Consider the following 72,089-nt stretch of genomic DNA (forward strand, 5'->3'; position numbering starts at 1 on the left):
AAGTAACCATCACAACCACCAAGTGGTGCTGAGACCAATATATGGCACCTTAATGGAACCTTATGGGACTCACAATTGCTAGCATCGTACATTGTGACACATAATGAATGCCCTTTCTTCTTAGTTTCTGATTCAATAACTGAACACTTGTGTTGCTGTTCATATCTCAGAGAAGCTTATGACCAGTGTTATTAATTCTCTTCTGCAGATGAGGAAACAAAGGCAGTGAGAGGTCAAAGAGTTCTCACCTTGGCTTCCCAGCAACTGAAGACAGAACTAAGATTTGAACTCAGAAAGATAAACTCTACACTTCATGCTGAAACCTATTATTTTAAGTTTTACAGATGAGAAAGAGTAAGTAAATGTGTTCATCCCATGTAACTTTTTCCCCCATAGTACATACATTGAACAAATAATATGAACTGTCAACAGCAATCTGATAAAAGACTTTATTTAGTCAATCATTGAATTATATGTATACTATTTTAAACTTTTCATATAAAATTAAAATACTAGAGAAGTTAAAAATTGACTGGCTCCCAGTGCATGACCACAGGAGAGCTGCCTCTGTCCATCACAAGCAGTAGAATTTAGGAGAGCAGGCACTGCACCTTGCCGGGGCAGCACAGAAGAACTGGCTCTGGTGGCATGGGCATGGGAGGACCTGCCCTGAGAGCATGAAGGCAGGAGAGCTGGCCTTGCCCTTTGCTGGACAAGGCACTCAGGTGAGTTGGCCTCAGCTCTCAGCTGGACAGTGCTGGAGAGCTGTCCCTAATGGCATGAATGTGTGCAGTAGAGCTGACGGGCTCACCGACGTAGCTACCTTCCAGGTTTACATTTAGGGCTTTGGGCTATCCCACTCCAACATCTACCCCATCTATGAACTGTTAGAACACATGAAAGGGCCAGTTCTGCTGATCCAAAGCTGCAGGATTTTAATGACACGGGGCAACAATAGAATATCGTAGAGGATTTCCAGTGAGGTTCCAGTATTGATAGTGCAGCAGAAGCCAGAGGCCTTAAACCAGACTAATGACTCACTGCAATGAACAATTGTAAGTAAAACTATTGGGGAAAGGTTATACTGTGTGATACACTGTGATACATCACAGATTCCATGGCAAGATTGTTTTATTCTTTTGGGGGAGCTTGCAAGGGCAGAAGGCAAATATGGAGGGACAGGGAAATGAGTGAGATTGAAGTATATGATATAAAATTTACAAAGAATAAAAAGTTAAAAAATCAATACCAGGAGCCATAGCTTATTGGGCATTTAAAGAATGCTATATTAATTTTCCTAGAATCTTAGCTTCTGTAAGTTTCAGTTCCTTGAACTTCAAATTGCAAATAAATTAAAATTTTCCTTGAGTAGTGAATTTTCTACATTATTTTTATTTCATGAGTATTTTGCCTGCATGTGTGCATTCATTTGTATACCCACAGCGGTCACATGTAGCTTTCAGATGCGACTGCAGTTACAGATGTTTGAAAACCACCATGTGGATGTTAGAATCTGCAGCTGGGACCTCTGCAAAATCAAGTCCTCTCAACCACCAATTACATTTTTTTTTTATTTTCTTTTTTTCTTTTTTTATTGGATATTATGTTTACATTTCAGATTTTGTCCCCTTACCCCATTCCCACCACCACCCAGGAACCCCTTATCCCATTCCCCCTCCTCCTGCTTTTATGAGGGTGTGAACCCACCTACCTTCCAGTCCCACCTCCCCACCCTCAAGTTCCCCCCCCCCCAGTGTGACCAAAGATCTCCTCTCCCACCTATGCCCAACAGGGCCATCCTCCCCTACATATACAGCTGGAGCCATGGGTCCCTCCCTATGTGCTCCCAGGCTGGTGGTTTAGACCCTGGGGAGCTCTGGTTGGTTGGTATTGTTGCTCTCCTCATGGGGCCACCACCCCTTTCTGCTTCTTCAGTCTTCTCTCTAACTTCTCCATTGGGAACCCTTGATCAGATCAATGGTTAGCTGTGAGCATCTGCCTCTGGGTATGTCAGACTCTGGCAGATCTCTAAGGAGACAGTCATACCAGGCTCCTGTCAGCATGCACTTACTGACATCCATATCAGCATCTAACTTTGGTGACTGCACATGGGATGGATACCCAGGTGGAATGGTCTCCAGATGGCCCCTCCTTCAGTTTCTGTCCCACACTTTGTCTCCATATTTGCTCCCTTGGGTATTTTGTTACTCCTTCTAAGTAGAAACTCAAGTGATAGTAGATGCTGGCGAGGATGTAGAGAAAGAAAAACATTTCTCCATTGTTGGTGGGATTGCAAGCTGGTACAACCACTCTGGAAATCAGTCTGGCACTTCCTCAGAAAATTGGACATAGCACTACCTGAGGACCCAGCTATACCACTCCTGGGCATATACCCAGAAGATGCTCCAACATATAACAAGGACATATGCTCCACTCTGTTCATAGCAGCCTTATTTATAATAGCCAGAAGCTGGAAAGAACCCAGATGTCCTTCAACAGAGGAATGGATAGAAAAAAAATGTGGTACATTTACACAATGGAGTATTACTCAGCTATTAAAAATAATGAATTTGAGAAATTCTTAGGTAAATGGATGGAACTAGAAAATATCATCCTGAGTGAGGTAACCCAATAACAAAAAAACACACATGGTATTTACTCACTCATAAGCGGATATAAGCCCAAAAGCTTGAAATAGCCAAGATTCAACTAACAGATCACACAAAGCTCATGAAGAAGGAAGAACAAGTGTGGATGCCTAGGTCCTACAAATTTTTTAAAAGTACAAAAATATGATGTAATTTTGTACTGTGAAATAATACTAGAAAACCAAGAGACTAATATCTAACTCAGGAATTCTAATTCCAAATTTCATTTTTACTGTATTGAATGGAAGCACCACTTAGCAATTTTAGGTTGTAGAAAATAAAAAAAAATGAAGTGATTTTTCTTAGTTCACATAAAATGTAATACTTAGGTTAGAATTAGGTTGAACATTGAGGGTACCAATTATACTAGTGATCCTCAAGAATGGAACTAAAGTGTTGACCTTGGAGATTTTCAAGATAATTGTTGGAAGAAAAGGAACTATAATTCATATAATGGGAGACAGGCCAGGATCCTTACAATTTAAGCATGCCACTATTAAATGCAGCAATCAGTGTTCTGGTCCCTCTAAATCCTAAGCCTAGCAAAAACAGTACTGCAAGGTGGCACCTTTAGGTGGCTCTTGTTGTGATGATGGCTCTTCTCTTAAGAATAAGATTAGCAGTAACTTCCCTTTTTAAAAACAAAATAAAACAAAACCCAACATTGTTGGACATGGTCACATATACCTTTAATATAGCACTCAGGAGGGAGAGGCAGGAAAACCTCTGTGAATTCAAGGCAAGAGAGTTCCAAGACAGCAGGGATGACAAAAATGTGATCTTATCTAAAAAAAAAAAAAAAAAGGAAAAATAAACAAAAGTCATTGAGAAACCCAGGACTGTCAACTTGTTCCCTACTGTGTGAATAAGATACAAGGAAAGAAGGCACCGTCTGAACTAGATTCCAAATGTAGTTCTGACACTAAAGTTCTGATTCTCAGACCTGTGAAAAAATGTTTGTAAGTATGACCCATTGCATGGCATTATGTTATAGTAACATGAATTGGCAAAGATAGAAAGTCTTTTAAAATAATATCTGAGATCTCCACTCCTGATACTAATTCTCATATGTTCCCTTCTCCTGCATGTGGGAAAAACATAGTTGTCTGTTCATAATAAATAAAACCTACCAAAAGTAGTAGATATAACTTCAACAACCAGGTTAAAAATACTGATTTTTGCTTCAACACCTTTACTTGATTTGTTGTTGTTGTTTTATTTTGTTTTCTTTTCTTTGACATTCCTCTCTTAGCTTTTATTTTTATTCATGTAATAAATTTTTATTGTTGTTGTCAAGTGTTCTTTTCAGAAAGTGAGGTGACAAAACATTGAGGGAAGCCTCTGGCCAATTGATGGTATAGAGTTATATCCTCCACCTGGCTGAAATTAGAAGAGGATCCTTGCATACTTGCACACTTACATGTGAACACACTCTTCTACACTTCATGTTTGAAATTTCTTAATAGAGCCTGAAGCAGAAGACCTAGCCAAATCCTGCAAGATCTGTGAGCTGATACATTTGTATTGTTTGACATCACATGAGCATGCTGACTGACAGAGCAACAGATGACTGCTAGATCAAGAGTGGCAAGATATAACAATGGAGGTCTTTTGAAATCTTACCCACCTTGTTTAAAACAATATCAGAAAGTATAGAGGAAAATCTATCAAATAATACACACACACACAGAGAGAGAGAGAGAGAGAGAGAGAGAGAGAGAGAGAGAGACAGAGACAGAGACAGAGACAGAGACAGACAGAGAGACAGAGACAAACAGAGATAGAGACAGAGAGAGATGGACAGATTGACCTGAAGACAATTAATTCCCAAAATTGACAAGGATAGCCCTACTACAGGCTGAGCAGCTCACATTTTAGCTAAGGCTGCTGTGTAAGAACTTTGTATTCCTTCACTCTATCCTTTTTGGGTAAAGTTCTTAGGCTACATAGTACCAGGTGATAGTCATGTTTTGCTCCTTGTTGTTTACCCAGGGTACATTGTAGCTCATGCTTCTCTAAGTTATTAAAGCAGCTCCTCTCGATGTTTTATTTGGCAAGCAGCAACATTTTAGAAACATAAACTCACTTTTACTCTCACTTAATTTGGCACCTGGATGCATATTGGTTGACACATCTCTGAAAGTTTTATATTATGCCAAATGGGAGTCGCTGTCCAAGATCCTCACACTGATTCTTGGAGACCATCTGACAGCAGCCTTCCCTACTACCCCAAGACTCACCTGCCTAATGCAGTAAAGACAGCATCTTATCACAACCTCCAGAGGAACACAATTTGCCATTCACTGTCCCATGGTTACTCTTTCAAGTTCCACGCTGACTTCTTAGTCCGTGGAGGCATTTATGTGCTGAGAATAATGAGACTTGAAAATGTTAAAGACATACTCTCCACTTTTCTCCTGGGCCATTAGCTCATATATCTGTTTTAGGTGCCCTATTTCTTAACCCAATTTATAACCACATGTTAGTGCAAAGTTGCACTGAGTTTTTCTGGCATACTTCATTTAAAATAAATAGAACAGATGTTAAATAATATATATTACTCATCATAATTATAACTAGTAGAGACTATTTACTAAATTTTTATTACTTGATGTGATACTGCTGAGTTTTTCAAAGCACAATGTCTCATGATGATCTCTTTTTTACTAAGGATGATTCTGAGACCCAGAATAATTTTGATTGAATCCAGGGCATACAGCTAATTTGGTATGAAACAGAAGCTCTCATCTGAAGTTCAGTCCACTGCTCCAATATCACAGAGATAGCAAAAAAGAAAGAAAAGATGCATTTATCAGTGATTAATAATATTTCCTCAGCTCACTATGTCATCAAAGAATGGATTTTTTTCCCAGATTTTATTAAAGAAATGGTCTTGGTAAACAATTTGCTTCATCATTATATTGCCCCCTTAAGGGCACCTGTTGACAACAGAAATACACCTTTCAGCTACAGACCTAATACTTTTTTTGTGTTCAAGTGACATGCCCATATTCCCAAAGTAGTCTTCTCTGAAGTCCTATCTTTGTTGAGACAGTGGGAACTTAGACTATCAAATCTACCATGAAAGTAGTGACTACTGTTAATTGACTCACTCACTGGCTCACTGAAAGCTAGGAGGAGGAATGTTGAAAACATGTTCTCCAGTGAGATCAGACCATCTTAACGGTGAATGTGGTAACTGGCCATCTGAAGGAATTGAAGAGGACCAAGTTCTTGTTTATTTTTTCCCTTGAATTTGTGTGTTTTCCTAACATCCTGGATCTGTGTCCATCTTCATCATTTTCAAGACTCTTGATTTTATGTCTCCTGGGGTCCATGTGTGCTCATACCTCTTGCACTACCTGAATTTTTCTAAGTTGCCAGTAGTATCTGACATGTGACTTTATGCTCAAGATTACTCAAGGTGGTTTGGGGGAACCAGATCTTGAGATAATCATTTATTATTACCAAGGAAGACAGATGAGAACCAGGCCAGTAGGTCTAAGAAGGTATTCAACATTTTAGAAAATCAAAAGCATTTTTTTGTGTGTTGTGAAACATGTCATCTTATCTTGCTTCTAAAATTCCGTTAGAAAAACTCAAGAGGTTGGGTGGAAGATCAGATGTTCTGCCTCCAAGGCCGTTACCTTTTTGAAAAAGTAATGCTTACTATGTTTTAGCTGCACTGAGAAAGGGAAAATGAGGGATAATAAATGAAAAGACTCAATATTCATATAAAATCCCACTGAGACTCTTGAGCTCTGCAGCTTAAAACAAAACTTATGCTAGCCCTGTGAAATCCTTGACATATCCCTTAAGGTAAGCTAGAGTTGAGACTCAAAAATGTTAGGGGATTCGATGAAGGTCAAACAGAAAGTATCAAAGTCAGAATTGCACACAAATTCTGGCTTCAAAAAATCGATATTTTTATCCTACAATTGCATGCTTTTTCAAAATGCAGCTTAAAATTGGCCTTTCATTCCTGTGTGCAATTGAGTCAAAAAGATCTACCATAACCAAAAATAAACAGCAAAAATAAACTCCCTGTGAGTTATTTGACTCACATTACAGGATGAGTCACCCCAGAAAAAAAAAAAAAAAAAAAAAAAAGCAAAGAAGAAGGAAACTGGCCTGAGCCTTTGATTTGCTCCTGAACTGAGGCTCGGGTGGAAGTCCCCTTTGGAATCCAGACTTGCAAGTTGTCCCATCATAGGGACGATACCTGTCTCTGAAGTGTTTCTTCCTGTTTTGTTTTTAAGCTCCTATTACATGCTTCAGCTATTTCGAGTTTGCTGATGGCTTTGGGACCAAGATAGGCTATTCAGAATGACACAGTGAGAGCAGCAGCTAGCTGGGACTAGAGCTGACACTGAGGTCTGTTGTGCCATGGGGGTCTGAGAGTCACCTTCGGCACTTTTGCTTTTGAGTAGAATTTGAAGTGCAGGTGCTTTTCTTTTTTTCTGAGTCTTTGTATAAAGTCCCTTTACTAAGAATCAAACATATATTAAATATAATCTGTTGATTTGATTTTGGTGAAATAGTTCTTTTAGCATATACAAAATACATGATCTGGTACAGGCTATTCAGAATCTCTGTGCCATAATACCTCACCTGAGCATTAACGTGATAGTAAGCTAAAAGCTATTCTAGGCATTAAGGAACCAGCATCCTGCACGGTCTGTTGAATCTTGTATTATCCTATGGATTCCTCTCAGTGATGCATAGAGACAATCCTTCTAAGCACTTCATATTGGTGATTTTTTTTTTTTTTGTAAAAAGTAATATAGAAATGGCCAGTATCACACCCTCAATTTACCAGTTTGAATGTGTTTGCCATATTTAGTGGCAATTAGCTACTTATCAACTAAAGCGAATGAAAACAAAGCTTTCATTCTTAATTGGGTCATAGCATTTGAAGTAAAAGAAGTCAAAACCCTGCTTGTCTTTGCTCTAGAGCTGAGGTTCTGCAGATGTAATAAGAGTGCTAATCACATTCTTGCTAGCAATTATGATAATAGATAATAAAAACAATAGAAAATAAACACTGTCATCAACTAAGTTTAGAAACAATCTTGAGAGTTGGGTATTTTAGATATGAGACATGGCACCTTTTTAGTTCTTCCGATAGTGTCTTTGGCAAGAGAGACAAACTCCAGCAAAACAGCTGTGGATAGCACCTCTTCAGCATTCTAAGAAGCCTGGTGTCACCCACACCCATGAAGTAATAATGACTGTAACCATGGCAATATCAACAACACTGAAACTAGCTGGCATCAGTACTATGCATAGGGCACTGAACTTACTGCCTTATATAACTTGTAATATTTCATATTCAAGGGTTAGCATCTATGGTATATTCTATGGTGTTCTGGGGAAGAGAACATGGCTGTAAGATACTCTTATTATAGAGAACCAGGAACTGGATCATCTATCAGATCTTCTTGTAGGTGTTGTGCTTTGAACATTAAATGCCTTTTTGAGGTTTGTATATCTGAACACATGAACTCCACACAGTTTGAAAGGCTGTGTGTGCACCTTGAGAAAGTGAACTGTCACTGAAGGAAGTGTTCAGTGGAGTCAGAACATCGAGACTCTTAGTGCAGCCTCACTTCCTGTCCACTCCCTGATGCTGACTGCAGATGAGTGACCAGCTGCCTTCTGCTCCTATACCTGCCTCGTTTTTTACCATGACGGACTGTGCACTTTAAACCAATATGTATCATTCTTCCCTTCAGTTGCTTCTTGTCAGGTGTTTGGTTTCAGCAGCAAGAAAGGCCACTAATACATTGGACTAGGTTTTAGTGAATTATCATTATCACCAGGTATGGGGCATAAAAGCATGGCTCCTTAAAGTGCACATTTCTGTTATTCTTCAGGAGAAGGCAGACTTGTTAATGAAGATCTGGGATAGTTACCTAAACAAGTGGTGGAGCCCTTTGTCTTACTGCCCATGTGAATGAAAACTCCAAAATGCATAGGGGATAGTTATAGCTGTAGATCTAGTGGCATTCTACATGTGATTACTGGCCATTGCAGGAAGGGCTTTCTGAAAGCAGGGCACTGTGAGTCATAGTAAAAGAAGACACTCCCAGCCTCACTTTTGCATTCTCAGACCTGTGGGTTTTACCCATTGGGGGGCAGAGTTACAATGCTTGAGTTCTAATTCCAAACATCTACCACACCTGGAGGAATGTAACCCAGTCTGGAAAGCGTCTCCCTCCAGTGGTGCTTTCCTTAGTCTTTATAGATCTGTCCCACATCAATAGGGTGCCTTGACCTTAGATGATGATGATGAAGGAAGAGTAGATCCCTTTTATATACATATAATTATCATTCTCTCTATTGAAAAATTTCTTTGTGGATGAGTCAATTTATGAAGAAATCTGTGTTGATTATTCCGGTGCCTCTGCTTTTATGACTTCACAAATTTTGTCCTTACTGTCCATGCCCTGGGCAACCAATGACACCAAAGCTGTCTGTGGTTCCTGTGGGAGTAATAAGCTATGATTGCTACCTTTGTAAGCTTGATAAAACCTAGAATAATTTTGGAAAAGACTACAAGGTATTTATTTTCTAGATCAGGCTAGCTTGTTATCTTAATTAAGTTAATTGATTTGGGAAGACCCAGGCCAGTACAGGTGATATAATTCCCTTGGCTAGGGAAGGAGGAGGAGGGACCCTGAACTGTGTAAGGGTATAGAAATGTAGCAAGATAGCACTATGAATGCATGTTTCTGTTGCTACTCTTGACTGTGGATATAATCTGACTTAGCTGTTGTTTCAAGTTCTTGTCTTGACCTCTTCAAAAAGTTGAAAAGTGATCTAAAATCAAAACCTAAATAAATCCCCCCTCAGTCATTTTGTTTGTTTGTTTGTTTTTTGTTTGTTTGTTTGTTTTTGTAAAGGTATTTTTATCACAGTAACAGTAACAGAAATTAAACCAGGCAAGCAGAATATCTCTCAGTGCTCCTTCTGGGATGGATGTTTTCTGGTGAGTATCTACATGAGATAGCAAGACCAATGCATTATGCTTCTCTTTTGCAGTGTGCCAACCTTCATGGCTTTCTAGAACATCTTGGCTCTGAATTTTACTTTTCTCTCTCAGTCCATTTTGTATGAACTTGTCACTATTCAGCTGAGCTGTTTCTCTGAAGCCAGATGAAAGTCCTATGGTGTGGTAGTGGCAACAGGGAAGTTCATGTGAGCCAGTTGGGTAGTGATATCAAGGTTTCACATTGAATTATCATGTAAAGAGGCGCCCGGTTGTGCAGATCTCAAAGAACAGCAACTGATTTAGAAGCTTCCCTGGCGATGTCATAGCCAGTCTGACCCTATGAATATGACCTTAGAATGCTCCTGTTACTGGATCCCTGCCATACTTGTCCATTCTCCAAGGTTCATTCTTTATCATCTCTTGTTTTTCTTTAGTGTGTATCCTGCTAGTAAATTATTCTACTCTGCATGCTGGAGACTTTTTTTTTTAGTTTCACCACCAAAACCCTGTCTAAAACACTACATGATCCAATTCTATTTAGGCATATATAGATCCACCTAATTAGGAAGAAGAATGGAGAGGTGAACAATAAAAGGTTGTATAAATGTACATGCTTTCATAACTAGACCCAAATCAGGACGTGATAATAAAGATAATGAAATGAAGCATTAATACTACTGATTTCTATTTGCATGTAGCTTTAAAATGCTTAAAGCATTCAGTGCAAAATTTCTAAATCTCGCTCTTCATGTTTTTAATTACTTGGCATGCTGGCAACTGTTTAACAAGAAAGGATTCAGAAAAGAAGTGGGCACTTTATTGTAGTAGCTCGCTAATCTCCATGGGGAAATACTGCCATAACAGTGAATTTCAGGCTGAATGTGGGGTCAGGAGCTGATGAACAACATCATCTATTGTGAACTGAATAGGTCAGCTTCAGTCTCCTCACATAACTTTACCTTTGAATAAATTTTTTCAGACTCAGCTTCTATAACATCCGCATGAACTCTATTTAGGTTATCTTTAAGACTCATTCTTGGAGAAAATAATTTAATTTTACGTGTGAATTTAAGTTGTACTAAAGGTAAATTAAACATAGCACAATTGTTTTGATCAAAATATTTAGTGAAATGTGTGAATTCATTTTGAACAGTCAACTGAAAGTATTTCTGAATGGCTACATCATAAGAAGAACTCTACTATGATCAAATTTCCATTTTTAAACAGAAAAATGAAATATGTTTGCACTTCAAGAAATTCTATTGCCAGCTTTCTGGAAGTTTGTAGACAGAGTATTTCAAGTGACAACATACACCAGTGTGGTGGGCAAGATACCAGAAGGGAGGGCTGTAAATTAGAGATGTTACACACAGGAAAAGAAGACACATAGAAGTAAAACCTTGAGATTAACTCATGACTTCAGAAGACTCATTCACATTCTAGCAAATGGGTAGAGCCATGCAGATTAGGACTGAGATGAATTTATTATAACTTTTGAACACAAGATCTCAGCCTATCTATCTCAAGAACCTTCTGGAGCCTGCACAGTAGTATTATTCCTGTGTTCCATTGGGACGCAACTTGACTGCTGACTGCTTCTACGTTATTGAGGAGGGGTAGAAAAGGACATATCATGGAACCTTCAGTTGGAGGAGGGACAGTATGAGTAAAAATATATTCTGGTTAGTTTAAGCCAACCTTGATAATTTCCACCCTTGATATTATCCATCAGTTTAGGAATGGTTACTATAAGTGGCTGGGATGACATAAAGAACGTCTGCTAAAAAGAATGTAGCCACTGATAAATTCCCCATGCCCCAGTGGAAGACCTTCAAGTCCATGTGCATAAAATCAGTACTACTGGATTCAGTGAGTTAAATATTAATTAATTAAAATGTATAAAAGCAGGACAGGAAGTTTGGAAGGAGTGGTGATGCTATTTCTAGGACAAGTTGAAGAGGGCAGTAAAAGTAATTTGCCATTTTTCCCCAAATCGCTCTTCCTGTAAACACACACACACACACACACACACACACACACACACACACACACCTTTTTTTAAAATAATTATTACAACTGGCATGAACTGTTAATCCTCCTAAACAAAAGTTAGTTGGATTCCGGGGTACCTGGTCACTGTTCTAGGTTTGGGGTGCAGTAGTGAGGAGTAGAGGAGGGTTACCCCCTTGACTGAGCTTGTTTCACTGACTAGAAGGGTCTGAGTCGGCAGAGCCCAGCACTCTGATGCAGTGTGGTGCTAGGATAGAGATAAATTAGTGATGAGGCACATCTTTGATGTGGCTGCAAACATTCTTCTCTAGGGATCAGTCATGGTACAAATTCTCAAAAATCAGACCTGGTTTGTAGGTTCCTTACAGAAGAATTTCATGAAGGAGAGAAAAGTAAAAATAGATTTAAAGGGGTTAGAAGTGGGAATCAATTGGATGTGCAGAGACAGAAAGGGGCAACCCAGTGGGAATGAGTACATTTGAGTACATGTGAGTACACGTGAGTACACGTGAGTACATGTGAGTACATGTGAGTACATGTGGAAAGCGGTGATTTCCTACCAAAGCCAACCAGAAAGAAAGTTTAGGAAGTGGCACCTTGTAGGACTTTTTAGAGCAAGCAGAGAGAGACAATGGATCTATTGTTTTCTCTGTTTCCTTGAAACAAAGAATGTTTAAGATTGCCTGTCCCAGGTGGGTGTCTCAGGAGTTGCCAGAACCCAACTAAGAGTTCAGGTCAAGAAAAAGCTTTAAACATTGACAAGAAGAAATTCTTGAAAGGAGGGAGGAAAAGAGAGACACAGAGGGACCTTAAGGAGAACAATCTGACAGATGATTTAAATGACACTGTAGTGGGCATTGTGAGGCATTCTGAAGGAAATTCAAACAGGCCTAAATAAGTTAGGGAGGCTTGCTTTATCTGGATTTAAATATCCATACTATTAAAAATTTAGAGCTTTTCATTTTATGTGTATGGGTATTTTGCCTGCACGAATGCATGTTTACTATCCGGATCCCCTTGTAGATAGAAAGGGGCACAGGATTTTCTGTAACTGGAGTTACAGATGGTTGTGAGCCACATGTGAGTGCTGGGAACCAATCCCAGGTCCTCTGCAAGAGCAGCAAATGCTTTTGAACTGCTAAGCCATTTCTCCTGCCCCCCTTCTCCAGATTAATAAGATGAGGATGCTTCAAAGGTTATTCAATGAATTTCATGAAATTCCTGCCAAAATCCAAACTAAACACTTTATTTTGTACAGATTGACAAGCTGATATACAAGCTGAAACAACGATGTGGAAGTATAAATAATCTACAAAAACAAAACAGCTTTGAAAAGTCACAAAGTTGGAAGACAAATACTAAATATTCATAGCTCATTTAGTTCTTGCTGTGAAGCTAGGATAACAAAAGCCCTATGGAAAGTAGACAAAGGCCAACAAGGAGCCCAATAGAACAGAAGGGAACTTGGAGATAAGCATGCTCTTATGTTATGTGTGTTTACAAGGTTATAAAACCAGGTCTTGAGGAAGGAAAATCTTTAACAAATATTTAAAAAAAAAATTGGATATACATATACAAAAAGTAATCTTTAAGCAATTCCTTATAACATACACATAAATAAAAGCAAGTTTGTCATGATTCTAAATGTCAGATATATAAAATATATAACCAAAAAAACTCCAAAATATAAGCCAAAATTCCTTAGCTTATGTAAAAATTTTCATTAAATGGAAAAATCTGCTCTTGAATGTTAACAGTACCAGCTGCTAATCAGGGTAAAAATGTGTATTTGACACATGTCTTTCATCTTAAATACACGAGGAACCCATACATCCTAAGAATAGGAAGACAAGAGAGTAATTTAAAACACAATGCAAAGATTTGAACAGATAAATTGTTTTACAAAGACATGTGGATGGCAGCAAAGTGTATGGAAAGATGTTGGACACCATTCGTTCCTGGTACAGGCCAATTAAATCACCATGAAATGCGCCAACATATTCCAACCCCATAATGATTCCAAGTGTTGATAAACATGGAGAACCTGGGACCTCAGGTACACGCCACGGGAGTAAAAAGTTGTGCAACTATCTTGGATATAGTTTGCTAGTTTCTGTAAAATATTAAGGTTTCTATTATATGACCTATTCATGTCATTCAAAGATATTATCCAAAGGACACATAATGTTTTCACAGAGCCTGGCACATGCCTGCCAGTTTTATTTTTAATAGTTAAAATCTAAAGATAAAACACTCATCAACAAAATGTGGTCTATCCATACACTTGATCAATTGTTGATATGCTAGGAATCACACACAGTATAAATAATTTGAAAGTAAATATATGGGGTGGAAGAAGATATGACAAGAAGGCTTATTGTGTGATTCTATTTGTAAAATTCTAGGAAATACAAACTGATATACCACAAGAGAGGCAGTATAGATCCTGCCTGGAGATTGGAGCCTGGATATTTTAGGGGGTGTGTAGCAGGGAGGAATTTCAGAAAGGCAGAAAGAAAAAAACTTTGGGTGGGATGCACCCTCATCATCCTTGCCAGGATAATGGGGTCCTAGGTACAATGCTTGCTGTAATTTAAATTTCAATAGGCCTAGCTGAGTGAGAAGCAATAAGTCTACATAATGCCATTAATAACAGACAAAAATGGGGTCAAAAAAAAGCAGCAGCTTATGTCAGCCTTAGGAGCCCATGTTAAAATGGGGTTGTGTTCGCAGTAAGGAAAAGTTTCAGAGCCTCTTAGGGATATTTGCAGAATGTCATGAATTGAAAACTGTCCCAAGTTCAAAGGTCTTTGCCACCACTTTGCTTAGGTGAAACCATTGTGACTTCCCATTAACTGACATCTGGACTGAAAAAAGAGCCTGGTGATGCCAGAGAGACCTGATTCTCCAGAGTCTTATGAAATAGTGCTTGGATCTAATTATGGATGACTTGCTGCAAAGGCCATTCAAGTTCCACAGCACAGAACAGCCTGTCCTGGGGGGAAGGTGCTTGCATTCCAGACGGGGTGTTGAGATAAACCCCATATAGCTAAAATACAAAACAGAGCACAGTGACCATTATCCAAAGTATGTCAAAGAGCTGTGAGAGCTCGGTGGAAAAAAGAAGTGTTCCGACCAAAGGAGACTAGATAGAAAGTGGGAAAGTTTCACAGAGCAAGTCATCCATTTTTGGGCTTTCTGGATGGATAGGACATGAGCAGGTTCAAGTAGAAGGGAAGCATATTTTATCTGGAAGAAACTAAGTACAAAAAGAAACCCTTCAAAAGTAGAAAAACAGTGATAATGTTCTTTAAAAATACCACAGGATCAGTTCGTTTGAGATGAGTCATCTAATTTTGTTACCATCACAAAACACCCAAGGCTGGATAAGATATAAAGAAAAGAGTTTTATTAGCTCTTAATTCTGGGAAATCAAAGTAGCATGGCACCAGTGTCTGACAATGACTTTCTAGCTTCAGCTTAGCATGGCAGCTAAGCTTTGAAGCTTATATGAAGCCATATATGAGAAAGTAGAACCAATTGGAGACAGGCCCACTGTCTTAACTAAGAAACTAATGCAGCCCCATAGGACCTATCTGACTCATCTCTGCTAGAGGGCAGGAATCCCCAGTAGAAGTAGGACTGCTGTAGCCTGATTGGCCTTCCACTAGCCACGCCCTGTAGAGATCATTTATCTCTCTGTAGTCTCACACTGGGGACCAAACTTCTCACACTGGGGACCAAACTTCTACATGCATCAGCTACTGGCAGGTAAAGCATGTCCAACATGTTCAAATCCAGCAGACACATGTGGAAACTCACAAGGAGCATAGCTGACTTCAAAATTTCATTAAGGATTGTATAGTTTTGCATATTACAAAGCCCAAAGAACATGCATGGTTCCTGAGCAGTCAGCAGACTCAGAATGAATAAGCAATAATCATGTGCCCCTCAGTTCAGAAATCTGGATAACGTCAGAGTCTTTCAAATACCCTACGTGTGCAGAGAACTGATCCAGAATTTTTTTTCTATGGGTAAAATTGTGTGTGCATGATGATTTGCTGATGAAGACATCCCTACAGTGTATTCCACATGTTCCCAAAATTGCCTCTGTCCTCCCTCTTCTGTGTTGCCAGCCACTTTCAGCTCAGGATCGTGTCTGCACTGAGATTGCACTGCACGATTTTCTAACAAGGCCTTAAAGATAGGAACACTCAGTGGAGGTGATTTTCTCACAGCAAACAACACTTTGCAGGAAGCAGATTCCTGTCTGTAACTACAGGCAGCAGTCAAAAGCAGGCCCCTGGATTACTGCAATGTAGAAGCTCTTAGCATAAGGAGAAAACTTCAGCCTGGAGACTGAAGACTGCATGGTGTAAGCTTGATGTCTGTCTGGGCCTTGAAGAAAAGAAGTGGCCTTTCAGTCATGAAACACACAGGGTTGGGCTCCTCTGCCAGCACTCAGGTAACTGCTGTTGTTTTGCAAATCTGTTCAGGCAGTAAACATCTGTTAAGCACTCACTGTGCCACACATGATGCGAAGGTAACTGGGATGAACAGTTGTCATTTTGTCTGTTAAGGATGCCTTCTGTGCCTCCTTTTGCTCAAACTCAATAATGTTCTTCCTTGACTCTACCTTGGGCATCCCTACAGCCATTTAGATGAGAGGTTGACTCACCCAGATTTGTCCCCACTCTTATTTGCCAGTCCTCTAAAATCAGTAGATATTCCAGGGGTGAGTGTGGAACCTGTTTTCAGCTATCCAGACTCTTCTATTGGAGAAGCCTGTTTTTTTTCCATTTTATTAATTTTTAATTATGTGCATTTGTGTTGTGATGTGTGCAGGTGAGTGTAGTTGTCCATTAGATACAGAAAAAGAGTGTGGGGTTCTCTGAAACTGATGTTTCACTTGGTTGTGTGTTACCCAAGAAGGTGCTAGCCAGTAACTGAATTTGAGTCCTCTGTAGGAGCAGTAAAAGTGGGTAAGTAGGGCTTAACCACTGAGCCATCTATCCAGCCTGAATGGCCTCTCATTTTTTAAGTCATAAAACACCAGGATATAATCTCAAGACATTGCACCATTATGACTAAAGACAAGTTCACTAGAATTGTGACTGAACAAAAGCTCTTCGTGAGGAGTAGAACATGACTCAAGTGATGTCAAGACCTGAATATAAGAATCTGGATGCAGCCTCACAGCATTCCTGCCTAGCATTCCTGCTCTGAGATGTGCAAAGTAGGTTGAAGCCTATTGCTGCTGCAATGAATGCAGGACAGATGGTATGCAGTGGTACCCAACTTTATCCAAGCTCTGTGCTGGGGAAGAAGCTACAGAGATATGTATGGTGGGATTATGTGCTATTGGGATGCCACAGCTAGGCAGGTGGATGCATATGCAAATGTATACAGTCATTGCTGTAAATTAATTGCAGTGGCAGACTACATACCTGCTTTCACAGGAGAAATTCTTCCTTTATATGGGCTCACCAGAGCATGTTCCTCAAGAATAGTTTAATACTTTGAAACAAAAGTAAGAGTGAGAATCCAGAGAGAAACGGGTGTAAATATGTGGTTTTAAACTACTGGGTGGACTAATTGCATATTTGCTGATGTTGGGAGGGGATAAGTGTGAAAAGGGGGCTTGCCAGCGACAGAGTACTTGACTAGATGTCATCCCACCAACAGGAAAATGCCAAGCTGGTTACTCAGTGAGGTTTTCAGTGCTCTCTTGCTTCTTAGGAACTGACTTGAAGGCACAAGGAAATAATGCAAGTCCAGTGAATAACAATCAGCAGCTATGTGGGGGGAGGGGAACTGGAAGGAATACCTCTATGTCCATCAAGTCTGCAAAATACACCTTTTATTGCCCACGATACCCACTGATCTTGAAAAATTTTAAACCATGCCCTTCTCGCTCTGTTATTTCTGTTATCTCAGAATGGTTTTCCACGCACACATCTCTCCTGTAGAACCAGGTAGCCATCACATCTATTCCAGCAACTTCTCTCTACCTAGAAAGAAATTTTTTCCACAAGGTTTGTGAGACCTCTCAGTTTTGCTGCTGGAGCGTCCTAAGACTGAGGTTGCTGAAGCACTGGAGCTGTTTTCTACTTCCTCCAAATTCAAACACTCCAGAGCTCAGCACCTGTTGATGGTCAGTGTATACTTGCCCAACAGAATGAATGGGCTTGCCCTGCTCCCAAGGTATGAATACCCAGAGTGAAAACTGCACACCTTCACTTCTCTGACAGTCTGACCTACTAGTTTGTCATTAATTATCCAGCAATTGGAGCATTTGGGCTTAATATTTTAAGAAGCAGAATTTTAATGAGAAATGAAGTGTAAATATTTATGCCCCCAAAAAACAACACAGCAGCAATTAATGGGAGCTTCTTTCTTGAGTGTCAGGGTTTCTGAGCATCCTGTTCCCTAATTATATTCCCCAGCCTGGATCTGAAGGCCTGGGCTATTTTGACTCACCCTTTTGCATGGCCTCATTTTTGTAAGTACAAAAGTTCAAGAATAACTATAGGGCCCAAATCGGTCTTCAAGAACTAACCCAGAATAAAGCATGGGTGAATCTATATAAGAAATCTGATTATATTCTCTTGTGGAAAAAAAGATTCGTTCTTATGTCAACCTGCTATAAATTTCTATAATTGTCTAAGCAGGTATTCGTCTTCCCCAACATCTGCTAGCACTGGCAGGCTCAAAAATAAACTTCCACATTAGCAACTTGCACTTAAAAAAAAAAAAAAAACATTTATCCGGAAACATCTGCTGAGCTATTTTCTGTTTTCTCCCTCCCTCCTTCCTTCTCAGGTCAATGGGAGCAGAATGAGGTGAGCATTGCAGCTTGGAATTTCAATCTCAAGGAGCAAGGCTCAGAAGGAAACTAGCTATGTGGGTCGGGGAAATGAGAGTGAGGAAGATTTCAGGAGACAGACATGGGATGGACGAAGGGCAGCAGCTGTGGAGGTATGGACAGAGCCCTATGAGCCCAGGGTGTGATGCTAAATTCGATTTTGCTTTTTTTTTTCCTTTGACAACTCCTTCAGAAAATCAAAGGCTAAGTATCAGTTATCTGCATCATCATTGGATTTAATGCAGCCCTGAGTAGCCAGCAGGGGACTGTGGAAACATGTTTGATCAGCTTTGGAAACACATACAGTGCCACTGTGATTCTGCCCTTGACCTTTCTAGTGTGTGCACACCGATTGGCCTGGGAAGTCCTGAGTGTTTGCTTCCTTAATTTTGCAGGTTCAATAGCGATTCCTCTGAAAATTCAGCCGCCTTGAGGCACAAGGTCTTCTCAATGTATGCTTAATTGCTCTCTTCTTTTAGGTTGGTATGTTGCCACTTTCTATACCTATGTGTATCATGTTCTTATAATAGACGCATGTTCAAAGCCCAGTGCTGTTTCATAAGATGTGTTCTCCTTATATGATGAGGGCATGAGATATAGAGATAGAGGTTTTGCTCCACAGGCACCCAGGCCAGTATAGACAGCATGTAGTCAGGGTGTGTCTTCCAGTGTCATCTTCATTTCCAGGTAGATGGAAAAACAAATCATGAGCAATCATGTTGATGGTTTTGAAAGATGGGTAAAGGAAATAGCAGGTGTCCCTCTGTCCCAAGCAGCAGATCCCAGGGAGGTGAGGAGGTGTGCTCTCTAGATGTCTCACCATATGTGTCTTCAGCACCAAGGCTACCTAGGCTTTGTTCAGTGAGGTAGGACACTGCGAACTTAGGACAGTGGCTCCTGGAACATGATTATGTGGCTTGACCCCTGATTATCCATCTTCTTCATCAATGTTTTTGTTTTTTTTTTTTTTTTTTTACCTGTAAAACAGCCATGATAATATGTGTTAGAATAGAACACAGGCTTCTTAGGTTTAAAAGCCACACCCACATTGGTAATGTTACATAATTTGGTGAAAGCATCCTATCTGTTATTTATTTAATGGTACTGGAGATAAAACCCAGGGTCTTACCCAGGTACTCTATCATTCATCTACGTTGCTAGGGCTCATTCCAGTTTTCCAGCTTCCTAGCTGTAGATACAACAGATGAGTGATCTCTAGCCTGGTAGTGGAGTTACCAGCACCCCTACAGATGTGCTGGCATTTCAGCTGTCCCTGCTTTTCTGGATATCAGTTGGTATTCCCAATTCATTCAGCCTTTACTTAACCTGAACTGATCATCTTTGTCTGTCATCAAAACTCTGTAACTCGTTCCCTAGATCACCTTGTGTTCTTTTATGAAAGGGTTGGCATGAACTAGGAATATTCCAAGCCTGCAATTAGTATTGCAACTCCAACAACTCTGCTCCCTCCTATTTAATTTTTAAAAGCAATTGACGTCTTGGATACACATATAAAGAGATTATTCTACTTATAACAAATAATTTATACATGCAGGATACTGCATCCTGACAAGCCAGATGGCTGCTGTTATTTTATTCTTTCTTGTGTTTTATGGTAAAGGCTACTTCATACTCCAAGTTTACAAAGGCAAGCTATATGCAAATGTTATGGTTTTTTTCACTTTTATAATCACATTTTCTAAGATTAATATTAAATTACAGCAATCAATTTAACATTAATTGGCACCCATGTGAGATGTTTTTCAGTAGTACATTTATATTAGTGTGTGTGTGAGTGTGTATGAGTGTGAGTGTGCATGTGTTTGTGTATGTGTGCCTCTGTGTGTGTGTGTGTGTGTGTGTGCGTGTGTGTATTCTCTCATGCCACAGTGTGTATGTGGTAGTCATGGGGCAAGTTGGGTCTTCTCTTGACCACATGGATCCCAAGGATAGAACTTAGCTTGTCAGGATTGTTAGCAAGAATCCTTACCACTCGACCACCTCTCTGGCTGATTAAATTTGCATTTCACAGTGCTGTAGCAGATCTTCATGTAGATATTGGTCTTACAGCCACTTTTCCAGTTACCTCATATTAACTCATATAAAGACTCATATTACTGGGCTATGAGTTTTTATCGGGTTCTGAAATTATTTATGTATCCCAAATAAAGCCATTTGGTTGCTACATACACCAAAGTTTCTCTTATTCTGAGCTTTCAACACACTTCTGTTTTTTTCCCTGTCTAATTTTTACCCTCCATTTGCTTGGTCTGATTAATTCACTCTGGGGCCCATTTCCTTATAATATTTAGACATTGAAGACAACTAACCGTGTCTCTTTTAGGTCTGCCCTATGATGATAGTGGCCTTACATCTATTTGGGAAATTTTTATGACTTGGTGAATCTAAGTGGTGACTTTCTAATTTGAAGAGGTTGTTTTCTTAAAGTCTGTTCTATGGTTATGGGTACATTCACAGCCCATTGCCCCCAGCCACTGCTTAAGTTGGTTCTTCATCTCTCAAGTTTATGGGATAGAAGTCTGAGCAAATCATAAATAAGTACACACAGACATTGTGAGGACGTGATTCCTGATGCTTTGAAACAGTTCAGTATTGCTTCCTGTTCTTCATATTAAGATTGACATATTGATTGAAGAAAGACCAGCTAAGGGCTTGATGTGGCAATGACTGTCTCCTGTCCCTTCTTCAACTGAACACACAGTAGTAGATACCTTTGCTAGTTCTAACAATTAAATTCTAGAGCCTTGAATGTAAAGTGTTCAAGGAATGAAAAGGACACTAGTGTCCAGGAGTGAGTCAAGGGTAAGAGGACAGCAGTGAGACATGGAAGTGCAAAAGGTGGGGTTTCCCTAGTTGGAAGAAGTAGCAGGTGGGTCAGAGTAAGGACTTTTAATCCAGTTCCTCCAATTCCAAAGAACCTGAAAACACTTCAGTTAGGAGAGAAATACACTTAGTTTCCAAAAAATGCCCTGGCTTCAGAGCAAAGGAGGGATAACAGAAGAACCAGAGTTTTAGTTTTTGAAGACACATGATTAATGATTGAGGGCATATTCAATGAGAAGCAAGGCTACTGTACAAGGCAGATGTGTGCATGAATGTATGTGCATGTATGTGTGTGTGTGCATGCCCACACACATGCATATGTGCCTGTGTGAAAACATGTATATGTGTTTGCAAATATGTGCCTGTGTATGCATGTGCATGTGTGTGTATATATGGGCATGTGTGTGGGCATGTACATGTGTATACATGCTTGTGTGTGTTTTCAGTGTTAGGGATTAACTTTGGGCTGTCTCACTAATGTTGTGGGTTGCCCTGGTGCTGTTTGTATTCTGATGTTAATTCTGCTTCCTCAAAGGGGCTGTCCTCCCCTCCAAAGCATGGATCAAGCCCTCAGGTGATTTCAGGTGAACTCCATTTTAACTGGTCAAAGGAAGGCTAGAGCCTGTGATTGGGCAGTGGAAGGGAAAGGTGGGGCTGGAGGTTTTAGAGAGTGGAGGAAGAGTAGAGAATAAGAGAGGAAGAAGGACAGAGGGGAGAGGTAGAAGAAAGATGAAGCAGAACCACATGGCCTGGAGAAGCCACAAGTAGCAAAAGATCTCATAGCTGGGGAATAGATTAGTGTAGTGGTGGATCTGTCCAATCTAGGCATGCAGCTTATAATATAACTGAATTGTGCATTCTTGCATGGGCTTCTTGGGGTTGGAGATTTACTGCAGAGGTGTACTGCATAGCTACGTTTGCATCCTCTCTCTGCCTTCCATCCTTCTAGGTTATTTTTTAAAAATTTATTTTTAATTTATTTTTTATTATTTAGAATCTTGCTAAATTACTGGGGCTAGACCTAGAACATGTCCGTTAGTCTACATTGGCCTGTGGTTGCAATTGCTTTGCCTCAACTTCTCAAATAGTTGAGCATGGAACTGCCACCATGCACAGATTTAAACATTAACATTAAACATTAACCTTTCTTCAGCAAACAAAAGCAAAGTACAAAGAATGATGTGCCCATGAGTCCCCCTCCCTCCCCTACTGCAAATTCAAGTAATATACTTTCAAGTTTTCCTACTAGTGTATTAACTGGAGAAAAATCAGTAAGTCTTTGAGTCATTCCACCTTTAATGAACTCAATTTGCTTTCTCTTTTCATCCATGAACTGGAATCTAAGATTTTGCTTTTGAATACATGTCTAGAGAGAAATGGTATTTTCAAGAACAAAGAAAAATAATTACTTTTAATTTAAAACTAGTGTTAGGTGAGTTAACACTATTTGGACTTACCATTACCATTCAGTAAAAACATAATTGATCATGGTAGCTTAACAACAGTGAGTTCATGAATGGAGGCAATTCTGGTTAGCTTGGCCTATGTCAGATAAAGAAGATAATTTCCTTTGGGCAACATAAAAAATTACCCTTTTTCCCCCAGATAAAATTGATTGAAGCAAAAGTTCTGTTTTGCTGTAAATTTTCCCTTGTATTCTTTGAACTCTTAACTTTCCTACTCAAGATCTGGTCACAATTGGACACTTCTAAGCACTGGTGGTTCTCCCTCCTCATTTATTACAACTTAGTCTGGTGCAACAGCCCTGGATGTGGGTGTAAAATCTTTGCATCCCACATGCAAACCAGCACATCTTTTACTTAAGTTTGGAGATGATGAAAGTTTCTTCTGTTGCTTAAGCATAATATCATCCTAAACTGAAGGCTATAACAAGTTAACTTTCTTAGTCACGGAGCACTGAAGGGTTACAGTGAGTGTTGTGGATATAGATTGTGAGATGTAATTATTATTGATGTTACTGTTATAATTATGCCTTGGGGCTAGATAAGGCATGCACCAGTATATAAAAATATACTTCACAAAACATTGCTTAAACAGGGTATCCACCAAGGCATTTTCTCCAATCATCTGATAGAACTGTTGAACTAATCCATTTCAAGCTGTTCTTTAACTCAGCAAAGCTAGGCAGGGAAAATGACTTGATGCCTGGGCAGTGATGTCCACATGACATTAGGAGTTAAATTAGCTGTTTTATTCCCCAAGACCTTGTCTCAGCATGTCTGGTTCTGAGTGAGAGCTGTCCATTCCAGATTCCCTTTAGGGCATTCTGAGCCATCCTGGTTCCCCAAAGGTTATCTATCCTACACACTGCTCTCCAAAAGCTTTATTGCAATACTTCCTTCTTGAAAACGTCCGACTCTTCCTCACCTCCTACAATAAAAGGCATGTACTGCTGTGCTCTGGCTTGCAAATTGCTTTTCCAACCAGTCTAAAATGCAGGCTACTGAAACAGAGCGTGCCGCTCCATCCATCAACTGCACATGTGACTTCTGTTTGCTTACAATGTCCTTTCTCCCCATTTTACCCAATTAACTCCTATCCTTCTCTGACCCAGGTCTTCAGTGACATTCTGCAAGATGTCTCTGGTGACCTCTCACCCTTGAAAGAAATAACCTTTTCTTCCATTTAGCTAATTGTGTACCTTGCCTGTAGCTGTCATTGAGTGCCTCACATTGAATCCTGCCTCTTCGGGGGAAATGTGAGCATTAAGGGTTTGGGGACCATGTGAAATGTATTTTAAAATGTAGACTATTGCCTATCAACAGGCTAATCTCTGCCACACTGATTTCTATCAGTTTGAATGTCATTGGGAAATTATTCCACTTTCAACTTAGCATTTATTTTGCCTGTGCTGTGTGACATCAGTGTGGATATATAGAAGATCAGCTGTGTATAATGCAGAGGGACCACTGCTTTGGTAGAAGTTTCCTCTCTAGATACAGACAGGCATATTATACATATAAGTTTCATCTGCAACTCAATCTAAAGCTCCATGAGAGGGGGGACGTGTCAGCTATGCAAGTGGCTCTGTATGTATGAATACTGTCTGCCTTCAATACGTATTAAATAAGTGATTGGGCTGGACAGTCCCACCTCCTCTACAACAAATTAGGTTCATGATTTGCAGTTTTGTCTATTGGCATTTTAAAATCTAGAATCCATGTTGAGCAATGGATCACACCAGAGTGTCTGGCTCTAATTTTAGGAGACAGAATGTTACAGGGCTAACAACCATCTGTTTCCTTTGAGCAAATCTGTAACTGTGAAGTGTGAATACAGATTTTTATAGCACTTATTGAATTTTTAAACTACACCATTTTTGATTTATTAAAGGAAATTTAGACTTTTTTTTGAAGCAAGAAAAAAGTAAAATTTATCTAGAGGTAATTTTTGTAAACTGTGACTAAGTCTGCATTTTACCTTCTAGCTTTTATATGCATCTTCAATATATATATGGCACATGAGATAATTAAGTTTTGAATATAAGTGCTGTGTAATTATACATGATTAATTTATGGTGCATTATAATACTTAATAAAACAATATTATCTATATTTCCCAAAGCTACATTTGTGCTAATGGACATATGTTTAGTGTGTATATATCTGTAGTCTCTTATGTAAAGTTTAAAAGAATCTGGAGACTTTTTTTCCCTTTAATATTACTGGCAAGTATTTCTTTCATCAAGAATTTGTAAATTATATACAGCCAGTGACTGTAAAAATGCAAATTAAAATGAATCTTACTCTTGTGTATATAATTCAAGGAGCTCTCCCTCATAGCTCCTCTCTGCACTCAAATTTATACATGCCTGAGAACAGGCACACAGGGAGTTTGGGCCCAAGGAATACAGGATTTAAGGATGTATTGGGTGGCACCCTCGCAAAGTAGGCAGATTTACGAGTATGTTACTATGGACTTCAGATGTGGTTGAAAGACATCAGTAGGCTAACTTGCCAGGACCGAAGAAGTGTGGGAGATCCTGTAAGTATCCTCAATCACTTTGATGTTAGTCCTCTCACCGACAACATTAATCCCTGCTAACTGCCATGGTTAATGAACGTACTCCCCTGTGTATATTTTAAGTGTTATGTATCCACGAGAAATAGGACAATTCTTATTACACCTACTTTAAATTCTATGAAAAAGCCTAAAATTTAATTAAAATTTACCCACAAGTATTAAACTTTAGAAACATTGTGCTGCTTATAAACAAATATCTTTAGTTGCATTGCCCAAAGAATAATAGCAATTAATAATTATCCTTAGGTAATGTACAAGTGTATGAAAATGCATACATCTGTTTGAGGTTTGATGCATGGTAGGCCATGTATGGCCATACTATATTATGTTGATAAGGACCTGGGCTCCTTCATTTATTTAACTTAGAATATTAAATATCAAATCAAAATGCTTTTCCAGAATTTGCATTATACTGTCTATATAATTATCTGTATTTCTGCATATTGCTTTTTTCAATAAGCAAAACATTTTGAACACTGTCTTCTTGTCATAAATATACTTTAAATACAGCTGAAACTATTCCCCGAAGCTTGTTTTCTTAGACATTGTAGTCATCTGTAAAAACATAAAAATGACAAGCATTTATTGAATATTTTCTGTGTATCAGAAGTGCTAAAAATTTCCAAACACATTCTCATTTCTTACATGTAAAGCTTAAAGAATTAAAGATAAGTTTCTAACATCATCTTGTGATGTTGTTAAATGTTTTCAGATACAACACAATCCTATTATACTAAGCTGAGTTAGAGAGCTTCTGAAAATTATGAACAGCAAATGTTGACTACTTTCTCTTCTAGACAGTAGGCAAGGCCACTGAAGAAAGCTAACTTTAGGAATATGTATTTTGTTTTCTAGATGAGTGAGGCAAAGCCTTCTACTTTCACAGGCCCTCTTATCCTTTAATTAGCTACATGAGATGGCCTCAACATCTTCAATCTCTGAGGGTCAGTTGTCTCCCTGACCTAAACCCTCCTTAGAAACAAGGCTTCCATAACAATGTCAGACACACTGCCTTACAACAACAAAAGTTCCTTTGTCTCCTGATTCTGGAGGTGCACAGTTTAAAACTGCTACCTCCAGAGTCAAACCTACTTTAATCAACTTCCAAGAAAAACCTCTCCTGGCTTCTCTTGGCATCCAGTGTTCTCTGCTTTTATGACATCATGACTACATTCTGAGTCTCTTCCATCTTCACAGGACCTTCTGGTTTGTGACCTTTCCTCTTTTAGTTTCTTTTCACTCTTGTAAGGACACCCCATTAGATCATTTTAACGTTCATGAGTATCCATGATGCTGTGTACTCAACATCTATGTTACATATACACCTGCAAAGACCTTTATCCCATAAACCCATCATGAGACACACTTTTGACAGCCAGTATTCAGCCCACTGCACCATAGAATCCCAATCTCTGCCCTTTGAAAACTTATATAAACAGCAAGTTCTGTTTTTTGAATGTATATGGTGGAGTAAAGGAATGAATGTCCTGCCATCATTATTGGTCTTCATCTTGCTAGGTTACTTTCTGTGAAATCACAGTGGCATCCAAGCTCCACCTGTTTGAACAGAGCTTTGAGTCCAGAGACCTGAATCACTCCTGCTGCTCTTTCCCGGCTTCCTGCTATGAGTGTTTATCCAAGCAATGTAAGCTCTATAGAATCCAGGTATAGCTTATATAAAACAGAAAAAAAGTGAACCTGGCTGTACAGGGATGCTGTGAAGTTTTAAGTTACATCATGCGTGCAAGCTACTGAGTCTCCTGGCACACAATATACCTTTGGTGTGTGTATAGAGTTTACACCTTGGCCTTTTTCTAACTTCCATTTCTAATTTGGGTTTTTTTTTTTTTTTTTTTCACAGGTGGCAGACCAAAAAATCACATCCACTGAGTGTAGGCTCAGCTGTAACTCTCAGAGAGTCATTTTCTCCTGGATTTTAAGTTCATCTGAGGTAGCTCACTCATATGCTAATGTTCTGACAAGATATGTGAAGCTAAATCTGTCATCCTTGGAGTTTTTTTTTTTTTTTTTTTTTTTTTTTTTTTTTTTTTCCCCACTTCTCAGAAGCTATTGTCCTAGCCTGTTCAGGAGTTATTAAATTTCTCTCCCATGAATTCACATTTTAGACAACCAAGATGGCAAGCTGTCCTTGATTCCTACAAGCCCCAACAGACACGGGAAACAAGGTGGGCCCAGCACAGACTGCCACTGGCCTCTCATTTTAAATGGCTGAAGGACGTTCATTCTCCATGTCTACATATTCTTTTCTATCCTCAGGGTTAAGAACAGATTTCATTCTCTGCTCCATGAAACAAAGTTTTCAATCTGAACCAGCCTCAGTCCTCTTTCTTACACAATGCCATGTGTCTGCACAACAGAACAAATCCCAGTGTACCAATCAGCACTGGATTCACAACTATCTTTCTGCATTTGCCCTGTAAGTTGAGAGAATGTTCAGAAAGCTCTACTCAAATGTTCTACTTTAACCTTACCCAAGGCCAGGGTTAGTATTTCTAGAGCATGGGTAGAGGAGAGAGCATTAACAGAGATATTAAAATCACCAAGAGCATGTGTTGGAGGTTAGCCTTCCCTGGCTGCTATGGGAATGGGCGGATTGTGTTGGAGGAGCTCTGCTCCCAAAGCCCTTTCTAGGCAATCTGTCCTTGGATGGCGGGACCATCCATCTTATTGCCTCTTTGACTTATAGGTGATGACAGTTCCCTAGAATTTCTAGCACCCAGACCCAGCTCAACCCTTGTTGATTCTTAACACTGACCACATTACGGTGCTGAATCTCTTATCTACTAACATGAGTCAATCGGAGCGTGTTATCACTTTTCTGACTGCTCTGTCGTAAAGGAGTGAGATCCTTCAGTTGGGATACTGGGGTCAGGATAGTCACATGGTTTCCAAACAGCATATGAATTGGAAATGCCTGGATCCCGTAGATATTTGATTTGGCAGCATAAAGTGAACTACAAGTACAAACTAAAGACAGAGGCATAAATCACAACCACAAAAGAGTGTGTGTTGTTTTGATTTTGTCAGCTTGACACAAATCTGAACATACCTGGCGAGAGGGAACCATAATTAAGAAAATGGCTCCATGAAATTGGCCTGTAGGCAAGACTTTGGGGTAGTGTGTTAAGAAATGATTAATGTGGGAGAGAGCCCAGTACACTGAGAGCCATAACCCAATAGAACATGGTGGTCTTGGATTGTATAAGAAAGCAGGCCAGGCAGTGCTGGTGCATGCCTTTAATCCCAGCACTTGGGAGGCAGAGGCAGGCGGATTTTTGAGTTTGAGGCCAGCCTGGTCTACAGAGTGAGTTCCAGGACAGCCAGGGCTACACAGGGTGAGAAACAACCCCCAACAACCCCCCCCCCAAAAAAAAAAGAAGGTAGGGTGAGCAAGCCAGTTAAACATTGTTCTTTCATGATCTCTGCATCAGCCCCTGCCTCCAGGTTTCTGCATAGAGCTACTGTCTAGACTTTTCTCTTTGATGGAGAAATAAACCTGAAATAAACACTTTCCTTCCTAAATTGCTTTTGGACATGGTGTTTTGTTACAGTGATAGAATCTCTACCAAAGACAACATGTATCTGTAGCTCCCTGCTCCATCCCATGAATGCTTACTCCTTGGGACATAAAGTAAACTGGGTTTTATAGTCTAAAACATGATTACACACACACACACACACACAGGGGGGGGGGAAGTAAGAGAGAGAAAGGGAGGGAAGGAGGGAGGGAGGGAGGGAGGGAGAGTGTAAAAAGGAATCTGAAGTATAGACAAATCAATGGAGAAACAAAATGAAAGTAAACAAATATTCAAAGACTTTCTAGAGATTCTAGCTTTGTCCCCTACTTATAAGTAGAGCACAAGTTGGAGTCCCTCAGGAAATTGAGTTGGTGAGTACAGAGAAACTGCGCCATCCATGGACAATTGGATGCAGGTGTTATGCAGACGGGCTTCCTTGGAGCCATGATCCTATGTGGGTTAGTCTTAGCAGGTACAGTGGGACTCCTCCCCCACATCTGTCATTTTTCTGTTCTCCACATCTGCTGCTCCCAGCCTTTATAAGGTTTCTGTGAAGATTCTACCAAGAGAGCCTTGACTCAAATCTATCCTTAGGCCCTGGTGTCCCTGTGATAACTGGGTAAGGTGTGGAGAGATCAGACTTTAAACTGTTCTTGTAGGTCTGCAACCTTAAAAAAACAGGTCTGTCTTACATCATGCCCTCCATGTGGGCTGACTCATCCCTGAGATGGTGCGGTGTGTAAACTCCAGATGGAGCCCTGTAGCTTTCTTCTCCCTGTAAATATCATTGCTACCTTTGAAGGATCACCACAAGCACTTAAGACCATTTGATGAAAGGCTCCTAATTGAATCTTTTGAATAAATGAGTAATTATTATCCTTTCATCTGAAATATGCTAGGCAGGCCCTCAGAATGGGAATTGACAAGATCAGAGAGGAGTCTAAAGTTAGGTCTTACAAGCCATCGTTGCTCATAATTAGTATAGATGTGTTCATTAGCTCTCTTTGTCCCCTACTTATAAGTAGAGCACAAGTTGGAGTCCCTCAGGAAATTGAGTTGGTGAGTACAGAGAAACTGCGCCATCCACGGACGATTGGATGCAGGTGTTATGCAGACGGGCTTCCTTGGAGCCAAGATGCTATCATACACAGGTCAGAATGACCTATGACTTTAGGTTGCCATACGTTAACACTGAAACTCAATGTCTTCATCTACAAATGGGGAGTGAGTTGAATTTTGACCAAATATAAGCAGTCTCTGTGTCTTGAACACACACTAAGTGTAAGTTTTCATATTCATAAGCATTGGGATTGGCACTTGATTGGCCCCTTGTACTTATTTTCTGTTTTATCTTTTTTTTTGGTCATTGTCTTTTGATATTGGTTTTTTTACATCTTAATTCTGACTACATTCTCATGGATGTTCAATGAAAAGGCAATTTCCCATTATCTACTTTCTCTTCAATTCTCTATCTTTTCAAAATTCTATTTTCTTCTTTTCTCACTTCCTTCTCCCTTTTCCCTCCCATTTTCCTTTCCAGATATTTTAGTTCCCTTATTGGCGTGACCCAGATATTTGTTTCCATTTTACCAATAGCAAACATTACTTTTGTTTATTTTTAAAATGTGTGTGTTTACGTACAAGTGCATAAGTGCATGTAAAGGTCAACGTCATGTATCCTTCTTTAAGAGAAGTTTACTTGGCTTTTGAGACAGGATGTCTCACTAGGACTTGGGACTCACTGAGTAGACTGGGCTATCTGGCCAGAAGATATGAGATATGCGAGAAGCTCATATGTTCCTGCTTCTCCTTCCCCAGCACTGACTTTACAAGCATACACAATTGTGCCTAGCTTTAAATGTCAGTGCTAGGGAACAAACTGGGGTCCTTGTGCTCATATGTTAGAAGCTGAACTCTATCCCCAAGCCTGAGTTCACTTTTGTTCCTGTAAACCTGTACACCATATGACCTCTAACTCAATGTTATACCTTATAATGAAATTAGTTGTTCATTTTTGCTTGCATTAACTAAAGGTTAGCTAAACCTGGCTGGACTTACCTCTAAATTAAAGTTTGTTTCATTTGACTTTTATCTTCTCTGTATAATCAGATTTATGAATTCTATTCTATGACTTTCATCATCCAAATAGGAATTTATTTAGGATGGAGATTCTTATGATATTTCATGTTTTATTATTTCTCAAATAGTATTTAATACCATTGATTATAGCAAGTTATGGTCTTGCTCACAGTCTATAGTCAAGAAGGATAGTAACCTCAACAAACATGAGGGTAAGACAAGGTATCCCAAAAGCTAAGGGTGCCTTTGTAATATATTTGCTGAACAATGTTCTAACCTATCAACATGATATTTCGAATTTTCTATTCTCTGAAAATTTTCTACATATATTCTGATCATATTCAAAATATTTCCAAAAAGAAAACTTTTGCCAAATTGGTAGAAGAAACCCAGAAAATTTCATTTGTGTTTATTTGATAACTTCTGAGAGATGTTATGATATAATATATTTTAATATTTATTATCTCTCTGAAGTTTACTTTTCAGTTGTTTTCATGTGGTGTCTTTCTTAATAAGTTGTCAGAAAATTTTATATGCTGAGAACAATAATTTTGTGAGTCAGGACATCAGTGGCTTTCTGCCTTTTAATTGTGAATAATACATAGGAAGAATTTATAAGGTTTTGCCTCAGGTCTTGGTTAGAAGATCTTCTTATTAAGAATGTGTAACTATGTTTCTTCTTGCCTCATTTTGTTTTGATGCTTTTATTTCTTGCAATTTTTACCAATCTATTTTTCTGTAGTATGAGTTTGAAACAATGGTCCTATTTATCTCCAAAAGTCATCATATTTTGTGTTTAAGATGATACTTAAGAGAGGCATTCATCATGAACATAGGGAGGCTCTTGGGGGGCTTGGAGAGTGTGTGATAATCAGTAAAAATCACCAACAGCACACAGGGCACTGATCCAACAAGGTGTTTGAAAGCAAAACATTTACAGGAAGGCTTTTGATTCTCCATTCACCAGGTAGCTAAGTGTGGGACAGAGGAAAGGAAAGTCAGGGACCAGATCACATTGAGTTCCAGGCCTAGAGTTTAGCTCAAAGACAGCAAGCCATCTCTTCTAGTGGCGTCACTTGCACAACGAATAGTAACTTGTTCATGGAAGGACCCCTCCAGCATGAAGCTTGTGAGATACATCACTAAGACCAAATAGGCTATTCTGACAGCCAACATATTCCTTCCTGTGGAGAGAGAAAGAGAGCTTCTACTCTCTAAAAGGTCACTCAACTTTTTTACAGTCTCTACTGTACGGAAGAAAAATACCAGAGATAGAGGTATCCACAGCTTAGAAAGAAAAGTGGTCCATTGGCTGTCCTTAGGAAATGAGAATGAGGGAGAAAGAATGAGATATAAAAAGAGATTTTAGTGTTCCTATTTTGACAAAGTGATGAATACAGACTTCCCTGAATAATGATAATAATTAATAATAATAGGAGTTAGCCATGCTAGGCTCTATAGTTTGAGAAGCTCAATACAGAATACAAATATATATATATATATATATATATATATATGTGTGTGTGTGTGTGTGTGTGTGTGTGTGTTCAAAACCAAGAAAAACACAGCCTTAAAATTACTAAAATTAAAGCTTTTTCTTTGGTTTGATCAGCTCTTCCTTTTAACTTTTTCTATTTAATGTAAATATGGAAACATTACATTTCTGAATGGGTGACATGACTATTTCTAGTTATCCTCATTTATGGAGACCATGGTTAGATGTGCATACATAAACACATTTTTATATATAACTGGACATGAGCTCATGATACTCCTGGCTCTATCTCTCCAGGGCTGAGATTACGAACCAGTGACATCATCCATGGTTTCAAGCATCACTGTTGCCTAACTTACTGAAAGATAAGAGCTTGAAGGGGAAGACATGGTGGGCACCAAGTCTTGGTCTTTTTCTTTTCTTTCAGGTAACCATGTCTGAGGTGAACAACTGGCTAGTGTGGGAAACTAGCAAGCACAGAGAAGAGAATGTCTGGGTTTCCTGGCCTCAGTGCTAATTTTTTAATTTCTTTGTTTGAAGCAAGTACTGTTTGGAAAGGAGACCTTGGCCTTACTGAACTTTCAGTCTCTTTGCTGCTCGAAGAGGACCCAGTACCTGTGTTGACTGACTCTCACTAAACACCTGTCCAGTCAATCTCCTGGAATTCTATGCTTAGGAAAGTCTACAATGCTCAGTGCTATTGTGTAGCAGGGCAGGTGGGCTTACATATTGCAAATATCTTCACCATGCCTGTGTTCACTCCATTGTCTCATTGAGCATCAATTGCAAGACACAACTTCATAGAGCGAATTAAGTGATTCCAAGAGGGTGGACAGTGGGGTGTTAAACTAAGCAAGAGGCTCTAAAGCAGCCAGGCTTGGTGTGAACTCCTTCATAAAGCTGGCTGTGACACCAGATGTTGTTCTTTGAATAAGTGCTTAGACTTGCACTTGCAAGTGCTCCTTAGATATTATATCAGTTAATTATCACAGAAACCTGGTAATAATTTTCATCTATGGACAAGAGAGCTGGAAGTTAGGAAAATGCTTGTCTTGGGCAGAATCGCACAGCTGTCCAGTGTCAGAACTGAAAGTAAAGACATGCTGTGTGGCCCCAGAATCCAAACTCTGGACTACTCTTCATTTCCATAGACAGGCAGTCAAATTTGAAAGCCTTAAAGAACAGGAAGTATAGGAGTTTTGAGTGTGATACTGTGTATGCTTCCTACAAAGTCTATGGCAAAGGGTTTCACACAATTCTCTATTAATAAATATCAAAAATCAGAGAAGCATATAATTGTTTTTTTTGGGGGGGATATAGTATACTTTTCTCCCCAGGATTACTTCCTTTAGAAACCTTTTTTTACCTCACATAATAGAATCCCATTCCTCTGAGCTTCAGAGGTAACGCTCTATTGGGCAAGGTTACCAAGAGAAGCTAAAGAAGAAAGAAGACAAGGTTCTCAGAGCATATTCTGAAGAAAATAAACACTGCATACACATTGAATAATGGCTCAGTAATTTTTCTAGGTAAAACCAGATGCCAATGCCAAGCTAACCAAGGTCCATTTTTAAACTCTATGTGAAACTTAATATACGTTTTTCTATCTCTGAGTTTACAAGCTATTACAATCAAGCAAGCCTTGAACTTCTGAATTGTTGGTAGATCATCTTGTCTTTGCATGAATGTAGTTTACTGAAGAACTAGGGAAAGTACAGAGGAAGTTCTGGAGGAAGGAGGTGGGAAGGGAGGGAGACAGTGAAGTGGGGAGGGAGAGACACAAGTAGAGAATGAAATATATTATGTTATTTGAAGTCTTGATTTTAGCCCGACTTAAAAGTGAACTTTAACTCTCTGAAATTTCCAGGCAAATCTTTTTCTCTCCTTTACCTTGGTTTGAACTATAGTGTTAATGTTTAATGGATATACTAGTTCTTATTAATACTGGCAGATTCTTGTAAAAGTATTATATTGTCCATTCATGAAAAATTACATAATTATAAACAGTAGCTCATTTATTCATCTGTTATAAGAGTAGATGCATCTTTGCTGGCCATGCCTCCTATGCATGGTAAACACTATGTACACAGAATTCTTGGGAAAGCCTAACATAGCAAACATTTTGTGTTTGAGAAAACCAAATATTCCAGGAATCCAGGACAGTGCTGGTTTGCCTCCCCTAAAACAATCCTGCAACAATCATTTATAGCACCATTTTTTTTTCCCTCAGAAGGATTTTGGTTGTGGAAGTAGGTCAGCTGATTCAAAACACAGTAGCCCAGCTAGAAAAACATTGAATGGTAGCCCAGCTAGAAAAACACTGAAGAATGCAACCTCATAAGGTCAGAGTTCACCTGTTCATTTACTATATCTGGTACCTGAGGTACTTTATTAATATAGTATAAGTGTGTTCAGGGCCATGTGGGATACATGGTAGCTATGAATGTGGCCCAAATGAAAAGGTAAAATTTATTAAAATATGAAAAAATTACTTGACTGTATGGTCCTCTAGCATTATTGTTGTAGATGCTGTCATATTATAGTTTTTGCAAACTATGGGCCTTGGGTGTAATACTTTTCAATCTGACGCACAGCCGATCCCTCAGACAAGCCTCCTTTGTTCCATGTGGTCCAGAAAAGCTAAAATATTAAACATCCTTAATAAAGAGGAACTATAATTATTTATTTGTAAAATGTATGGTAAAAATATGGCCTGGGAGTCAATGCAGGGGAAGATATGCTAGACCTGAGACAAGAAGACTGGGAGAAGGCTTTTTACATGAGCAAACAAGAACCACCACTTGCCAAGGTAAAAGAGGATCTGTATGAGGGGATGGAGGCCCCAATAGAGCTGGGTGGCTCAAAGCTCAAAGTCAGGAAAAACAGCACAAAACACCATCAGAAGCCTGAGCCTCAGAACTCAGTGTGTGTTCTGCTCTCAGGAAGGAGCATCAATCGCTCCTGGATGATAATGGGACCTGTAGGGGGTAGCAAACAGGTGTGCAGTTTGTGTCATTTAGGAAGATCACTTTTTGCCAAAGTAGAAGGAATAAGGGAAAGGGAAAAATGGAGTGTGGAAGACCCGTTGTTAGAAGACTGTGTGTAGAGCAGGTATAATACTATGTGATACAGTGGTTTGCATGAGCCAGTGGCTTCCTTGAGCAGATTCCCTCATCTCTCCAGCAACATGAGAACAGGATAGAGAACACAGACTAATTTTATTCAACAACATGTGTGCATGCATTCTATTGGGCACAGTTTGAGACAATCAATCAAATGCTTTCTCCTTTCTGTAGCATAAATTTCACAAAATTCCAGTGATTATTCTTTAAAAACAATCCAATTCTGATAACCAGAGTGACACATTTTAAAATATGTATTTATTTTATATATGTGAATACACTATAGTTGTCTTCAGATACACCAGAAGAAGGATCCCATTGCAGATGGTTGCGAGCCACCATGTGGTTACTGGGAATTCAACTCAGGACCTCTGGTAAAGCAGTAGGCACTCTTAACCCCTGAGCCATCTCTCCAGCCCTAGAATGACACTTTTATAGCAACAGTAACCACCTACATCATAATCCCCATCATTTGGGAAAACTTTGTACACAACTCTTAAACCACTGAGTTGATTCACCTTGTCTAAAGAGTAGTGAACAATGTCTTTGGGAGGTATTTAAAGAAACCAAATGACTGGGTTTAGTGATGTAGCCTGGTAGCCCTAGCACTTTGGCTACCACAACATCAACATTGTGAGTTCAAACCTCACTCAGACTGCAAAGATGATTTGTGTGAGCCTCCCTTCACCTGTCATCCTGTCTACTCATAGAAGAGATGGAAATATATTCATATTCCATAAGCAAAATGGGATGTGATAGTCCCAATGCAGGAAGTAAATACAACTTGGGGTAGCAATAGGCTGGTTCCTCTTCTAATCCCATCCTAGCAAGAAAGCAAAATAATTAAGGCAATACGTAAAAGTGACAAGAAAAGACTGCGTGGCAGGACAAGTGAAAAGGCACTCCATGCTGCATGATCTGAGTGTTTTCTCTGCACTGTGTTTTGTTCCTAGTCTTTTTATACTGAAAAAGAAAAAGCATGTGTTTAGAATTAGTCAGCTAGACTCAATTTGGATGATCCCAGTTTTGTGGATAGCATCTTGTGCATCCTCATCGGAAATCAGTGGAACACAAGCTTTTTTTTTTTTTTTCTCCATCAGGCTTTATAGAGTATTGACATTGGCCACATCAGTGTGTCATAGAGTTTGTTCACAGCCTGTTTCATCTGATGCTTGTTGGTCTTGGCATCCACAGTGAATGCAAGTGTCTTTTGTCTTCTCCATAGCAGACACAGTGGTCAGGGAGAATCTGCTGATAGCATAGTGCTCAAGCTCCTTTCTTCTGGGTGAGCTTTGGTGAGGGTATTTGGGCTACCTCTAGTGCACCAGGGTCTTAGGCTGCCAGAAGGTGGGTGACATGCAGATCTTTTTGTGGGTATGGACACTTTCAGCTTTGCCTTCTTGATTTTCAAGCCCTTTGCTTTGGGTTTGGGAGGTCAGGAACTTTCTTCTTCCATTTCAGCATGATCTTTGCAAAAAGGGTTCATTCCCAGTCATAATGGAAGTAACACTCAGCTCTCCATTGCCACCCAGAATTGTGTTTATTTCCTGCATTGGGATTATCTCTATCCCATTTTCCTTGTGGAATAAAAATATACTTCCATAAGTAAGTAGACGAGTAGGCAGAATAGAGTCAGGTGAAGCACTGCTCACACAAATCATCTGGCTCTTTCTTTTTCCCCCCAAATAAGACAGACGCCTTCATTCTATAATAGCATGCCATTTGATGTACACTGACTTATGCGCAGGCTTGGAAACCCAAGTTCAGTTTACACTTTTGAATGATTTCTTCACTTTTTAAAGGAAGTGTCACTGAAAGATGCACAACCCAGAGACCAATATTCATCTTTCAGATTTCAGTTTCACTCAGCAGAGAGAAAGGTTGCTGCCTCTAAATCAATATTTCTCCTGAGCTCTGTCTTAGAGTCTTGAAGCTTTATTGAAATGAATAGGCTGTCCCTTCACCTAACCCCGTCCTAGCTTTCTGCAGTTTCTTGGAAAAGCCAAAACATGACTACCCTCATTAACAAGTCATTATGAAGTAGGAAGTCACTTTGACAAAGATTACTTCTCCATTTGAGAATCTCCCCATGTTTTGAAGTGAACTACAAATGCCAAATGCATTGGTGGGTTTGGGATTAATTTGTTTTGCTGTTATTAATATTTGATGTTCTATCTAATGTAGAAAAGTGGCTAAAACTCAAGAACCTGTCCTGGAAACTCTTGCCCTAAAGATTCTAACAGAAAAGGGCAAGATGATCCTGGGGCCATGGAACTAAAAACTAAAGGAGGGGTGCTTTTTTCTTCAGTGTGAAGGGAAAGGTGACAATTGAGAATTCACAGTCAATAAAAGACTGAAACATGACCTTTTAGGACAACACTATTAACTTATCCATTAGTGAGTGCTGCCAGCACTTGAAGAAAGGCCAAGGAGAGTGTAAAGCCCCAGTGTGAAAGCAGTTCATGAGCTGTGGAATGTGGAACTAGTCAGTGACAATAGTCACCAAGGTGACATCACTATGGTGTGGTGTATAAAAGCAACAGGCTCAGAATGAACCAGCCTGGGACCAGGAAGAGTCCTGCTTTAAAGTCAGATGACTCTGCAGACTGTCATTAGTGAAAAGGCCCTTGATGGAGATTGACAGAGAGATTCTAGGTCAAGCATGAATAGGAGAATCTCATGGTGTTTGTGTAAGTCACTTGGGAAAGCAAGGTAAGCTTCTCAGACAGGTTTCTAGGCTCACTGCAGACTCTCATGGGATTTTCCCAAGTGGATTTTCTGGAAGGACTTCTTTGTTATGGTCTTGCCCCTGAAGATAGGTGACTCAGGGCCTCCCTGGAGGTGATACCTCTGACTTTATTTCCACCTCCTATGTTTTTCATTTAGATCTTTCACTTTGGAGTTACTTTTCTGCCAGACTGCTTTGCCTTGGTGTTCTTCTGTACTCCACCTAGATTCTCGCCCTCCAGCTCCTGTACTGGAGTCAGAGTTCAGGACCTCTGTGGTTTTCACCTGTCATAGCTTGGAGTAATAACTGGTACAGAGTGATAACTGAGCAATATCCAATGATAGAGTAAGTTGGGGAATGAATATACATTTGACATTATTCTTTTTTTGTTGTTGTTGGTTTTTCAAGACAGGGTTTCTCTGTGTAGCCCTGGCTGTCCTGGAACTCACTCTGTTGACCAGGCTGGCCTCAAACTCAGAAATCCGCTTGCCTCAGCCTCCCAAGTGCTGAGATTAAAGGTGTGCACCACCACTGCCCGGCGACATAATTCTTATTATATAAAAATATCTGCATTTATTACTATTAGTTTTTATATCTTTGTTCAAATTAAACAAAAATCTCCTTTAGACAAGAAAGGGCAATAGGAGATATATAATAATCAAAATGCATTATGTGCATGCCTAAAAATGTCATAATGAAGCCCATAAAAATAAAATTGGCATATGCTAATGAAAACATTGTATTTATCTTGTCTGATTCTCCTTAATTCAGACTATAATAATATCCATTCTTATAGTTAGAAATCTTGATCTGCAGTTACAGCTTAGAACTATGCCATGTGCCAAGTCAGAAATCCCCCAAATAAGTCAAATGTGAGGATCAAGATAAAATTGCAGGTTACTAAAATGATATAAATCTTTTCAGATTCACTTAAGACCCAATGTCAATAGCAGGGTAAATGACATTGGTGAATGCTAATGAATCCAACACGAGAGGAAGGAGAGAGTAGTCAAGGCCTACACTAACAGTTCAGTGTGTCAGTGAGCCAAGTTCTGAGAGTAGGTGGCACAGAGTCTAACTAGAAGAGAGTGACTGCTAATTTCCCCAGCTTGTGACCACTGCTTTTTCTTCCCTACCAGCTCTGGCTGACCAGGGATGGTCACTGCCATTCAAGAATCCAGCTTGTCCTTAAGATCTGTTATTATAAGAATAACCTAACTGGACAAAGATATCTAGATGCTTTCCCAGCTCATGTCTAATTCCAGAATTGGTGGAATGCACATGGACATTTGGAAATGGTCTTTGCTAAGTACACTTAACAACGAAGGTGCTAAGTCACCACCCAGGAAAATCTGGAAGCTGAAAATTTGCAGCTTTGACTTCACAAACTCTGGCTGGCTCACCTTCAGTACAAACTCTTGAAAGTGTCCTCAGGTAACCTTCTCCCAGCATGAGCATGTCTGCTGTCATGCCTGTCTTTGGTGACATGCTAGTCATGTGGCTTTCCTTTCACTCTTTGAAAATGTCAAAATTGCTTGTCTCTAGAGACATCGCACCTGCTGTTTTCCTCATCAGAGATGATTCTGCATCAATTCTCAGCGTGAATACGCCATCATTCTACAGGTCGCAGCGCAAGTGCCACCTCTCTGTGAAGACCTTGTGACTCCCTATCAATGGGATCACCTCCCATCCATCGCTGTGTCACATCCCAGCATGTTGTTTTTATTGTCTCATTGCAGCCATCACTCAGCCTGCACTTACAAGATAATTCGCTGTCACTGAAGAAAGAAAGCATCAAACCCTTGGGACTCTTCATACTTGCCCTTGTCCTGGTTCCATCATTTAAAAGAAGACTTAGCATGGAGTGAACAGCCAATAAAAGTGCATTGGTTAGACTGACAATAGATGAATGTCTCTGGTATGGATGGCAGTAACAACACCTTGAAGCAAAATTGTCTAAAAGCAACAGTAGGCTGAAAGCAAAGTAGTACAGATGTTCAAATCTGGGTCTTTAAATTGAAACTCCATCTGCTTCTTCCTTGCCTCGGTACTAACCCTATGCAGTTGACCAGTTCAAGAGTCTTCTTGTACTACCAGATGAAGTCCAAACTCTGCCTGGCCTCATTTCTTGTAGCTCCAGCCTTCTGAAATTCCAATGGTTCTAGGAAGCACCCAAAGATTGTGCTTCTCCCTCACAATCTTTGCCTATGCCTACCATCTACTTTGGACTATCATTCCTCTACTTGATGTCTTTCCCCATCTTCTCCATTAACCTCTCCAAGATGGCTCTAGTACCCTAGCCATCTTCTGCCTTTCTATTAGCTGTAATAATAAACTTTATTTTAACTATTCCTTAAAAAATGTTAATTTGTAAAAACCTATAAGCATGTTGTTCTGTTGATAAACAGTGAGTTTGTGGCTGTCACAGGCATGATATAACTTACCCAAGGCTAGGTGAAGAGTGAGTGGCTCCTTATATTGTTCCTGAAACCCTGAGTTCAAATTTTGACTTTGGTAACACCTAGGTTTGTGACTTAAGGCAAGATTTATTTTTCACCAAATTAATCTACTCATTTATACTTTGGGGATGTAATACCATTGCTTCTGTGGTTTGCAGTTCACATAATCTACTGGGGTGATGTGTTTGCACAGTTGTATTCCATCAATGCTAGCTCCTATCACCTTCCCATTCCTATGTATTTGCATAATACCTGACATAGAAGCACTTTACATATGTTTGAACATAGGCCAGGAGGAAGGGAACCCCTACAACAAAAATGAACCATGAAGAAGCTTCCTAGTGCTGCCACAACAGTGTTCCATAAATTCAGCAAGACAGATAGTCCTGTACATTTATGGAGACTAAAAATCCAAAATATAGGTACCATGTTTCCTTTAGCACCCAAGATAATTTTGCCTGTATCTCCAAGGATTCTGAAATGGGTCAGGTATCCTTTGTACTCCTGGCTTGGAGCTGCAGTAGCCAAGGCTCTGATCCTGTTCATATAGAGCCCCTTCCCCTCCATCCAAGTTTGTGGTTCCCCTTCAATTCATAAGTTTTCATATTCAAGATGTCATGTACTCTACTTTATCTTAACTATATCTATAGTGAATCCACAGCAAGGATTCCCAGAAGTTGTTTTATAAGCGAGCAATTAAACAGACACTCACCTAGCATGCATCTTGTAAGTCACATATCACTGGCTAATACTTTGATGATTCTGTCTATCTCTGAATTATGTAAGCTCCTCCATTCACAAATATGCAATGACTATAGACTGAATATGAGATTTTCCCAGCTACTCAAATGCCAAATGGCACAGGAAAAAGACATTTCTTATCCAACTTCTAAAGAGTCTGTTTTCTATTTAAATACCCAAACTCCATCACCACATGAATGAATAGATGCAGGAGACCATTCTTGCATGGTCTGCTACAGGACTCAAGGGATTAGGTCTATGCCCATTTTCCCATTTCATTTTTGTATGACAGGTGCTAGCAGTTTAGAGGAAACATGATTCTAGGGTAAATAAGAAGGAATGGTTTGGTGGATATTTCTAGAAATGAGTTTCCAGAAGGAAGTGATTAGAATTCCCCTCTTAAGTGCACTTCACTGTCCTTTTCTCTGTTATTCATTTCCTTTTACCATTTTCTCTTCTTTCTTGAAATAGTTTTTATGTAGGATCTATTCTTACTTACCAAAGATAGAGACAACAATGATGAGCTAAGGAAACGATCCCATCAGAGTCCATCTTGATCAACCAATGAGTTTACTTAACTTATTTATAGAAGCATGAATGAGGAGTTACTTACATGGATATAGAGCACATAAGCAGTTATGTCAGCATAAAGTTCACCCCAGCATAGAGGTAACTTATGAAAGTTGGAACAGTGGAGTCCCTGTGCTACTGGCAGACAGCTATGGTTCTGAAGAGTCACCTTTCCAAGAATTACTTTACTCTTATACAATTTTGTAGCAAGCTCTCATGGGTCTCATGAGTTTCATGATCATTATGAACTATTCCTCTGGGAGTGAATGGTCCAAATAAGAGGTAATACCTACTCAATACTCTGTGTATATGTGAGTGTGAGTGTCTGTGTGTCTGTGTGTTTCTCTCTATACACACATTAGAATTCATTGATGTATCTGTTGTGTTTATTTTCAGTATAGAACCTACAAGGCTAAGGTTTCTTCCAACCCATTCCATGCAGTCTGTCCTCATCTAATCCAAGCTATACCCTGTAAGTGGTGGATACACCTGTTTTGTAGATGCAGACATACTCCTTAATGTTCCATGGGATATTGAAAAAAACCTGTCACTTCTTCCTCTCTGCTTCACCCCTCATGTTCACTTGAAAGAGAAGATTAAGAGCTCCAAAGTTGCACAGCAAGTTACATAGGAATCGTGGTTGGCATTACAAGAGCATGTACTCGCCTCACTTTCTTCACTTCTGTGCACCTATTTCTAAGATAAAATTCTAGTGGTCAAACTTGTGCTCAGATCTAGGAGTGGCATGTAATGCTCAGAAAGGACTGTCTCCCTAAAGTGTTAAAGTCCACATTAATATGAATCTTGTAGTGCAAATGGAAAGCCACTGCCTGTAGAATTTTTCTGAAATTAACAGGTAGATGGCCTGTAATCCCTCACCTTTACCAATTCTGGTTAGGTATAAGCAAAGCCACATAGAACTCTGTGGGTCAGGCCACTTGCAATACATGGAAGTCAGGCTTTCCATAAGCTAAAGATTTATCTTCTGTTATTAACAGACTTCAATAGAAAGCATCCCTCTTTGGTCCACTCTGTTGGAAAGTTATTGAATAAAATTTATTGTAGAGAACAGAGTCTAATCAGTCTTACCTCATTTTAAAGCACAATATCTCTTTTCTTGTTTTGAAGTGTTTCAAATGGCTCTTCAATATTTAAAGTGATGTCTAATCATCTGTGAAATCAACCATGGACTCTTGGGACCTCATAAACAAAAGAAAATGCTGGAACTATTTCATCATTTCGAGTACATATATTCTATAATTTCTTTCAGAAAGTGACATTACTTCTCTATTATTCATTTTTGCTATCAGAATGTAGGTTGGCTTTAGGCATAATTCTGCCATAAATTCAAAAGTTGATTATGGAGACTTGTTTTATTTTTAGTTTGATTTAGTATCAGACTATCCAGTTGCAGCTAGCATTTTATGTTAGATGCAGTTGCTTTCTGCTATTGTTGGAGTCATTTGCTTGGCTTAGGAATATGTCCCTCTGCAAAATGGTGGCAAAGATAAAATAACTTGCAATAGTTCTCTGAATTTTTTCAGATGAGAAATGGGAAAACCCAGGAAACCCACTGGATTTGTTACATTTAAGAAATTTTATGCCTAAAAAATACCTTTTAGAGTTATTTTATTTGAAGCTCCTGTCTTGTTGTCTAACTGATAGGCATAGTTATATTAACTCAGTAAGATTCTTTGTGTTATATGGCTTGCTATTAACCATATGGTCAAACATCACATAGGTCAGTTTTGAGAAAGTACATGATACTCAAACTTGTCCTTCCAGGATGTCACATGCTACTAGAACTGTGTCTGCCTTCCTTCTTTTGCTTGTTAGATTTTCCCCAGCTAGTTAACTCTAAATATCAGAGATCTCCCTATTATTATTATTATTATTATTATTATTATTATTATTATTATTATTATCTTTAATCATTTTTTATATTTCAGTCATTATCCCCCTCCTGTTCTGCCCTCGGACAGTTCCTCATCCCATTCTTCCTACCACATCTGCAAGAGGAGGTACCCATCATCAGATCCTACTATAAATACCTATAATCAACAAAACTGGAAAAATCTAGATGAAATGGATGATTTTCTAGTCAGATACCAAGTACCAAAGTTAAATCAAGAGCAGATGAATTATCTTAACAGGCTCATATCCCCCAAGGAAATAGAGAAAGTCATCACAAACCTTTCAACCAAAAAAGCTCAGGGCCAGACAAATTTAGTGCAGAATTCTACCAGACCTTCAAAGAAGGTCCTCAAATTATTCCATAAAATAGAAACAGAAAAAACACTACCTAATTCATTCTAAGATTTTTTTCTTAAGATATTTTTATTATTATAGTCTGTAAGCCACACCTGCTGGGATGTCTGTTCTCTGAACTAGGATAGAGAAAGTCACATTCATATATCAATGGAAACTGTTGCCATGTTTAAGAATATTCCATATCTCACATGGAATTGCTTCACCACTACATTTGTGATTATTTTTTCTATAGACATTATGGAAATATTTTTGCACCTCCTTGCTTCTGCACCCAACCAAAACTTTTCAGATATTCAGGATGGTGTGACTATAATCTCAGTCATATCAACGTTGCCTTTTTGTTGATTTTACTTGACTTTGTTGATTCTACTTGAAGCCAATATGCTCCAGTCTTTTCTCACTCATCTCAGGCACTTGGAAAAAGATTGATGCCATATATCTATCATTTGAAAACTGATTTTTTTAAAAAGAGCCTCTGTTGCAATGATATAGGGGTGGGAAACTTTGGGGTTCAATACCATGAATCCTGGTGTTCCAAAAACACATTTTCAATCAACTTTGTCTTTATTTGCATCATCCTGGTACCTGGGAACTTTATTCCTGCTTCTTATGAAATGCAAAAAATAATGTTCTTGATTATCTGGCCAGCTCATCAGTTTAGAGATACAATGGTTAGAGTTTTAAGGCTAGAATCATACAGAGCATAAGAAAGTTAGGTTCTTGATAGTCACTATCATTCAAATGCAATTGTGTGAGTTTGAAAACTACTGTTTATGAAGAACTTTGTATAAACTAATCTTTCCAGTCAACTAAAGAGACAGTAGTCATTTAAATACTGAAGGTTACATTGAGTCTGTGATTCTACTAGTTTTCTGTTATGAGATGTTTTCATAACTAGAGAAAGAGCTGGGGAAAATTTGGTCAGTACCAAGTGACCTTCCAGGAAGCATCACAAAGAAGCAGCCAGTTGTAGAAGGAAGCCACTAAAGTGCATAGAAAGCAGGAAACAAGGTATTTTCTGAGCCTCAGAGGCAGCTTTTTTCAGTAGAACATCATGAGTAAAGATGTGACTTATAGGGTTTAGTTTATTTAGTCCCATTGAAGACCAATTTATTGTTAACTTGACAAAACAAAATCAACTAGCACCTAGGAAAGAAGTCTTAGTGAGAGATGTCTAGATTGAATTGGCCTGTGAACATGTCTGTGGGGGATGGTTTCAATTAAGCTGATTGATGTGAGACAATCACACCTAGGGTGGAAAACACCAGTTTTTTTCTTTTTTATATAATTAGCAAGATTTAAAAAAAATTAAAATAGTTTTTATTGGCTAATTTACTTATTTACATTTCAGATGTTATCCCCTTTTCTCATTTTCCCCACCAGAAACCTCCTATTCCACCCCCCCTCCTCCCTTTTGCTTTTATACCATTTTAATTACATGTAAGTGTTAAGGTCTGTTCTAGCTTGAGGAACTAGCAATCCAATAGATGCAAATAGTCAAGGAACAAGTAAGACAATAAACACAAATAGTCAAAGAACAAGCAAGGCAATAAACAAAGTTCCATGATCGCTCCTGTGATCACTATTTCTAAGGGCTTATCAGGATGACCAAAATATCTGAGCCTACTTCTCTGTCCTAGCCCAAAGTCATTTTTAATGTCTGAAACTTACTTCTTTGTTCTAGCCTAAGATTTAGATTCCTGCCTGAAATTACTTCTTTGTTCTAGCCTAATGTCAGATTCTTGCCTGAAGCCAACTTCCCTGTCCTAGCCCAAAGTCATTTTCATTTCTGAAGCCTACTTCCTTGTTCTAGCCTAAAATGTAGATTCCTGCCTGAAATTACTTCTTTGTTCTAGCTTAAGATTTAGATTCCTGCCTGAAATTACTTCTTTGTTCTATCCTAATGTCAGATTCCTGCCTGAAGCCCACTTTCTTGTCCTTGGCCCATGTCAGATTCTTGCCAAGCAGCCACAAAAGCTCTCCGTCTGTCCCACTTTTTTATTTCATTAACAAGATTGAGTATGTCTTAGGTTGTTCTGCCAGGAATGCCTTTCTTACCCATTGTGGAATATGCATTGTCAAAAGCAATGCACTTCTGTCTTAGGTTGGTAAGGCTCTGTGCAAAATTTTACCTGTCCTTGGCTTGACAGCCTGTTAAATTAATAACTCTGTCTGGAGTCCACTTTCAGTTTTAAGCCATGTACTTTGGTTGCCAACATGTTGATGTTGTTTAATACAATCAGCAGGAATAAAGGTATTCCCAGGACAAAAAAGGCTAGCATGATCAAGCTATATATACCATTCTTGCAGCTTGACCAAAATAGAAATACTGACCTCCAGCCACGGATAATTTTGTCAGCCATATCTGCTGCATCAATGCACAACAGAGCAACATTCTTTAAATTTATAAGCTCACCATGCAAAGTTAAAACACCCAGAGTGGTGTTAGAATTATGTCAAATACCCTGCAATTGTCTTTAAACTTTTTCTTAATTACAATGACTATCATTATAAATTTTAGAAGTAACACAAATCCAATGGTATTTGACATGACACTCGAGATGGCTCCTTCCTCTTAAACTCTGAACGTCCTTCCAAAAATTTGAATAGAATAAAGAGCATCAATCTATTGTTTCAAATGCCTATCTAAATCTTCTTGTATATTCAACATATTAGTAACATTTTTTGCTAAGTGATTAACAAAAGTAGCTGTCTTAACTTCTTGTGTCAAAGCAATTGCAGAAGCAGTGGTGCTAGAAATTAATGTAATTAAAGCTATTAAACCAGCAATAATCAAGCCCACTACCCTCTTGCTTCTGCTTAAAACCTGACTCATTTCTTCAATACTTGCAAGCTTTTTTCAGAATACCTCGGTTCTGTAGTATTCAAGGCAATAAAACAAAAGCTGGTTGATAGACCTCCATAACAGACATGCCAGGTTTCAACACACTAACACAATTATAAAGTGTACAATCAATGCAGCTTTCATTAAATACTGTAGAAGAAACAAAAGTAATTTAACTTGACAATAAAAGAGCCTTAACACATGTACTAACACTTGTTTGAAATTCAGATCCTGTCCCAACTTTATCTCTCGCTAACATAACATCATAGAGAACTGCAGCTAACTTCCAAATATGTCTCTGAAAATGTCCAGAACCAGCCTTCCAAATGAAGATTGATACTTCTAATATTGGTTTGATTTCTAGACCAGTCCATGATTAAGTCCAAATAATTGGTCACATTTAAGAAAAATACAAGAGTCATTATAAATTCTCTTTTTGATTCTCTGTTCCATAGCATCTAAAAACCTGAAGTAAGCCAGCTTGTCCCATTTGGGATACAGGCAAGCAAAGGTGGTTTGGGAACGTATGTCTAATACAGCTCCCCAGTCACTATTATCAGGGCACTCAGCAAGCTCACAGGTCAGCATCATTCTTTGTCCTGGCATCAGCATGTCTCACCTGTTACTCTGGCAGCTACCATGCTCCTTCAGCATCCTAAAATCCTGGGCTTGTTAGAGCTCCTGAGAGTTCAGCCTCATCTGAGGGTTCTGGGATTAGGTGCAGAGCTGGCACCCTAGGTCTGCTCAGGGTACTGGTGCAGACCCGAAAACACCATTTCTTAGGCAGAACTATATAAGCAAATAAATTAAGATCAGCAAAAACAAGCATTTATTTTCCTCTGATTTTGATTGTGAATGTGATGTGACTGGCCAAGTCCCTGTCTTGATGTTTCTGCTCTTATAGATGATAACCTGGAGTTGTAGGTTGAATAACCCTTTCTCCCATAAGCTGATTTTTATCAGAGTAATTTTTTCATCACAGCAACAGAAATGATCTAGGACAGGTTTCACCTTTGCATTTCATAAGAAGCAGGAATAAATGACCTGAAGGTTTCATCATGCTGTAAATAAGGCATCATAGAAAACTTATTTAACTTCTTGGGTCCCATGAGTCCTATACAGTAAGGACATAAGATTGCCATATCTAAGAAATAATACAAGTAAAATGTGAAGGTTAATAACGGATACAAAATATTAGTAAACCACCAACAAATGTGAGTTGAATATAAAACAAGACATCCTTCTGCTTCCTGTAATTCCTCCCTCTCTCACAGAAAGCCTCACTTCTCTCAATTCCTGAGCATCTATTGTGCATCCCTTCATGTACTGAGGGCATCGTAAGTTACAAATATAAGCTTTGGTAAAGAATAAATGTTCAGTTTAGAAATGCAAAAGAAGTTGTCAAAGGGCTAATGAGATGGTTCAGAGGGTAATGACACTTGCAGCCAAACAAGATGATAACCTGAATTTAGTAGCACATAAGGAAAGGAGAGAACCAACTCCAGAAAGCTTTCTTCTGAAACACACACACACACACACACACACACACACACACACACACACACACCACAATATTTTAAAAACTTTTTTTAAAGAAGTAAGCACTTGAAATGGTTTTGGAAGAATGCTAAGAATTTTCCATGTGAACAGAGCCTTTATAGCAAATGGAGGGCTTTGTGCAAAGTCCCGCCACCTTGTAGCATCATGCTATCAGAATGTGAGCCATCAAAATGTGATGAGATAAAGCTGGAGCACCGAGTATATGCAGAGAGCAAGGTTCTGCACTGTGATCATTTCTCTGCTCTGCTGTATATTCTAGGTAGGTATCCCACTCCTAGAGATTGCCACCCCATGTAAAGAAATTTGTTCTAGTTGAACTACACACACACACACACACATACTTACACACACTTACACACTCACATATATAATGTATGTATAGATATGTGTATACACATGTATACCCACTTCCTTATATAATACTCATACCTATACACATATAAACACACATCTATACACACATATATACAAATACAAGCACATTCAGATATGTATTATACATACTCACTTATACACATATAAACACACATTAATACACATACACAATGCATATATATGTGTGTATATATGCATTTGTGTATATATATGTATATATACCCACTAACACACATAACATACACACACATACACATATAACTAACTACACAGATGTATACACAGAGACATATATATGCATAAACACATACATACATATAGATGCACATACATGATTACTCATTTATGCAAACACAATTTTTTGTTGTGACAAATCATCTTTTGAATCCAGTGACATAAACAATTGTGTTAAGTAATTTTTCTCTCTTGTGTTTTTATTAATAACAGGATACTCTGAACACAGCTAACTATGGGAAGAGACCTGAGGAAAAAGAGTTTGCATCTTTCACTTTGAATTTTAACTCTTATAGGTGATAGGCAAAAGATGGGGTGTGAGACAGAGGGTGAGAGGGAGAGAGGGGAAGAAGAGGGAGGAGGAGGAGTCAGGAAAGATAAGCAAATTGCAAATCAATCTGGAAAATCTTGAACATGTGAGGAATCATTAAATGAGACTGAGGCCCAAGTTCCTCCCTCTGCCTTCGGGCTTATAGAGTATAAGAATGCATGGATATGTTGTGATGGGGATTCTTCCCACACCGGATGCTGCCTCACTGCCTCACTGATCAACAGGGTGGATTCAGTTGGCCTGGCTGGCTATGCAGGAGTTCCCTGTTTTTTCAATAAGCAAATTTTTTTCAATAAGCAAATTTTTTTCAATAAGCAAATAAGCAAATTGAAACACTCTCTCAGTGTGTATTCCAAAGCTGCCTACTCTCTGGAAGAGGATCATTTTCAGTCAATAAAACCCTAGCAGCTGTGCTCCCTGCTAAACTTCTAAACCAACTCTTAAGGATAGAGGAACCAGTTAGAGGATCTCTTGTTAGGGGCCATAGGAATCATCATCATGACCACCCCATGGGTGTTATGTTGCCTGCCAAGGCAGCAAATCTCTCTGTATAGCTTGGCAGGGGTGTAGTCAGGAATATGGAGCAGCATGTGGAGAAAATGGACATCTAAACTAAACTCCTAATCTCTATCTGCAGAGAGTATCAGAAGGGGAACATTAAAACATGCCTCATCTCCTTGCAAAGCGGCAGGAAATAGTTGAGAAAACAAATTGGCCGTATGCCTTAAGAACCAGGGAGGGAGAATTAAAAAAAGCCACTGTGAAGCACTGAATCAGATGAAAGAGACACGGGCAGAATCAGTAGAAGCCAGAGTGTGTAGAGGTCAACCACCAAGGACTATCATGCCCGTGATTTGCACAGCTCAATTTGCCCTTAAGTTTGAAGTTAAAAGAAACCCAGAAACACAATTAAGGATACACAGAAACTCTTGACAGGAGATTCTGAAGACATTGAGCTAATTTCTAATTGGGAAGGTTAAGTCATTCAAACTGAGAGAAAAAAAAAACACAGCACAAAACAGAACACAAAACAGAAACACAAAACAGAGCACAAAACAGAAATTACATTTGCTTATTGAAAACAAAGTAGGTTTTGGCCACTGTCCTCCTTACATCAGTGAATAGGCAGGGTCAATGGAAGAGGTGCATCTATGGTGATGCTGAAAAGGACAACCTAAAGAAAGACCAGCAGGATATACCAGAAGGAAAGAAGGAAGGAAGAAGGATGGAAAGAAGGAAGGAAAGAAAGAATGAGAGTGGGAGGGAGAAAGGGGAAGAAAGGACGAAAAAAGGGATGGAGGGAACAGGGAAGGAGGAAAAGAACAGAAGCTTAGTGGAGGGGACGGGTCAATGAAAAATCAATAAAGAAGTGTCATACTAAGCTTGATGAAATGATTGTCTCTGTACTTTCTCAAGCTTTTTTTTTTTTTTTTTTTTTTAACAAATATAAAATTGCTTGCCTGGAAGATTTGTTGTTTTGATGCAACCAAACCTTGCCATCAGTCCTGGCAGAGCTAGAGCTAGTGCTTCTGAGGAAGGCATGCCTTCTCGTCTTCCTCCTCAGACATTTTCCTTTGCTTTTTTTTTTTTTTTTTTTTGTCTTTCTGCATATGCCTCTGCTGTGGGTTAATGGACACATTGGCCATTTCAGAGCATAAAATGTGCAATGTCTTTATAACCCATCATGTGTAACTAGGCACATCCCATCTTAAAGATGTTAAGCAGCCTAGATTATGGTCATATCAAGGGCAATTATCTCTCTGACTTCATTTTATAGCTTCCAAACCTTCAGGTTAGCAATAACAGCAGCCCCCACACAGACCCCCAGAATAGGGAGTGGGAGACTGGTATCTCCGTGCCAGTGTCTAGACTGTGAGTGACTGGAAAATGGAGCTGTGATGTTTTGCCAGATGGTAGCTGTGAAGCATGTTTCACCAGAAAGAAGGTTTAGACATGGATCAGTACAGAGACAGCTCTGCAAGCCAGACTCTGATTCAGCCATGGACAAAATTCTCCCTTGTGGATACCTATTGAACTGCAGCCCCATTCATAAAATTCAGCTCCTGTCAGAAGAATGTTTTCCTGAACTCATCCTTTTGCTCCTCACTCACTGTGTTCCCAACTCAATTGCCACCCTCAGTATCTTGGTCTTTCATACACTGCACATTCTGCCATTAGTGTAACTCTCCTCTGACCTATTTCAGGTGCTCTGAACCATCATCTGCCTCTCTGAAGCTTTTCTGATTAAAAAAAATACATAAACAAAAAACAAATTAAAAAGTGAACCAAGGTAGACATGCCTACGTGTTAAACTGGGGAAGGAAGGAGCCCCTGGAATAGGATAAACCAAATGCTAAGACTAGGTGATATTGAAACCAATAAATATACAAAAGTGGAAAGATGAATCCCCTTTTAGGCTCCCCAGGAGCTACTCCTTCCCTATGTAAAAAGCAGGGAGCTTGCCTACAGCTCTTGGAAGGCATCACATACCATCTGTTGCATAACACCATTATCCAAGTAGCTAAGATGTGGGAATGCTTTTAAAAGAGGGAGTTTTCAAATATTGAAAAGGAAACACATTTTGTGGTTATCTAATATTTAAAGGAATCTTAAAATAGGGTGCTATAGCTGACAGGGCCAGTTTTAGTTCCCTTTGAATCTGTCTTGTTTTTAAACATACAACAACAACAAAAAAAAATCAGGGCATTACTGACTTGCTTTGTCTAAAGGTCTCTATGTGTTTTACTGTTCCTTACTAATTTATCATTGATTAGACTTACAGGGACTGGCACACACATAGGGACCCGCTCTGCTGGCACCTGCTCCTGGCCCCATATTCTCCATTGCTGAGGAAGGCTAAAGTCATCTCCCTCCTGACATTCAAGATGAACACAAGGCAAGTTTTCTCTGACTAGGAAGGGCAATCTGACAGGGTTTCTTCCCATTTTACAGATGAGGATATCAATGCCATTAAGACTGAATAGTAAGTGAACAGTAGCCAAGGATCTCTTTCCAACCCTGACTGCACTGTGCCGCTTACACTTTAAGGGTTTAGTGTTCAGTGATGCTCCCTGGACAAATGATATTAAGAGGATGATCTGCCTGTTGCTGCTTGTTTCCTTCCCTCCACGACTTTCAGAGCTTGTGAGGAAATGGCATAGGCAAGGATCTGAGAAATTCTTTAGGGAAGACACACTTGAATGCTCTTCCCAAGATAAATAATCAGGAAAGAGCTAACACTGTCTGGCTTGTGGGAAAAGGTATAATTTCTTGATTAGCTTATAATGGCTTGGGGATCCTTAGTATATGGAGTATCCACTGGATCTAAAGGCTGCCTTAAAAATCAAGTAGAATACAGCACTGGTCATGGGACCCTTTCGAGATCCCACGTTTATTGAGTAAAATGCTTGATAATTAGATATCTCCCAGAAGTGCTTTCTTCCCACCCTGACCATTAAATCATAGGAGTTCCCAAGACTGTGAATCCAGCATCCGTTCACAGGCCACTGGTTTGAGAAGTTCTTTTTTCTTAGTGCAGCTGTGTACTGCAGCTTTCTGTGTAACACTATCTCCAGTGTTTGTGTTGAGTGTATGTTTGTATGTGTGTGTATGTGTGAGTATATGGCTGTGTATGTATGTGTTACATAAGTGTATGTACACACACACACACACACACACACACACACACACTAGTCCCTGTAAGATATTATTGGACTGGCAAATAGAGAAGTTATTGTGGAGCTACAAAGAAGGCTTTTGTCTATTACTTGTAGATCTACCAGGATTGCAGATGTTCTGAAAAGTAGAGCTTAAAGAAGAAAAAGAAAGTCACACTGTAAAAGGGGGACTTCAAGTTCAATCTACCAGTACACTGCTCTCCTGCAAATGCAGTAGCCAAAGGACTCCATGGTCCTGCTTTCCCTCCAAGAGACAGAAATTTAGGAGAGGGATTGCTGAGAGCATCCCTTTGGAATCTACCCATAATTCAGGCCATGGCTTTGCTGCCTTGGTTTGTTTCCAAGGATGAGAAACATGGCAGGTCACAGGAATCAAACCACTCTTAGGCAACATGGGATTCTTATAGGCAGTCTTTATTCTAGCATCATGGGCATGACACTTGCAGTGCTGTGCCGTAGCCTCTCCTCCTCTCCCTAGGACTGTTCATCCTGAAGGAGGTAATCAAAGATAGACAGTGCGAGTTTGAGGAACCCATTACGCCCTACTTAGGTTCAGTGTGGCTCTGGCTCTGGGTAGTATGTGTGTGGATGGAGCCCCTAGACATCTTTCAGACTTGGAAAAAGAGAATCTCAATGATGGAGGTAACACTGATGCTTGGGGACTAGAGTCATTGCCTTGGTTTCATGGTTAGCACAGAGATATAGTGGCAGTTAGATGGCAAATGGGCTTACAGGTACACCCCAGCTCAGAGTGTACTGAGTGACCGTGTGAAAACATCTCATGGCAATTTTTCTAGTCCCTCAAATCTACAATTAGATTGTTCTAATTAAGGTCTGTTTTATGGAGAATCTTGTCATGAGACTAAGTAATTCAGATCTGACAGCCATGATAAGTAGGGGCAGAAAACACTGTGAAGGCCAAGGAAAGCCATAGTGGGAGATCAAGACGTGAGCTTAAGGGTCCTGGATAATAATGTTCTAAATAAAACAAATACTTATAAGGTAGTCACTTCCAGGCCTGGGCTACTTTTCAAGAGCATAGCACAACAATTTTATGGCAAACATGTTCAACTATAGTAAGCACAGAAACCTGATCATGAGTCACCAGGTAACCATATAAGCAGACTGCCTTGTAAAGGGTTATGTTTGGCCTGCTGGGTATATGACAGACAACTCTACAACATGGCATCTGACATCTAATGTGAGATGAAAGAGCAGACACCAAGAATGAAGATGAAACAATCGTAGGCACGTGTAGTCAGTCGGTAAGGCCATGTTGCCCAGACTCTGTGTGTGTGTGTGTGTGCGTGCGTGTGTGTGTGTGTGTGTGTGTGTGTGTGTGTGTGTGTGTGTATGTGTGTGTGAAAGAGAGAGGGGGAGGGAGGGAGAGAAGGGGAGAGGGAGAGCAAGAAGGAGGGTAAGGAGGAGGGAAAGAGACATCATAGAGACAGAGAGACAGAGAGAGACTAAGAGATAGAGACAGGCATGGCGATCAAGTCATCATGTTCTGTACTCCTGTTGCCACAACCCATACTGCACCAGATGACTTATTGTTCTACTTACTTGTCTGTTCTTAGCAACAGATTGAAGAGTTAAAAATGGCTTAACTCAACTTGCATTTGGAAATCACGTCTGACATCCTGCTACATGAAGAGCCATTCTGTCATCTTTGATGCTGATATACAAGACAATATTCTCTGCCATCCTGTCAGGCAGTGGAAGGGTATCCTGGTTCTTGGGTTGAGTGTTCGGCCACGCCCCCAGAACCCAGGCTCCTGACATGAGGTCTGATCTTCATTCAACCTGCGCCCTTCAGTCACGTAGTACACAGGTAGAGGGCGTGATTAACAAGTCTCCACCTCCAGAGATTAAAGTATTAATGAGTTATCTAAAGGTGCGGGGGGTGGGGAACGTAGCTAATTAAGTTATTCCTTCCCTTTTTCCCCTCCCTATAAAAGCCAGGCTCCCCAGGCTTTTGGGCGGAGCAGGAACCATCTACACCCATTCACCATGCCATGAACAATAAAAGCTTTGGAAAACTACTGGACTCCACGTGTCTTCTGCACCTGCCTCCAGGTTCCCAGCCTTTGAAACCTGAACCTTCTTGATGTAGCCATCCACCCAGCCGCGGCGGCTGTGTGAATGTGAGACCATCCACCAGCGGTGTGGAAAGCCTTCCCGGGACCCCGCTGCCAGACTGCCTTGGGACCCCGCCACTGGACTCCCGCCCGTGAGGTTTTTTCCCACACCATCCCCCCACCAAAAAAAAAAAAAAAAGTTGGATAACGAATACTTCTTGATTTTTACAAAAGAGACTATGTGACTTTTAAGAGTCTCAGTGTTGATTCAGGAAAAATCATAAACAGGAGAGAGCCCAACATAGTAACTGGGAGCTCCCAGAACTAGACTTCTAGAGAGTTGAGGGGCAAGTCTCTCATTAATAGACCTTGCAGTGACCTTTCACAGTCACCATCTAGAAGTGAAGTGTATCAAGAGTGACAGATGAGAGAGAAAATCTTCCTGGGTTCTCATCCCACTAAGCATTGATGCTTATGCCTCAGCAGTGACAGTTCTGAGCTACAGAGCTCCTTGGGGACAGCAGTGGGGGGTTTATAGTCCCCTAGGCAGCATATGTGTAGCAGTTTTGTGGGGTGTGAAAAGTTGCTAGTCTAAGTGTTGGAAGTACATTTCCCTAGACTATACTTGAAGTTAGACATAGAAGAATTCTGACTTGTTTTCCATAGGCGGTTGATGACTGCATCTGGCTTACTGGGAAGATGAGAACAGTTTGGGGTTAATGCATCAGGACCAGAGCTGGCCTGTTACATAACAGAATTAGAGTGTCTTGCCCTGGATTGCTTACCCTGGGAAAGTTGAAACTGGAGATGAATTGAGATTAACTCTCCCCATTCCATCAGACAAGTGTTATCTATGTCATAAAGAAGGGCTTTCCAGCTCACAGATCCTGGATATCAAATACTAAAAGGGAATTTATCTCCATGTGTCCTTAATGAAGACACTGAGGCAGATTTTCAAACAATTGATGCTTTTCTTTCTGTCTGAAATCTTTCTGTCAGAAGCAACAGGTGAGGAGGGAGGAAGGAATTGAAAAGGAAAAAAAAAGAAAACACTTGGAGGGATTAAGGGGAAGGAAGGGATAAAGGTATGTGGACAGGAAAGGGTGCCATGTCTGCATGTCAGAAAATGGCATGCCATTTCAAATCAGGGCTATGTTTTCAAATGGATTTCTTGGAGCTTTGCACTCTCACCACACAAAATAGACACATTACGTCCCTCCACATTGACTTCCCTCCTCTTACATGTTTTTCTTTACCTTGGTCTTTACTTGAATGGGGGAGGGGCTGCAAACAAACAAAGCTCACTTTGCTTCTACTGTTGAAAAATAGAGTATCAAATCCATCTCATGAGTAACTTACAAAGAAAGAGGGCAAGCACCTGATATAGCTGAGTGGTAAAGAATTGTTAAAATGCAGCTGTTCCTAAGCTCTTGAATTTGACCTAAGCAGCTTTGTCTGTCTACCACCCTTGTCCTATTTTCTTCTTTTGAATATGTGACCTTCCCCCACCTTCCAGGTCTCCCTACCTTGCAAGACCCAACAGGCATCAATTTGCATATAAGATGCTCACCTGTCAAAGCATGTGACATGTCAGAGAACAAGCAAAATAGATCATCTGTAAATCTTTGCATGCTCGTCAACACACAATGTGGATAAAAAGAAGTTTAGAGAAGCTAACTGCAATTTAAGTCAATAGGGAGGCTGTGTTCTTCACCTCCCTGTTGATGAGACCTCTGATAGGTATTCTTACTTTCCCGGGCTTTAGTTTTCTCATTGTAAAAAAAAAAGGGGAGGGGAATAATGAGCATTTAAAATGTGCCAGTTATGTAAAACCTGCCCATCACACTTTCCTTCACAATGACTTATATCTTATATAGATGGGTGTTGGGGGCTCAGACAGAAGAGTTGTCCCCAGTGTTAGAGGAAAAATTCTTGGTCAAGAGAACAGAATCTGGCCCTTGTGGAGACCTGACATTCCAGTTGGGCTGGGTGGTTGGTTCCCTTGAGCCAAATGGCCACAACTAGGAAGATAGTTTACCTTAAGCCATGCTAAAGAGTTGGGTGGAATAATTAGTCCTTTAAAAAAGGTATTGGACTTTTCCTTCCCACAATCCTTGCCCTGAGCGCAGCTGACTTCTGGCTCTTGTCACATATGTTTGTAAGTCTCTTCACTTTTCTGAAAAGTCTAACCTCTTTTTTTCTATCTCTTCCCTAAGCATGCTTTCCTTAACACTGTTCTCCAACCCCAACATTTTGGGTTTCCTTTCTCTTCTTTTTTGAAGCCTCTTTCTTCACCATGTAGCTGATTGTCTGCTGTGTGTGTGACCTCCATGCCAAGGCATAGCTTTTTACCACTCCCTTTACTCTTCTCTAGACAGCTGAAGAGATTTTACACCTGCTCTATCCTGGGTTCCTCTTTTGAAGTCTAATTAAGTTGTCTTGGAGCTTCTGTTTGAGTCTATTCATAACTTCTTTTATTGATAGACTAAGAACCTCCCAAAGAAACCCTGATATTCCATTTGTTGCCAACAGTACAACAGCAAGGCAGTGAAGCCTGAATTATACTTTGCTTTATCTGACACCAAAATTCACAGTCATTCTACATGCTGAATGCCCCATCCATGTTCAACAAAGAAAATAGTTCTGGGGCATCGCAAACATCATAGAAGTCTAGATGTTGCCACTTCAATACACACTTCAAATTTCTCATTCTTACATTTGCCCCACCCCCATTTAACCTAAATTTGGAATATATCTTTTTGATATTTTCCTACACTATCTATCTCTTCACTCCTCTCATTAACCCATCAGCTGATTCTTGAGGCTCTACTTTCCCAACACTGCTTAGAGATTCCATCTTGTGAGAGCATGGCTATCATCTAGAAAACAGATAACAAGACATTCTGGTGAGGATCTGTGGAAAGAGGAACCCTTACACAGTACTGGTGGGGATCGAACTTGGTGAAAGTAGTGGTTTCTCCAAGTAGTTTATTATAGCTATATTAGTAATAGTCACTAAAGGAAAAGTGGTATCAAGTGGGTTGTAAAATTCCTCTTATCACAGAGGAGATTTAGAAACCACCTCATCAGTTCACCAGTGGACTTCCATCTATACTTTGAATAACTTCATAACCCCTGCAATGGACCCCTCAACACCCTCTGTGGTCCAGGGTGCCATCTTTATAGCTCTCTGGCCCACATCTTTCTTCAGTTCTTTCCACTGGATCAGATGTGCACCCTTCCTTTGTCTTTAGCATCTCAGCGTCACTTCTTTCTTGTTACTGTTTGTTGTTTTTCCACACTGCTAAACTTGGTCTTCTCTTCTTAATCCTAAACTTAAAATTCAACTTAAAGATCCCTTTTGGAAGACAGTGCAATACATAAATACATTGTAAGAGTTTTGCAGTGAAAGGGTATCCTGCCAATCAGAAGGCCAAGGAATGCCACAAAGATTCCACCATGCAGTTGACCTTATGCAATGGATATATTGACCACTGGGGCGGGTGGGGGTGCAATGGGGGCTAGGAGAATGGAATGTGGGGTGACATGTGAAAGGCCTCTTCTGAATGAAGATAAATGAGAGAGAGGAGAGAGAAAATAGGCTATGAGGGTGTGGGCTATCCGTCTGTGGTATAGAACATGTGAATTGGAAAGATATGTGACAGTGGTGACATGGAAATGTGTCCTATTGGCCTTTAGTAATGATGTGTCACATTGACCTTTAATGATGGTGACAACAGAGGGCAGGATGAGAGATGGGGGAGCACCTGATTCTGGAATGTGGGTAATGCTAACATCCATAGCTTAAAATAACCTTCGTTTTAATTTTAGAAGTAATATTTATATTTACTGTTGGCTACTTGGCTTTGCTCACATGCTCATCAGGAGTGGGAGAATGTTTCTAATTTTAGAATGTTAAAAATATATTTTCTAACTTATAGATAGATGGCAGGTGAATCGAATAGAATACTTGCTTATATTCATTAAAATACCCTGATTAGTGGTTTAGTGATAGTCCAGTGTTATAGAAAATTTAATTCCAACCTGAGGCTTCTATCCTACATTTGATCATTCAGTTCTGGGGTAAAAGACACACACTTTTATTATTTACAATAAGCCTTTCTTAGCACTAATGCAGGGCAAATATCTACCCTCTATGTTATTGAAATCTATTTTCTATTTATAACCCTGAGTTATTACTATGTTTCATCTGGGCTGCTCTTACCTCCAATTGGCCAGCCTTGCTGGCCATTCTTTCCTGACTTCTAAGTCATGGGCATCTTTTTCCTCCCTCCACCTTCTTTTCTTTCTCCTCCTGGTCTTTTTCAACCCCAAGCCCAGAAACACTAAACCTTGGCTATCTCAGTTTTGCCCAGCTATAGGCTGTAGGTGTCTATATTCAATGATCAGAAATAACTTGGGGGCAAGGTCACATAGCATCACTTGGCTCTCTGTGAGGACTCTTTCTTATCTGAGGCAACCAGGTCTTGGGAGCCACATTTAGCATTACAATCAATAGCAACGGACCGAACCTCAGCAGTTCAACCTTAGATTTTTGCAATGAACTCAACATTTTTATGATTTTTTTGTATTTTTAACAGGTGTAGTGTGCACGTGTTTGTGTGTGTGTGTGTGTGTGTGTGTGTGTGTGTGTGTGTGTGTGTGTATGAATATGCACTGGTGTGATGAAAGCTAGAAGCTGACACTGGAATGTCTTTCCCCAATTTCTCTCTACCTTATTTTTCTGATACTGAGTCTATGAACAGGAGCTCCCTGTTTTCGCTAGCCTGGATATCCATCTAGCCCTCCATCCTAGAGGGAACCAGAACTCACGTTCCAGGTGCACACCGCCATGTTTGGCATTTATGTGGGCTCTGAGATACAAACTAAGGTCACCATGATCAATCACTGGACCATTTCCCCACCCTGATTTTCTGCTTTTTAAATTATTTTCATTAACACTGTTGATTTTCCTGGTTTCAGTATTAAATATATTAACATGAAACTATCATTTGGTTTTCTAAAAGACTTTGTGTACTTTGAGTGGGCTTATTTTTCATGTGTTTGAGGATCTACACCTATGGGGTCAAGTGCTAAACTTGTTCATTTATTTTATTAATATTTTATCTTTTATTAATTTCAGACATTCAGAAAAGATGTAATAATATAACAGTGGATTTCATCCCCCCCACATAATCTATATGTATCTTATATTAAATAATTGTGATATAATTATTTAATTGTATGTCAATAATATTGATGTTAAATAATTGTGAAACAATCACTGTCAATTTGATATCACTGGGATGAGATTCTATTGAGAAATTGCTTCCATTAAATTAGCCTGTGAGAATGTTCATGGGTCATTTTTTAATTGTTGTTAATGTGGGAGAGCAACACCACTATGGGTGGTGGCAACCCTAGGCAGGTGACTCTGGGCTGTGTAAGAAAGGTAGCTATCTGAGCAAGTCAGAGGGCACAAACCAGTAAGAAGAGTCTCTCCATGGTTTCAACTGCAGGCTCCTGCCTTAGCTTCCCCTGATGATATATTGTAACCTGTAAACTAAATAAGCCCTGTCTTTTAACTTAGCTAGTGTTTATCTCAGCAACAGAGATGCAAACTAGGACAATGATGTCAAAAGGGAAATTATAGATGTTATGTCCTCTAGGAGGGGGACAGTGAGCAGGACATAAAGTGAATAAGTAAAAAATAATAAAATAAAATAAAATAAATGCCTGATTATTTGGGAAAATACAGAATAAAAATGTTTGCCTCTTATCAATAAAAGCATTGTCTCATATGACTGGACTATAATTGTCAATATTAGGAAGCTAGCCATTGATGCAAGTTGGTTAATTTGTTGTTTTAAAAAATACTTGGGCTTTTTTTCTCTTCATGTGAATTAATTTTAGACATATATTTGTCCTTCAGTTTTCACATTTATTATCTGGAAACTATTCAGGATAACTTACTGTTTCCCCCACTTGTGCATATGCCCTCTATGTTGGTGTACCTGGTAGGTATTATTTTAATGATTATTTGTGTTAGTTTTTAAGATTAATTATTACAGACTGTTTGTGGTGATTTGATGTGCCCCATCAGGTTATATGTTTGGATACTTGGTCCCATGTTGGTAGAACCATTTGGGAAGAATTAAGGAGTGTGGTCTTGTTTGGAGAGGAATGTCACTGGAGGAGGACTTTGAGATTTCAAAAGCCCACATCATTCCCAGTTAACTCCTCCTGCCTTGTACCTAGAGATCAAAATGAGTTCCCTTGATTATTGCCCTGTCTCTATGAACGATAACTCTCTGAAACTGTAGATCCTAAATAAACTCTCATTTATAAGCTGTCTTGGTCACGGTGCCTTATTGCAGTAACAGGACAGTAACTAAGACCCATGTGTTGATCCAGGGAAATAGCTTTTTCTCACCTCAGACCAAATGCTTTTCTGTTCAGCATGTTATATGGGCTCTGTCTGTTCTAGCTCCAGTCACCTTTTAAGGCTTGGCACTTCCTTTCTATTCATCCTGTTTCTGATACATAGGCTCATCATACCTTCTTGCCACATTGGTTTTCCACATGGGATCACATTTATTATCTTTGACATAGACCATTAAAATGACACTGGTGGTGACATCATTGTTTGTTATAAAATGTCATTATTTATTTGCATGCAAGGAGAATGGATAGGATGTGCTCAAGATAGAACAAGGAGTAGGCAGTGGGGATCTTGAGAGTTTTGTGGCTGACTACTACAGCTGCGGTCGAGTGATTGGATATTAGAGTAGGACCTTTTACCTTAGGATATTAGAGTAGGGTATCAATCACTTTTGTTCTTGGAAGTATTTAAAATAGTCTCATGTCATCTGGTGTTTTAATGGTTGAGCATGGTTTTTTTTTTTTTTTTTTTTTTTTTTTTTTTTTTGTCTGAGTTTAGGAACTGTGTGATCAGAAACTACATCTTTCTAACACTCTTGGTTGGTTTGAACTTTAATAATATTTAAACTAGTCTTACATCCCTTGTCCCCAGTGTCTGTATCTAATGACTAGGTCTTCATACTTTTCCCTTTTGTCCACACTTCACTTTGCTGTCCTGTGCTGGACTCCAGAAGGAAGCTCTACTACTTATGCAGTCTGTCTTCCACTTGCCTATCTCTTTAGCTCTTCCTAATATTTTTGCCTAGCATGTCTGTTTTGTCCCTAAATTTTAATTGCTGCAGTCTTGATTAAGTATTCTATTAAGATATTTTTAAGGTCTGTTTTGTCACGTTTACAGTCTTATGTTTCTTAGTTCTTTATTTCTTACTTAACAAAATGTTTTAAGTTTTATCTTTCATAATTTTGAAGGCTCAAATTTTTGTAGGTTTTTTTTCTCTTATGATTTCCTTCTAATGGAGCCCCATCTTGGGTTTTCTTTTAGGTTAATTTTATAATTTTATGGAGTTGAGGGAGGGTGAGAATAAAGAGACAGAGTACACCATGTTATATGCCAGATCTCCAGAACTTAGTTCTCTTTTGACAGGGTCTCATGTAGCTCATGTTGGCCTCCAACTCTTTATACTGCCAAGGATGACCTTGAACTTCTGAGCCTCCTGCATCTACCTTTTGAGTGCTGAGGTTAAAGCCATGAAGCACCATCCTGTAGTGTAAAGTTCACGGTGGCATCAGTGTGAGCGTGTGAAACTGTAAGTAGAAGCTTATGAATTTGAGGGGGGGTAGGAACATGTAGGAATGAACACAGATGTGTGTGTATGTGAGTTTCTGAGCTCATGAATGCTTATATGTGCTTGTGCATGTGTGTGTAAGAGAGAAAGACACAGAGAACACTTATGCCTGCTTATCAATTTAACATGGTAATTACAACCAATCTAATGATAATCCCAACCAAGATCCACTAGCTTACTCAGGTAACTTTTTATAACCACTGATGAAGAATATAGAATGTTTTTTCTCATTAATATAAGAAAATTAGAATTCACTTAGAAATTTTACCTCACAATACACACACACACACACACACCTCACACACACTCAACAGCTTCTCTGAGTATCCGACTTTGTTTTTCATGACTCAGATTCTATGTTGGTGATAAGGAGCTTAGCAGGATTTGCAGATGAGCTGAGCTCTGGAAAATATTTTTCTAAGCTATTCTGGATACCCTTTAATTTGAATCAAGATCAAATGAAAAGGCAATTGCCTGTCTTACTTCACAGTTGTGCTTCGGAAGGACCAAGGAGGATTCAAACTTTATACCTGCCACCTGGAACCATGTTGTAAAATCTGTCACACCCAAAGTATAGAATCCCTGCTCTTGGCAGTTCTGTTCATTAGACCCAAGCTTTACATTTTGAACAATGTCTTGCCTCATTGACAAGGAATAACAAAAAGTAGTTTGACAGGTTTCTCACATCCTGTGCTACAATAAAAAATATATATAGGAAAGGGGATTTAATTCTCTGGCCTCCTAAACATATGCCCTCTATCCTCTACCCCAGAGAAAAAATAATTTCCATTTAAAAGGTATTTTGACTTTGATTAGTTGAGAGTAACTTCCCATGTAACTCAACTGACTGAAAATAAAGTCATAGCTAATGGCTCTTCCTGGAGTCAGGCAAAGAAACAGGGTAGACAGCTGAAGAAGCATCTGTCTTTTCATATGTATGAATGGGTCAGGTATAAATCCTACAGGATTCTGCAGCTTCATTATGAAGAAGACTCTGTATGATCATTTTAAAGACCATCTGCTCTGGGTTTGGGATCATCTCCTAGCTGGGCTTCCTGGAGCGCTGGATCCTGCAGGCAGGAAACACACTGTGCAAATCCCTACTCACCTCACCCTGCCCTGATGAATAATTCAGAGAAGGGGCTGTTATTTCCCTTCCCTTGAAATTGTGGCTTGGAAAGAGCCAAAGTTTTTGCTCTCCATTTAGATGTTTTTCACTTCTTTGAAGTAATGCTACCTCAGAGCTAAGAACAATTTTTGGAGCTCTAAAGCTCAGGCTATCAACACTGGGAAATTTATTTTTATCAGCTCCTTTCCCCCCTCCCCATTTGATACATTATTGGGCTCTTAAAAATATCAGTTGAGTACCGCGCAAAAGAATATTTGTCGAGCTGTCAGCACCTTGTGATTAATACAAATGTGGCTCGTGAAAGGGGGGAAAAAAGCAGCAGAGAAAATATAGTTGGTATTATTTGAGTTTGAAACCAGAAAGACATCAAAGACTTTCTTGATGTTGCAACAGAATTTTACCAAAGCAATTACATTTTACACCCTGCCTAAGCAGTAGCTTCAGTGAAGAACCCTGTACTTTGTAAGCAGGAAGACACCACTGGTATCAAGAATTCACGGACTGTATTTATTCTGCCATCCTAATCGAGGTGTGGCCATTCATTGGTTTTGCAAAGCTACAAGCTCCATTCTTCTGCCAAATTCCTGTGGCATTAAAAGCATGGATTCTTCCCAGCCTCTAAATGGCAGGTACATGCAAGCCACCTGTTTCCCATTCATTTCCTCCTTTTCTCTTTCCCTTTATTGAGTCAAAGTCTCAATGCTCCCAAATGTAAGTTCAGAGATAGGAGACAAAATAAAGCATATCCATGTTGAACTCATCAACCTGAGGTATGCGTGTTATTTACAAGGGGAAAAAAGATAATTCTCTGCTATTTATCAATATGTAATTGCAGGTAAATTTGGCTTCCCCTTTGAACCTATTTCCAAAATTATGGTGCAGAACTCATAACACAGTTATGGATTTCAAAAGAATGCCAAGGCACATCCCCAATATGGGTTATTGTGTACCATTGAACATGTATTTGACTAATCATTATTTATGCTGCCTTATAGTTCTCCTAGATGGCTTTATTTTTCTCTCTAAAACAACCTTTATTAAAGCTTCTCTGAGCAAAAGATCAAGTTTATACATTCTTTCCATTTTATTGGAAGCCATTTGAGCTAGAAGCATACAAGTTGGTCAATTAGCATTGATTGGCCGTAAAGTGTACTTAATTGATTTAGTAGCTGGTATAGTGGCACTACCCTTCTTGCTTTGGATTCTGGCTATATATTAATTTGAGGATGAGAACTTCAACACTGGCCACATATAACAGCAGCAGCAGCAGCAACCACCACCACCACCACCACAACAACAACAACAATAACAAATAACTAATAATAATAATAATAATATTTAAAATCAAGCACTACTAAACTTGAATAGAATCTTTCACCTCTTGCCCAGTTTTAAGGATTCCTGAAGTTCAGTGACATCATCAGCTATGATGTCACAGAGAACACAGTCAGGTCTTAACTCAGGCAGGGTTGACCTTGGTTACCGAACAGCAGAGTAAACGCTAACTTTCTCTGTAAGTTTGTCTGATCATTTTCTTTCATCTGAACATGAATTATGCTTTTCCAAGTCCCATCAAAAATTCATCTTCTGCTTATCCCATAGATGAGTTAAGAAGTAAATATTTGTCAACAGATGAAGTAATGAATGATAAATGAGTAAGGAGCTAAGTCTTTGATGTTGCCCATGCCTTCCTGTGGAGGACTGTTCAGTTCTTCCATCCTTGAGCACAGGGAGCTTTCTCCAGCAAATTCTTGAAAATGAATGACATCACAGGTTCTAGCCTGTTTTAGGTGAAAGCTCACATCTAGAACTGTTACTTTTTCCAATTTAAACAGATACATTAGGGATATGAAGGGGTTTTGTCCTCCATATCCTTGGGAGAAAATCATATATGGTTTTTTTTAAAACCATATATTAGAAACCTTAGAAGAGCATCTTGCTTTATAATTTCTAGTCACTCCTTGAGATAATCTTTGTATTTTCTGTGTTTCCTCATCAAACAGATGGATAACAGTAAATGCTTGTCACATGACAGTGGGTATATGGGTCAGTGGAACAAAGGGAAACAGATTAAGGCAAAAATCACACTCACAGCCACACAATTTGGGGAAAATTCAGAGAGAGAGAGAGGCTCACAATAGAAAACTGAGAGGATTAAAAAGGAAATCTGAGATATTCATCTTATATTCTGATATTTTTGTCAGCTGACTTTGGATCCTGCACTGATCACACATGCCTGAATATTGTATTGGTACACTGTTACACCTAGTAGGTCTGAGTCCATTAAACCTCTGGTATTTATCATAAGTTAATGGTAGTTTTCACTAAGCCACATCTTGGAGAGATGCATTCCTTAAAACATTAGTTTGATACATCAATAAATCTGCATCAGAAAACAGAGATGTTAAAGAATAATCATGGGAAAAAGCACATGGCTTAAGATTTAAATAAGAATGATTAAAATATATCAGTGTTATCAAAGCGCAATTTCATAAATTAATCTTAATGATGGTTACCTCCAAGAAAGGAATATGTGGATGGAGATGGGAATAAGCTCACTGACCCTACAAACAACTGGTTCATATTACATTTTGACTTGAGTTTTGATGATACAAGTGTCCTCTTTGGGGGTTCTTCTCTTTCTCTGTTTGTGTATATTATATATTTTCAAACACGTTTTACAATAAACTTCATCATTACTTAAAATATATATGAGATGACAATACTTTGCAGGATTTCTGTGTGTGAGAGTTGTGTCAAACTACAGTGCACAGGAGTGTGCAGATGTGCATGCTCACACACATGTGTCTAACTACAGTGCACAGGAGTGTGCAGATGTGCATGCCCACACACATGTGTCTAACTACAGTGCACAGGAGTGTGCAGATGTGCATGCCCACACACATGTGCAGGCCAAACCAGAACATCAGATGACCTGTCTTCCACCATTGCTCTCCGCCTTTTTGTCTTGATGCATGATTTCCCACTAAAATGGAAGCTAATCACTTGTGATAGCCTAGCTGGCCAGCAAGCTTGCAGGACTCATCTGTCACTACCCCCAGCCCTAGAGTCATAGGCCAATGCAGCCAGCTTTGCATTGATTTTGCATTGATGCCAATGATTTGAACTCAGGTCCGTGTGCTTGAAGAATAAGAGCTCTTACCTACAAAGCCATCTCTCCAGCCTCAAATAGTACCTGAATCTAAGAACAGAAACAACAACATTTATGGGGAACATTACTTAATGAATTACACTCTAATTCTAAAATAACCTAGGATATATTCTGAATGAGCTAGTGTTTGATGCCGCTTAAAAGAACAAGTCTGATCAGATTTGGTTGAATTGGTTATCATATTTGTGTCAGCAGATCCAGTTGAATAAACCAGAGCAACTTTGGTAACTGTTGAAAGGTCCCGATTTGCTAAGTAATAGCTGCTAATTAAAAAATCCTCGGATACATCAAACAGCTCTTGTTATAACGGTATGCTTTAGCATTCATGGGTGAGTCCCATATAGATGTTGAGATTATTTATGAATTTCCTGCTGGCAGTGGGCAGTCTGGCCAAATGTTATCCAGTGAGACACTGATGTCCAGATGACCAGCCTTGTGTAACAACAGAGGTGAGATGTGGAACCAATGTAGCATCCAGCACTGGAAGTCAAAGTGTGAGCATCTCCCATAAAGGGAAAGATGTGGTCAGTGACTGTAGTCACTAGATGCAGAATCAACCAGGTAAAGTGCCATTACTCTGCTTGCCTGTGAGCCTGTGCCAAATGTAAGAGGTAGAAGTAGCTGCCTTCCTAACATAGCAAGATCTGAACAAATCACCTCTGATAATGGTGGTCATGCTTACTTCATGTAATATCATACAACTCAACCTTCTTTAAAGACAATAACAAGAAGTATAATCACATCTGCAAGCCCCTCTTGCCTACATTTTATTCTTCATTGGAAAAAAGTCATGTTGATGAGAAAATTATGTTCTGTGGTATTCTGTCACTTTGCAGGAATATTGAGCAAACATTACCAGGGCTATTATGCACAGTGTACCCTGAGAAGAAAAATATTGTGAAATTCAGTATAAAGATCATACTGTGGCATGTACAAATGACTATACACATGCATACACATGGTAAAGGTGAACAATCTCCAGAGAAACATAATGGATAAAGAGTGGTGAATTTTCTTTTGGGCTAATAAGGATGGCACTGTATTCTTGCTGTGGTGTTCTTTGTTCAAATTGCTTTGAAAAAGCAAGAAGCAGCTCTTGAATAAAAGGGTCCGACAGGCCATTGAGGTCTTCTGACAAAAGCCTTTGCAACTCTTTATCTTTTGCAATTGTGAGTTTTACATAATACCCTAACTATACTCTGTGTAAAGTTGTGCTAATGCTGTATATTGTAGTCACTTCTTTTTTTCCTATCTCAGCACTGTGACCTGATATCTGACACCTTAAGCAAAGGAGGGCTTTTTTGAATTATAGTTCAAGGAATATAGCCCATCATAGTGTAGAAAGTATTAGTAAGCTCAAGGTGAACAGACACACGAAGCTAAGACTACCCTGGTTCCTCTTGTTGGAGGCAGAGAGCCAGACCCAGTGGGCCACATTGGGTCTAACAGATAAACCCCCACCTCCTAAAAGTTCCAGGACCTTCCAAAAAACAGTGCCACCAGCTGAAGGTTAGAAGATGAGAAGGACATCTCATGTTCAAATTATAACAGCTTACAAGAAGTTTAGCCTCACATGATTAAAAAGTATATAAGCTTAGGTACTTTAATTTTGTAAATTGAAGATGTGGGGGTTCTGTCCTCTGATCTGCCCCTATTGCTGGAAGGATGGTCCAGACAGGAACAAAGATATAAAACTGGGCTTCTGAACATGTGCTCTAATGACATTGATTTGAGCTGAAGGAATGACAAGAAACTATGCACAGTGTCTGCAGACTACAGTGGATTCAGTGCATCTCATCATAAAGGTGATGAAGGGGCCTGGGAATGAACAGACATGGGCTGCTTGCACAAGACTATAGCAAAGGAGGGGCAGGAGTCTGTTAGGTAACATTCGCCTTTGAAGTTTTACATTGTCCAATAGCTGCACAAGGGTTCTATGTGACACTCCCATGAGGCAACTTCAGATATGACATACTTTGCCATGGTTAACTCTAGATACAGCATGGATGGCAGATAATTTCTATCTGGATGTGTAGCACACTCTTAATCCTCTCTTGTGTTTCTACCTTGGTAGGAGAAAAGAATCATAGAATCAGAAAAGAAATCTAAGGAAGTTAGATGCTAAGAAAGAAAAAGAAGGCTAATTTGTCTGGTACAGTTCATTTCACATGCAGAGGGAATTAAGATGGGAAAATTATGTCTCAGAAGGTAATTACATATTGTCTGCACTCAATAGACCATACTGGAGAGAGAAAAGCTACTTGTGTTACACTCAGAACGGAGGCTTTACTTGCAGCTTGAATTAGCCTCATACCAGCTGGAGCAACTCAAAGCACTAGATGTCTCCAAAGTTTGTGACTCAAGTTCCACTGTCTTGATACCTCTTTCTGGGAAAGCGTTTTTTTTTTTTTTTTTTTCTACCATAATTAAAGTTGTAATAAAATGCTGTGATCTGTTATGATGTGTGATAAGCATTATTTTTCCATACTAATATTAATTAGGTGAGAATCTCAGGAGACTTTCCTTTCGCACATGCTTTTCTAACACATTCCTTTTTTTTTTTCCGTTTTATGTGTGTGATGTACATGTGCATGCATGTGCATGCATAATTGCATGGTTGTGGCTACATGTGGGTGTAGGCATGGGGACATTGTGTGTGTGTGTGTGTGTATGTGTGCATGTGGTTTATGTCAGGAGTAATCCTCTGTCAGCTCTATCACTTTGTTTATTGAGTCTGTTAATCAAGTCTAAGGATCGACTATATTACTACTCTTGCTAGTTAGTTAACTTACACTGGAGAAACGCTATCTCCAACTTCTCTGGTTGGAATTACAAGAGACAACTCTGCCCACATATGTGGGTTTTTATGTGAGTTCTGGGGAGGTCTGAAATGCAGTCTTCATACATGCATGACAAAAGCATTAACCACTGAACTATTTTCCCACTCCTATTCAGTGCTTCTTAAAAGGGTGAGGATATGAAGACTTGATACATTAACAGTAGACTTTTAAACAGGCTGTTACAAAGGTTTTGTGACTTGTGCTAATGTCAGTATGTGTCAGAATGAAAATCACTTTCAGGTCATTATTGAAAGGTGCTTCCTGGATTTGTGTTCAAATAGAACATATTTTCCCACCATGCCTTTTTGCTATTTGTCATGCTCCTGACCATACATCTCCTTGTTTCTCTTGCTTGAATCCTCAAAATGGGAGTCTTAAGATTTCTTAATCTTCTCACTGTCTATTTCAGAACCCTTGCTTTTTGAGGGAGAAAAATACAGTTCACACATGCTTTGAATAGAATAAATACATTCGTGTTGGACTTGCATGGCAGTTTTTTATTCATCTGGGCCTGAGGATTCTGCCAGTAACAAACATTTATTTTCCCTTCTCTTGCATCTCTTGATTTTTATTGACTTCATCTGAGCATGTTGTACTATACAAAGAACATGACCAATGATAGTTCTGAGCTATATTTTTACATATAAAAAGGAGCAGATTACAATTCTAGAAATCTCATGGCAGTCTCCAAGGGCTATGCCTGGGGCATACCCTTCTTCCCAACTTCAACAAGATGGACTGTATCTACCTAGATTTCTTCCTTCATGCAACTTATGTTATTAGAGGCCTCAGCATATAAAAAGAAGATGAAGGAGGACAATAGTCAGTCACATCCATGTTCCTTCTGCCTGGGTGCCAAGGAACCGACAAGCTGTGTGGATTTTACATCCTAATTATCTCTTGCAATAGTTCTGTCTCCATGCACACCTGTCATTGCCATCAGCTCAGATCCTCACTATGGTGCCTGATTGGCTTTCCTGGATTCTCATCTGCTTTTGCATTTATTTTCAAGTATTTTCTATAAGGCCATTTTTTTTTCTGATGTCCCTTCTGCATGCATTACCCTTGTGACCTACTAACCTGTAAGTCCCTCCCCAGAGTTAAGATTATTCTTAGATCTTCGTGTTTACATAGACTGTTTAGCACCCTTTTTCTCTTGATCATTTGTGAAATCTTCATCTTATACATTGACAAAGATGGATGTAGAACTGTGTCCTATCCCTTGGGGGTCTCCAGGACTTAACCACTGTGCCATCAATACTTCCCTTCAAATTTATATTGACTGGTTACCCACTCATAACGAATAGAATGAGGGAAAGAGCTGTAGTAAAACGTCCAAGTCTAGGAAATTAAACATGATACAGCTTCTACCTTGTAAGTTGGGGCATACACTTTTGGGGTTCTGAGCTAACAGCATAGAACGTTTAAGCGCCTGCAGACTATCATGTTATAAAGAGGCATGGGATGCATAGAAGGTCACATAGTAGGTAGTTTAGCTGACACTCAGCCCCAGCTGCCTTTCCGTGCAGAAGAAGAATGCCCAGTGGCAGCCTCAACATTACATTCTGTCTCAAGCCTTGTTAGCTGATAACATCCATGCTCAGAATCGGAGGCAAACATCCTCCCTTGAGGTAATCCCTTACACATAGGGTTTGAAAGTACTCAAAAACAGTTGAAAGGTGCTATATTTGGAGGTGGTTTGTTATGTAGCC

General features: G+C 39.4%; 1 long non-coding RNA gene across 1 annotated transcript; it reads left to right on the plus strand.

Annotated features, from left to right (window-relative positions):
- Positions 1-38,207: 38,207 nt before the first annotated feature.
- On the plus strand, positions 38,208-40,752 carry LOC143443093 (uncharacterized). The gene is made up of 2 exons (XR_013111822.1): positions 38,208-38,352; positions 39,508-40,752. It is a non-coding gene; the product is annotated as an uncharacterized LOC143443093 (long non-coding RNA).
- The last annotated feature ends 31,337 nt before the right edge of the window (positions 40,753-72,089 follow it).

The sequence above is a fragment of the Arvicanthis niloticus genome, chromosome 7 (assembly GCF_011762505.2).
Source record: "Arvicanthis niloticus isolate mArvNil1 chromosome 7, mArvNil1.pat.X, whole genome shotgun sequence".
NCBI classification, from domain to species: Eukaryota; Metazoa; Chordata; class Mammalia; order Rodentia; family Muridae; genus Arvicanthis; species Arvicanthis niloticus.